Here is a 72,089-nt window from a genome sequence, read left to right on the forward strand (position 1 = left end):
ATGATAAAAATATTTGGAAAATTGTAGCACATCTTGTTATTCATGCCGACTGGATAGAGTTAAAGAAAAGAGTATATAACGAGATAGTTTTTCTATACAAAGTGATAGATGATTATGCTATAGTTTGATTATGTTATGCAACCTTTTTTATGATGGAATATGTGTTTTTTGATGGTTAGAGTAGAGAAAAGGTTATATGGGCATGATTAGCTATTAGGAACTCTAAAGGACTAATTAGATATAATTGAAGATACTAGTATAGTTAGTTTTGGTACAATATCTATATCACTTAACACTTTTAACAAAATCATCACTTTAGACCTGAACTATAAACATCCACAAACCACAATGCATAAAAGTAAAGCATAAATAAAAAGAACATGCATAACCTCATGACATTGTTCTTGAGGAAACCTTGGCCAAAGGAAAACCCTACTGAGTATTGAAATTACAAAATGATGCAATAATATAAAAGTATATCTAGTAGGAGATCTAAACCTTTTAGGATATGTTACATAGAATTTAGTACATTGGTCCTTGTTAGAGGTATTGAACCTCATTAGGAGTAGAGAACAAAAGAGAATACACCTTCTTGAGAGTGAAGGTTAAATCCACATGTTCTAGACTCACTTTATAATTACAAATAAATCATTACAATAATAGTGAACTATACATCACATTACAATGTCTGATTAGTCCTAATGTAGCTTGCATACATGGTCTAATCCACCATCAAGGCTCATAAATCATATATCATATGTTGTATCCTCACATACCAAATATGTCTTTCCTTTATACCATTGCAAATTATTTCTATTGTTGGCTTACATAGAACTTAACCAAATGTGTCTACACAAACACCAATATACAAATAGGACCATGATATCCAAGACTTATGTCTTCAGTTATTGTTCCTTCATTTCCAAGTCATTAATTTGTCAAAACAATTTGATTAACTAGGCCAATTTCTCGATCTCATAATTTTTTATGTAACTCTACTATAAATTCCTGGTTAACATTCCTAGTTACACTTCACATCACCAAAACACATGTTATCTTCCATATAAAGACTAAAGATCATACTATAATATCATATACATTGTATATATACTATTTCCAAAGTTATAACCATATCTAATAACTTAGTTGTTGTCAGTTGTCAAAACTATCTGGTTGTATATTGTATTCTTCCTTTGGACTTAGTCATTTTTCATATTCAATTCTTAACAAAATTCATTTCTAATCAAAGAGATCATGCAAATGAAATATGTTAATATCAATGAAAGCATCAAAACAAACATTGAACATTCACCCAAAAGGTTATCCTTGGCTCTTATGGTTGTTTGATCAACTCTTGTTATTTTAGGCTATGTCATTTGGTGGACTTGGTTAGATGATTCAATTTCTATTTTCACTTAATCCATATGCTTCTTCACTCATCCCAATGATGGATCATAGAGTGTGATCCAAAATGTTGATGCAAAAAAAAGAAACACAATCAAATCTAGAAAAGAATACAATGGATACTCTTTTCTGACCCATGCACCACAAGTGAATATTTTTTGTTGCATTTGCTCTTTGATCTCTTTGTTAAATTTTAGTCAACCCAACTTTCACACTTACTTGATTTGGATATTATAGGTTCTAATCTGGTTAACATAAATTCAAAAAGACTTAATATAATTTTAGCATAACATTTCATGCTTAAAATTGTAGTATATGCTTAGGAGAAGATTTGTGGGATAACTGGTAACAAGTTTTTTTACTCATGTTTACAAATTACTTTTGGGTCCAACCATGGAGGGAGTTGTAATGAAAATGGATAGAGCATATTAGTTGAAGACATGAAATTTTATGATGGGCTTGTTTCCCCTATACCTCCTAGGTTGGATGAAAATTAAGTGTTTCTCTATAATGTGGTCAATTTTGTATTAATAATGCTTATATTTTTATGGGCAATCTTGTTGATGTTTTTAATGGAAAAATATCTATATAGTTTAGTTGAAGAGGATGGGATAAGTATTAGTGAGAATTAGATAATATCAAAGGCATTGTGAATCAATTGTGAAGGTAAAATTGGGAGATCAAGGTTGGAATGACTTAAAAAGTGTTGAATTAGACAACTGGGTTGGTACAACAATTCAAGAGGTACCATTTTCATTCATTTATAATGTAGTGAGTTTCTTTGCAAGATCTATCTTTACTATTTCATTGGTGGTTAGTGAAATGCTTGATCTTGTGCTTGAATTCATGGGGACATTGAGTTCTGTGGCTTCTAGCGTAACACATTGTAATCAAATCTTTGCAAACCAATATTTTTCCCATATTGGATTTTTCATCGAAAACTAATATTAGTGTGAATTAGCTAGATATATTAAGATCAATGATTTATAGTTGTAAATTTTTTTAATTGTGTTGACTTGGTCCCTCTCCCCCACTTAACATATAACAATGTTCAATGTATACAAGACAATTATTGCATTTCTTAATTGTAAATCATATGTTTGTATCACAATCATAAATATGGTAGATGCTTATTTAACCAATCTCATATTGATTCATCACTATTAGTTTTGACAAGTTTAAAATATTAACAAAAAGAAGACAAATCTTTATCTAGTAGTTTTAAAACAAATTCTAAATTACTACATTCTAAATAAAAAAAAATTGAAATACAAATACAACCACCATCAACTTTTATAAGTTTATGTATCAAATTAATCTCATTACACATAAATTAATCCAATAACTATAAAAATAATCAAATATTAGCATACCAAGTAGGTGTGAACATTATGACTCATTACCTATCTATATAAATTTTAAACCTACACTTAATCTATTTAAATTCTTTAGTCTCCACTATAAATTCCAACTCTATTATTATGTCATTAGTGAGTCTCAAGATCTTTATGTAACAATGTAGATGCATTTCCCTTTACACCTTGAAAGACACCTTTCATTTGAGCACATTTGATACACCATTAGAGACACCTTACATTTGAGTAGGTTTTATGGAACACACTTGGAAACATGTGGTTGTCAATTGAAACTCAACAAAAAAATCTATGAGAGAATTCTCCATGGAAATAAACAACACTGAACATTCTTCAGACCAAGGGTTGTGCACAAAGCCTCAAAAGTAGTTCCAAAATCAAGATCTTCTCGTTCATTGGACAGATGTTGAATACACTTTCACGAATCAGAATGACAACTGATGAATAGATATCTAACGTTAATATAAACAGGCCCACTCTCTTCAATGGCCGAGCTCTGAAAATGCAGACAAATATAACCGTGATGACAAAATAGAAACAACATTCATGTCAGCAACAAAATAATATCTCCATGCAACTCAATTTTGTGTCCACAAATTGCTCAAGACTTGTGTACATTGAATTTGTATCACTTCACTTTTGTGTTTTATCAAATCCCAACAATATAATATAAGATTTGGCAGTGAAGTGCGTAGATATCAAAGAGCCTACGTGCCATTTCCATCTATTCCTTCTAAGTTTATTATTGAATGTGCATCGATTTGTGTCAACCATCTATTATTGTCAAGGAAAGCAATGGTTATAATAGATTTCTGATCTGCTGCACATGTTATTCACTAAGTTTTCAAGATGTGGAAGGGATTCATGTTACTTAAAGTACTAGATAGATTGCCCATATAAATTTTGACCTCATTGGAAAGCATTCTCGTCCACACAAATTGTACAATTCATGTGGGCGAGGATAAAATGAGTGGGGATCTTGTAGTAGACTATTCTACCTTTTTTGGAATTTTACATGAAAAATTCAAACCACTGTTTGGAAAGTCCTCTCTTATCACTGTTTCTATTATCAAATATGGTACTACTTTATCATGCTCTTTGTCAAAGTAGACAAAAAAGCCTCCAAAATGGAAACTGATACATGTGCACTTAATCATATTCTATTATTGTCTTAATGTGATATCACATGATTTGTTAAGTTTTATATGGATGAAGTACTTTTATTCTATTGTAATTTGTGACAATACTGAAAATTTAATCAACAGGTAATATCATAACTATTGAAACATGTTCAAGTACTGAGAGTCTCAGACCAATGTTTATTATATGAAATCAGTTCATGATAGTTTATATATGAATTCTATTTTTATTCTATTGTAAATTGTAGCAATAATGAAAATCTTATCAACAAGTAATATCATAACTATTGAAACAGGTTCAAGCACTGAGACCAATGTCAATTATAAGATATCAGTTCATGATAGTTTACATATGAGTTCTACTTTTATTCTATTGTAATTTGTAGCAATACTGAAGATTTTGTCAACAAGTAATATCATAACGGTTGAAACATGTTCAAACACTGAGACCATTGTTCATTATATGAAATCAGTTCATGATAGTTTATATATGAATCCTACTTTTATTCTATTGTAATTTGTGGAAATACTAAAAACTTATCAACAAATAATATCACAACTATTGAAACATGTTCAAATACTAAGACCAAAGTTCGTTACATGAAACTAGTTCATTATATTTTATATACAAATTCATATTATTATATGTTGTTCAATATTTTACTTTAAAAGTTTCCATTTAATCTTCTTGTGTTTGATCATATAGATTGATGTAAATATGATCCAAGTCACTTTTGAATTTACAAATCTAAATACTTTACATTAAAATTAAATTTTATATTCACTTTATTGACCACTTGAGTAATCTTTGGAAATTGAATTTACAAAAATATTTGATTAATTTGTGTACTTGGTTAACATTCATATAATCATTTTAAATAATTTTAAATAAAAATTGTTTGTAAAAATTTGGAAGGGTTTTTATCAAATGAACATTTATGAGATCTTTGTAATAGATTTCCAACAATTATGTTGCATATATTGCTATATCTTGAGCCACCTGATATGAGAGACTTTGGTTTGGATCTTAATCTTTCTTCCCTCTCTACAATACGATAGAAGTTAATATTTCCAAAAGAAGAATAATTGTTATTAGGTAATTTGGATTTTGAAACAAGTCTTTTTTGTTAAAATGACAACAAAAAACATAAATAAAGAATGTCTTACAATGGCCAAAGTATATATTTTGATTATAACATTTCATACTCTACTAATTTATCTAACTTGGGGGACATAAGTAGTATATTTCACTTTTGGGATTTTTATCCTTAATAGATGAGATTTATACTCATACTTTTATCTTGATTTCTTGAAGCTACTTTTTAATATTGTTTTGAATCTTTATAAAACTTCCTAGTGAATTTGGTCACTTTTATAATAAATAAATAAATAAAAATTATGAATATGATAATTTTTTAATATAAATTTATGAAGATTAATGAGCTTATGAAGAAATTTGAGAAACTATTTATAGAATACTAATGTATATTGAGTGAGAAAAGTGTAAATTAGTAGAGTGGAGCTATAGACAAACATAGTGCTATGTGCAAATTCAAAATGGTTATAAAAATTAGCTTTTGGTAATAGCCCTACATTACTCTAAAAAAATGTAAAATGTTTGTAATATATAATGATTAAGGATTTGTAAATATTACTAGTAATTAGAATAGAAATTTAAATTTGTCTTGAACTCCTTGTACAACTTTCTTTGTGTATTTTCCTAGTTGTTCTGAAAAAGGGTAGCAAGTGTATGTATGGTTAGTTTGCATTTTATTTTTGAGATTTTTCATTAGAGGAATATGTTCTAGAAAGCTATAGGTTTTTAAAATATCAGGATATAGTATTTTAGGTATTGAAAGTTTATCAAGTTACATCCATGGATAGAGAAGATATGAAGAACTAAAAACAACCATGCTCATATGGAGGAAACAATTGTGAAATTTGGTAAATGAAGATATTGGTTATCATTGTTGCAAATCATTTATGGGGTTGGATATAGGCAGACTTAGAGATTTGATTGAGTCAACAACCCATGTTAAAGGAGATAAGGATAAACAATCCAAAATAATTTCTTTGATAGAAGCTACCTTATTAGTGTCAATACTTTCTGGAATAATAGTTGAGAAATAAGGAAAGAAAATTAAATCTAAGTATTGTTAGAAATAGGGGATACTGAGTGGGGTGGGGGGTGTTTGAATTAGTATTCCACAATTTTTTTCCCAACTATGGATATTATTTACAATCTTAAAACCAACATATATGATTAAGCTGCAAAGTAAAAATAATAGTAACACAACACAACTCATAACCCCATTACTTTTTAACTATGGAAACCCTAGTAGGGATGGTATCCACAAATTAATCCACTAATCAAAAGTATCATTTGTAAGATATTGACCTTGTTAGGAGTCTATTACATCCATATAGTGTATCTATCCTTATTAGAGGACTACCTACCTTGTTTGAAGCCTCAACTATGTTAGGAGTTGGTATTACAATTACAAAAGTAGCAAGCTGATCCCACTATTCAAACATGCATATACAATAGGTATAATATTTACATAAAGGGTATAGGTACAATTTTTTTTTAACTCTACTAATATCTTAAATATTTGATTTGTCCTTTGCAGCCCTCTTCACAAAACTGATCATGCAACTGTAAAATGTCATACTATCATTAAGTTTGTGTCAATACTGATAATAAAAAGTTCACATTATAAAATTATAATATTACATTACAATACCACACCTTTTACAAACAAAAAGTGTCCTTTAAACCCAACTGCTTAACCATCTAACCTTCAATACTTTACATTTTTTCCAAAACATGAAATTTATTTTTGCTAAGTGAGGGTTAATATATAGGATGTCATCCCAACCTTGTTAAGTCATTTTTTTGGTAAACCAAAGCAATCTCTTAACCAAAATGCCTTTACTCTATTATCTTCTTTGTTCTTCTTGTACAATCTATACCTGTAAAACTTGCCATAACTCTCTTTGTACAACAAATATTCTTAATCTCTTTTAGACATGTGCTTATCATATCATATACTTGCTTCCCTCAACTGTGCATAAACTCATCTACTTCCAGTGAATGGTACTAAATAAAAATGTATGACTGCTCACTATTTTCATGAATATTACTTAGACAATTTTCTAAGTCCAAGTATCTAGAACTTAATATAATATTTTGCCTTCTTTATATAAGGTATATGTTTCCATAAATGACAACCCTATATCTATTATCATGAATGATGATCATATTACTTTGGGGAATATCTTAAGCAATACCAAAGCATATGGACATTGGTAGCATGATTGACATATTGCATTCATGACAGTGTTTGTCATTGTTGACAAAATAATATGGTTTCTATGAAGATTGGTAGAGTAGAAGATAGATAACAAGGTCATACAAACAATGTACAAATTGTTAAGTGAAGCGTAGTTAAGGATATATTCTACACTTTGTCTTGATGATGAGGTTAAGTGTGCATGAAGTAAGTCAAAGATATACATAATATATGCTTGATTTACAAAGAGTAATATATAGACAGAGTACTTTATAAGTAGTTTCTGATGAATGGATTGTATCTCCTAATAGAGATAGAATCATGATATGTAAAGTTATATAGTAATAGAGGATAGTCTACTGATGTCATTAGTGAGTGCGCAAGGTTTGTAGTTGCACATGTGAGAAGTTTTAAAGACTATGAGATGGCAATGTTGTGTATTTGTGAAATATTTAATTATCTTAATTGGTCCTTTTATAATTAATTAAGAAATCCTCAAGACCAACTCAAGGAATTGTTTTGAGGATAAGATATAAAGGAAGGATATCTTCCTTTTGGTAAAGTAAGTGTTGGATGAAAAATGTGATTAAGGAGTGTGAACAAGAGAAGAGTATTTGGGTATGTGTAGGATTATGGTCAACCAAACTATGCCCTTAAGTGACAATAAAAAATCAGTATATCATGGTTATATCAACTTGACCTAAAATTTTCTACTTGTTACAAGATTTATATCAAAAAGTTGAGAGAAAATAATCTCTAGGAAATTGAATTTAGTTTCTAAGCTACAAGGCCTTAGCTAAAAAAAATAAAAATTGATTGGTCAAATTTTTTAATTTTAATGCATTATTACAAAAATTTCAAGACAAAAATAAGAAGTAGACATATGTCTAACCACCTTAGTCAAAATCAAATGATAATATTTTTAAATAAGATTCTAGATATAGGAAGTAGACTCATGCATAGATATGATGCATATTTTTGAGTATTTTTATTCTAAATAAATAATTAATTATGAATTTTCTATTATAGTATTTTTGGAATAAAAAAACTCTTGTGTCTGAGCACCTTAACTAATTTAAAAAATTTGCATAATTTTTTTTTCTCTTATAATAGAGGAAGCACAGAATATGATGCATCTTTTGGATTTCAAAAATATTGTACTGTTTGAAAGTTATAGTTATTTTTTAATTAGTGTGTCAATCAATACTCTATACATAACTCCATTAGAAAATAAGCAATAATTACTTATAGAAATCATAAGTTGACATACATTACTTTTATGGAAAGATAAGTACATTCTTACAAAACTCATTTTGTTTCATTAGATTTAGGTAAAAAAAGTCATTAGATACATGTTGGAAGTAAAAAGTACACAAGAATAGGCAAAAACCATGTTTCTAGGATATTTTTAAAGTTGACCGTGTAGGTTGGTATCCAAAGATATATTAGGCCTTGTAAAGGTATTAATTTTTTGGTTTGGTATTAGGGTGGGTGGGAAAAAAGTTGGAATAGATTTTGAAATGCTTTGAGGAATTTCAGAACTACATATTTTTTGGATCACCACTTTTTGGCACACCATGATCCTACACATACCCATTTGGTAAATGTGAGTAAGTGATCCAAGGGATTATTCAATGTGAAGTTGGTCATTTGGTATCAAGATCAAAAGAAGAAGACCAATTTGGTTGACATGATAGAGGAAGAGAAAGAAAAAGTACAATTCATTTCTATTATTCTGCAAGGAATAATATTGAGATCATCTGGACAATGGGTTCTTTAGTCTTTCCCATGAAGCTGTTTGGACAGTGAATCCATCTATTTTCTACAACTCCTAGTAGGGTTGGAACAACTCCTAAAAGGGATTAAAAGTCCACAAAAAGGGAATGATATGTACTAAATGTCTTTATTGAATCCTAACAAGGTCCATCCTCTAATAAGGAATATTTATATTGGCACATCATTTTGTGGGTACCATCCCCACTGGGGTTTTTCCTCTGATTAAAGATTTTCCTAGTTAACATATCTAGTGTTATTGTGTATGAGTATCTTGTTATGGTTGTTGATTATATTGTTCATATGGTTAAGGATTAATATGGTTGATAATTGTAATAATAATTGGATAACTGATTCACCCCCCATTCTTAGTTTATTATTGGTCTTTACATTCTAACAATTGGTATCAAAGCCTCAGGTCCTTGAAGAGAAATCTTATTAGCTTTGGGGGATCAATGAACAGTCACTTTAGAAAAGAAAGTCCCAAATCAAATGGAGGAAATTTTGACACTTAGAAGATGGAGCATCTTGGTGAGATATCTAAATTGTGTATATAATAAAGTATTGAGTTTCCTGTTCCAAAAAACTTTTGTTGCATATAAATGAATAGAAGCACAAGTAAAGACAAATCCATATATGAAGAGGACAAGAAGATCAAAGAAGGAAATGATTTTCTTATGAAAAGGAAACTAGAAGGTATGCAATTTTTTGTTTGTTGGACATGTAAAGAAATTGGTCATCTTTTGTCTTAGATGTCCTAAGAGATTAAGAAAAACTATAAAGAATTCACTTTATGATGATGATGAATAATTTAAAGCAAGTATGGAAATATTATTGAATGATAATGATGATAATGATAATGAGCTTCAATTGGTCAAGAAAGAGCAAGTAATGGAAGAGATAACTTTGGTGACTATTGATCCAAAGGCTAACCATGAGAATGCATAAGTTTTCTTTGAGAATAATAATGACTTTCATAATGATGTACAAATTATTAAGAAAAGAGGAGAAAAAAGAGCCAAAAAAAGATAAGAGATAAGAATTGAGATAGTAACTCCTACACCTAACAAGAACTTGGAAAAGAATCACCCTGTAGAGAAAATAATTGGAAGCAAAGACAAAAGACTAATGACAAGAAATAGAGTAAATGAGGAATTATGTTTGATTTTTCAAGTTGAACCTAAGAGCATAGATGAGGCATGGAAAGATGATCATTGGATTCAAGAAATGAAAGAAGAACAAGATCAAATTGTGAAGAATGAGACATGGGAATTGGTTCCTAGATCTAAAGACAAAAATGTTGTAGAAACCAAATGGGTATTCACAAACAAGATAAATGAACAAGGAGTAGTTGTAAGAAACATAGATAGACTAGTATTAAAAGGTTATTCATATAAAGAAGGAATAGATTATGAGGAAACATATGTTCATATAGCCAGAATGGAAGTAGTGAGAATGTTTTTGGATTATGCAAAAAGTAATAAGTTCAAAGTGTATCATATGGATGTTAAGTCAGCCTTTTCAAATGGAGAACATGAAGAATATATTTAGTTGAGAAACCTAAAGGATTTCCCTTAATAGAAGACAAGGATATGGTATGCAAATTGAAGAAAGCTCTATATGGCCTAAAGGAAGCACCTAGAATCTAGTATGCAAGATTGGATAAGTATTTAATGAAACTTGGATTTGGGAAAGGTACAAAAGATTCTAACTTATATTTGAAAGAGATTGAGAATGGTTTGTTGATTATTGTGATATTTGTTGCTGACATAATTTTTGGAGATAATGATTCAAAGCAAGTGACAAATTTTTTGAAGAGATGAAGAATGAGTTTGAGATGATTATGTTTGGTGAGATGAAGTTTTTCCTAGGTTTACAGCTCGTGTAAAATAATGATGGTATTTTCATTTCACAAGATAAGTATTTGAAAGACTTATTGAAAAGATTTGGCTTGGAAAATTGTAAGCCTATTGGTACGCCAATGATAACTGGTCATAACTTATCTAGAAAAGTCGAGACACCTATAGTTGAGAAGAAGTATAGAACAATGATTGGAAGTTTGCAATATCTGACTCACACTAGACTAGATATAGAAAATGCAGTTGGAATTGTAGCTAGATTTCAAGATGATCCTAAAGAGTATCATTATGCAACAGGAAAGAGGATATTCAAATATTTGAAGGGAACATCTAGTTATGATTTATGGTATGATAGATCAATTGATTTCACCTTATGTGCTTATATTGATGCGGATTGGGAAAGAAGCATGGATGATAGAAAAAGCACTAGTGGTGGAGCATAATTCCTTAGAGGAAGACTGGTTTCTTGGCTAAGAAAGAAATATGATTGTATTTCTTAGAGTACATCTGAAGAAGAGTACATAATAGAAGAAAATAATTGTAATAAGATCATGTGGATGAAGAAGATGCTGAAGGATACTAGGATGGATTTTTTAGAGCCTGTTATCATACATTATGATAACATAAGTATAGTGAGTATGTCAAAGAATCCTATATTGCATTCTAAAAAAAAACATATATCTATCAAGTATCATGTTTTGAGAGAGAAGGTTGTAGAAAATAAATCACATTAGAGTATGTATGTACAAAAGACCAAATTGTAGATATTTTTACAAATCCTTTACCTAATGATCTATTTGAGTACTTGAGAGGTATGCTTGGGGTTATGCCCTTGCCCACTTTTGAGTAGATGATGTAGAGATTGCATCAATCTAGTGTTATAGAGCAGTATTTTTTGATTGGACTAAATGTTGATACTTCCTGTATGGGAGAGTATCTATGATGAGAAGAGTCATCAAGGACTCTCAGTATTTGGTCTTGAATAGTGTCTTTAGACACTTGACCTAATTAAATACTTGGAGTAGATGATTGACATAATGAAGCCTTTGTCATTGATGTCAATGGGGGAGAAGTGTGCATGAAAAAATTTCCTATGTATGTATGTGTTGGAAATGTAAGAGGAGTAACTGAGAGGGGAGGGGTGAATCAGTTACCACAAAAACAAATCCCAGTCCCTTAAGATGTCAGTATAAAATAAAACCAAACTCTGTTGAAACTAAAATTTTGTTGTAACTCGATTAGCATTAAAACACTTGGTTAACACAGTAACTCAGTTTACACTATGAATGACTATCACTAGGTAAACAATTAGTTAATACTAAATATATGCACAATTAATTTGTTAACACTAAACATGTAGATCTTATGATATTAAGTGTGATTAACCTTAATCAACTTAGTTGTAGAATCATAAAGAAAATAACATGAACACAAGAGACACCAAGATTCACTAGTACAAAAACAACAATATATTACTAAATAAACTACTAAAACTTGTAGATACATGACTAATATTGATCACGTGACCAATGGTAGTTTATTTCTAGTCATTAACCTGACAACCAAATTTATGACTAAACTATTTTAATGATTGATTTGTTCATTTGTTGATGTGTCCTAGTAGTTTATTTGGTAGTTTATTTGGTAGTGTTGTTAGTATATTTGGTAGTTGATCTAGTAGTTGATTTGGTAATATATTTAGTAATTTATTTGATGGTATATTTGATAATATATTTGGTAATTTATTTGGTAGTACATTTGGTAGTTTATTTGGTATTGTTAGTAATATATTTGGTAGTTCATTTGGTAGTTGATTTTGTAATATATTTAGTAGTCTATTTAGTATTTGATTTGGTAGTTTATTTGGTAATTTATTTGATAGTATATTTAGTAGTATATTTGGTATTAATTTAATAATTAATATAATCATATTAGGGCATGATGGAATCAAACCACCATCCTCCTACTTGTAAAGTAGGTGCTCTTCCATTGAGCTAGTGCCCTTTAACTAATAAACATATCATGTATCATATGTCACCCCTCCAATTTTCCAATGGCGACAAATAATATGCAAGTGAGAAACATAAGAGACATTGTAGCTAAAAAGATAGAGTACAAACATAATTTATTTGAGAGAAAACTACTAACCTAAAAAAACCAAAGTAGTTTTGTTCAAAGAATACTATCTCAACAAGAGAAGCAATGTACCAAAGTTCAAGTCACTAGTGCAAGGCTTTTAGAGTTGAAGTAAAAGATTGAAGAACATGGAAGAATAACATAGAGGTAAGAACACATTCTTAATGTAATTAAAAACTAAAATTTAATAATTATGAAACACATAAGAGATGATTAGAAAAGGACGAATAAATGTTGCTATTACAATCAACATGTACATGCATGAGAAGTAATAACAATAATTAAGCAACAATAATGTGTGATTTTTATTCAGCTCCTCAAATGAATATCTCCCTCCATAAGGTCACTATTTTCCAAATATAATGAGGCATAAGAAGATATTAAGAGGGGTGTGTGAAGGGAATTGGATCATACATGAAGATATTGCAAACTTCAAATTGTAAACACTACTAGTTTTCTTTAAGATTTAAAGCTTGGGTGAGGTTGCTACTTTGGATCAGTTTACATTAATTTTTTTCTATTTTATCATTCCCTATGACTATCATATCAATGTAATTTTATTTGTGAAGTATGCAAGCTTATAATTGTAGGCACTTCTAGTTCAATTTCAAATTTAAAGCTTATGTGGGTTACAATTATGGATCATTTCACATCATTTTTTTGTGATTTTATCAACCACCATGATTGTCATATGAGTGTAAATATATTTATGCACTATTTCAATGTGATTTCTAGAGGTTATCAGTGAAAAATAAGAAGTCTTTCCTATATATTTTAGAATTATTTTAGATCATTTTCAAAATTAGTTTATACCTTGTTGTGTGTTTGAGATTATGTATTTGAAATTGAAGGTATGCTATGCATCAATTTTTCCTCTCCCCAAGATCAATATTTAAAAAAAAATTGAATTTAATTCCAAAATCTCCCATATTTATTGTTTTGCTACTTGAAACACTACAACCTTGGGCTTAACACCACACCAAAGCTTTTCTTTACTAAAGAATAACTAGGGCCTTATACTAAGATATATCACTTCATTAAATGTATACCAAAATAGGGAAATGGAGGTGTGCCAAAAGAATCAGTAACTTAATTTTTTTTATCTCAGATGAATAAATTGGGTTTCAATTCAGTTATGAATCTACTCGTGCAAGAGAATCTTGTTGGCCCATTCCATATAGGATTCTCTTTCATCCCTTAATGTTGGTAACTATGTAAGAAGTTAACTTTTATTAAGATATATGGAGCAATTCTCATGGTTGTTGCATACATACCTACAATTCAAAGAAGTGAGATATGCACTTATTACAAGTTGTGGACTTCTACTCTTTACATTTTTTATGGGTATAAAAAAAACTTGTGTATTACAGCCCTCTCTCTTATAATATCAAAAAATCAATAGAAGGATTCAAGGTTATCAACATGCAACTTCTGCTTCTTCAATAGGTGGTACATGGGATATTATAAAATTCCTAATGGCCTCACATCTAGAACGTGGTTTCTGTGCATCATCAACAAACTACTTGTACCAAGAGCTTGGTTAATGTCCAACTCAACAATGAAGCATATTTGTGAAGTGATCGTCTCCCATGGTTCACAAGAGGATACCTTAGCCAATTTTTTGGTTTTTTTTGTAGGTTTGACACTTTATATCATTTTATTTTCCCCTAGAATGGGAAAAATACCATTGGTCAAAAACTCATATATATCTCCTTTGTTTTATAGAGGAACATGTGGAGACATTACTACTATAGTGAACTAGATCTCTAATTTAGTTATTTCAAAAAAATTTCTCACCATGATAGAAAACATTGGCACTTCCTTATCATTACTGGTGGGTGGAATTATCACCAAAATTGACATTTTATTAAAATTATGAAAAATTCAAAAATCTATTGAACAATTGCATTATTAGTTCACCTTTTACAATAAAGAAATAATAAAAAAGATAAAAAATGATAATTCCTTCTAGTTCCTTATAAGAATATAGAATTTAAAATTCTAAAATTAGAAACACATAAATGATGATGTATTGGCATAATTACTTTTACAATTAGCTAGAAAAATATAAAGACTTGAGAAAATATTTTAAAACCACTTTTATTATTTTAAATAGCTAATTATAACTTAATTGGCTACCAAATCATGCGTTTTGTAGCTGCCTTTACATGTAATTAGTAATTACCTTTCTACAACTTCCAACTGTTAGAAACAACCTTTTGTAGATGAATTATTTGAGCTTCCATTTTGCAAATCTATGGAATAAAACTAAGTGCATGATTAGTATACTTAATCCTAAATAATTTGGAAAAGAAAAATACAATTAAACATCAACATTATCATAAAATTGAGTTCTAGGTAACATAGTTGATGGATAAATAAACAAGTTGGATCAATTGTTAATAATAACATGTAAACAATGTATTTTATGAATCACAAAATTACATCAAATTATTTACTTTTCTCTCCTAGTTGTAGCAGAGATTATGAAAATCTCCTAATTGAAAAGAGAAGAGGAAAGAGAATAAATAAAATTCATATAGGATTTGAAAGAGATGCAAATTTTCTTGAAGCTCTTTTTAAAGTTTATTAAGTTCCTCTCCTATACTATCATCATCTTCATAGTCTAGATCAGGTTGCAATGAACAAAAAAAAAAACAATGAACAAGTTCAATTATGATAATATTTGTATTTTGAAAGATAAATTAAAAAGATTGTATCTTATCACATTTCCAAACATGAAGATTTGGACCTCTTAATAGTATGCTTGAGTTGTACACAGGAAGATCTAGACAACTTTTTTAAGGTTCTAGTCCATTGATAAATATGTCAAGTCCATTAATGGGAATGAGGATCTCCACACATAGCCTCAAAAGCTGACACATGTCAAGAAACAATGGTTACTATTATGTTGACACTGCATATTCACTGGAGGAAATCAAATCTAGTACACTTTCTATAAATGTAGGTGAATTATAGTTTACATTACAAGGCTACCATCCTTGGCTGTCCCATGATGATATAGCATTAATTCTTTTAGCAAAAATAGCATATGAAAATGATGAATATTTTTGAGGTCATCTTCCTTTTCTATTTCATGTGAAGTTTGTCTCTATGGATAGCTTAGAGGATATTGCACTTGATCATTTCCAACATTTTCTTGTCAACCTATTTACTCCCTTGCAAGGTGACACCTTGAGTTTTATGATGTTGTGGTTTATGGTGAAAGTGAGTACAAGAAAAAAGTAGTGAGATTAATTAAATATGTCCAGTCCAAAAATGCTAGTATGAGGTGGGAGAATGAGGACATGACTTGAACAAAACTTCTAAGTGTTGTATTATTGTCTACACTTGTACTTAGTGTTGTTGATGTAATTTTTTTTCAAGGTGATTTTTCGGAGCATTGGGGTACAGAGGCATTGAAGTGGACTATGGAATGTACCTCTCAGAATTTAATGTGTCACTCTCATCAAATATATCATGATTTACACTTAAGTGTTACAAGTGATACTTGTATGTCATTATTGCAGTGCTTACATTGAAGTTTTAGCAACCCCACACCACAAGTCCTTAGTTTCATTATTGAAATATTACATAAGTGATGATTGAGAATATGAAACCTGAGAAGGTCATTCTACACCCACACTCATTCTGGGGTTGTGTGGCAATGATGCATACTGATTTTGTCCATGATTATACAAAAGTCCTTGAGCTTTTTTCTCATGTGGTTGATAGATTATCATTTCAGGACCAAACTGCTGAAAATGTATTATTATCCAACATGCTTAGAAATGAAGTTGAAATCAACTAGCAAGATAAATATTTAGGTAGATTGGATTCTAAAGGATTTGAAAGCCAAGGAAATGCTGAGAATGGAATGGAATTAGTGAAGGCTCCAAATTTTGAAGGAGTTCAACCTCTAGTACAGAAAGGTCTTATGTCTACTGTCAGCCATGCATCAACTATTGAAGTTATATTGTGCATAAAACTTCAATCATGTGATTATGTATTTGGTCATTAAGAGACCAAATTACTCATGCATATTGTCAGTTTACTTCTCTAGAATGAGACAAAGGTTTTTTCTTCCCAAAAATTTGACAGAATCTGATATTTTCTCTAATATTTTCTCACCATTTGTAGGAAATAATGATTTAGAAAGAATCTTAGATCATTTGAGACTTTCCCATGAGAATAGGGAGCATAAAATCTAGTGATTTAAATTAAATTATTAGAAATGCCATGTTTATCAAGTTTTAGTTTGGTTAGTTTTCTCCAAAAACCCTCCTCCACTATGCTCTACCATGGTGCAAAATCTGTAACCAATCCAAGACTCGAAACATTCTATTTTAGCAAAATGATATTATCACTTAAGCAAAAATACCCAAATGTATTACTTGCCCAGGCAATATGATTAAGGGCGATGATTGGAGAGATCAAGTGTTTTCTCTAGCAAAGCATGGGGAGGAATAGATAACATTTTGGAATGACCAAGGTACTTAACAGTATAAATTTAGCTTTCTCAATCCATCAAGAAAGACTTGTTCTCTTTGCCTGTAGTTGTTGAGTCTTAAACTTCAAGCCACCAATCCATTTACCTTGCTCAAGAATGTGGTATTTCATAGTTTCCCATTCCCTACTAGCTCTGAATCAAATGTAAAGATCAAATGAGGCTGGAAGAAATTACTATTCTAGAGATCATTACTATCTTATTGACTAATTTATTACTCTAGTAGCAATCCAAAGCCAAAAATAGTGAAGTTGATGATGGTGATTACTAGTGATGGTGACAACAACCATAGTCTAGTTATACACATAATGGTGAGAGGTTAGATTTGACTTAGAAAATATATTAAAAACTAAGTCCCATTATTGTTTCTTTTTAACTTTTTGGTGAGGCCCAATCCAAGTAGAAGAGTAGTTGAGGTGAGAAATAGTCATGCCTACAAATAATCTTTGTTGGGCCCAATCCCATTGCTAATATGTTTGCCAAGTTACTAGTTTGGATTTGGCTCCATCAGTCTGCCAAGATATTTTGGGGTGGGGTATGTTTTGGGTGAGTCCATACAAGAGGTATATAAAACTCACAAATATATACATTAATTAACCTAAAAATGGGAATTTTAATTTTGTTCATACATTATAATTTTTAGCCTATATACTTCAGCCTACAAAAATCTTGCTTGCAAAACCTAATCTGAACTATCAATGAATCAATCATAATCTTGAATCCCAAATGACTTGTATTTGAATCTAGGGCTACAAGGGATTGAGCAAGTAATAAAATATATTTGTGATGAATAGTTGGGTTGAGGTATGTCCCTATTCATGTAAAGTTGTTTCTATTGTGAACAATTAATCCTACATCTTCAGAAATGTAGTTAGACCTCAATGTCATCATTGCCTCATCATGCTCCTCCTTCCTCCTCTTAATCCTACATATTGTACACTCTAGAAAATTATTTCCTCAATACATATGGCTAAATAATGCCAATTGTTCTTTAATTTTGATACACAAATAGGATGAAGATGATTGAAACATATTTCCCTCAACAAGATTATGGTTATTACCATTGATAGAAATACAATTTTACCATTTGAATAGAAAATATATTTGGGAATCATCTATATTTTTTACTCCATTCAAAAAAAATTACTATTTAAAAAATAAATGGTGAGATAGATAGAAAATCACCTATTGCAGTTCAAAAACTTTGTTGAGATGAGATTAAAGCTACTATTCTAGTTTAGAAAGGGAATTGTATGTCATCTAGAGATGATCAGTGATGAAATGCATGATATTTGAAAAAAGCTTGCACATTATCCATGCTCCCCACAAAAAAATCAAGAAGCACCTCCACTAGAATTGCGTATTCTATTGTGGATCGAGCACTCTCAAATTCCACTATGAAATTTGATGTAGGAGCATCCAGAGGTATAAGGGCAATCCTGTGTCACCCAAAAAAATGTACTTAGACTTAGTTTTTGTTTCATGTCTTTACATTTTTGGATACCCATTTGGGTCAAATAAAGGTTCCAACTCTCACAGTTCCACTATCAGTGTGTTTGAAAATCCTGAAAAAATAGGAGCATGCAATTTGGCCATCATTTTGGTGACCTAGAAGGTGTGAATTGGCCAGATGAATATAATTGTGATTTAGAGCATTCCAGAAAAAGAATCAGGTCAAAAGGCCCCACGGTTTGAAAGTTAATGTAGTTTTTCGAGTTTTGGAGACCCCCTAAGAATGCTTTGAAGTCAGGTTAGGGGCATTAAATGACCTCAAAAAGGGTCAAAAAATGGGGGACGAGAAAAGATTGTCCATAGGGTTATAGAGCGCTTCAAGATCTTTCTAAAAATGTAAACGGTTCATCAATTGGAGCTACGGTTCAAAAGTTATGCCTCCCGGAAGTTCGGTTACCATTTTTGGATTCTTCTAGATTTGCACTGACTTTGAACGCAGTTTTTGGAACCTTCTATTTGGTCGGTGGATGCCTACTAGCACTTTCTAGAATGTACTCCTAGTCCTTAACCCTTCGGGGTCTATTTAAGGAGATTTTTGGCATTGTAAAAGGCAGTTCGGAGTGCAGTTTGAGAGGAGGTACTAAAAGGAGAAATCATCTCCAGATTTATGCTATTGTAAGCCCTTAGGGCATGTTTTGAAGTTTATTTTCTCTGCACTATTTGTACTAGCTTATTCTCTCAGTTAATATAATTTTCCTTTTTCTGTTGGTTCCATTCTGTTCTTGGGTTGTGTCCCCATCAAGTGGTATCAGAGCGGGTTTTCCTGAGTGTGTAGACAGAGCGCCGATTGTGAGGCAGTTTGCACCAGGACTGTATGGTCGTGGGTTTGAGTTAGAAGATGCCTCCACGAAGAGAGCATGGCAGAAGGGATAGATATATTAATCCTGAGGAGGTTAGAGCCCTCCAAAGGTAGGTACAAGCATTGCAAGAGGAGCTTCGTAGAGGAGCAAATGTTGCTGTAGGTGACAACAGTGAGGATGACAATGAAGAAGAAGTAATGGGACCAAAAGAGGAAGTTAACGGGGAAGTTCTGAATCCTGTAGAGGAAAGTCTTTTTAGGGACATTACCAAGTTTGGGAAAAGACCTACAATTGAAGTGGGTGTATTTTCAGGAAATCTGAAACCAGATGAGTTGATCGATTGGATCAATGAACTGGAAGAATACTTTGAGTATGAGGATATCAAGGACCTAGATAGGGTTAAGTTTGCAAAGGCCAAACTGAAAGGCCATGCCAAAATCTAGTGGCAAGAGGTTCAATTGGAAAGAAATAGAAGAGGAAAGGAGAAGATCACAAGATGGGATCGCATGGTGGACAAATTGAAGAAGCAATTCATTCTTGTAGACTATGAGCTGGATCTATTTAAGAAGATGCATGCATTAAAGCAAGCAAGAAGATCAGTCCAAGAATATACAGAGGAGTTTTACCAACTCTTGATTAGAGCGGGACATGCAGAAGCAAATAAGGAGAAGGTTGCTTGTTATATCAGTGGGTTGCGATCAAGCATCTAGGAGGAATTAAGTCTGGTAAGAATGACTAGCATTGAAGAGGCATACCAGTTTGCCCTACAAGTTGAAGAGAAGCTGAATAAAAGGTTTGAAGGAAGAAAAAGAGGGCACAATCAAGGAGGAAGGGGAAGCGGTAGATCATCTAGAGGCCACAATGAAACCCAAAAGAAAAATGAAGATGTGGGTACTAGCAGAAACCAGAGGAATGAGGGTTTCAACTGCTCCCATGATCAAGATTTTGGAAATCAAAGAGGAAGAGGTAGAGGATGTGGACAAGGAAGAGGAGGCTTTTGTGGTATCTGTTTCCATTGCAATGAAGAAGGTCATCATGCCTTTGAATGCCCTTAACAACAAGGAAGGACAGATAGGAGAGCTAAGGGCCAAGCTAGGGTTGCTCATGTGGATGAGGATGCACAATCATCACATTCAGAGGATGTAGAAAGAGGAGAGACCTTGGTAAATGAAAGAGTCCTACTAAGTGGTGAGATTGAACAAGGACAATAGAGGAGTTTGTTCCGTACTAGATGTAAGTGTGAGGATAAATGTTGTGACGTGATCATTGATGGTGGTAGCACTGATAACCTGGTATCAGAAGAGATGGTCTCTAAGCTGAAGCTCAAGAGGGAGAAACATCCCCAGCCCTATCGGATTTCTTGGGTAAAAGATGATCATAAGGTCCTGGTAAGTGAACAATGTTTAGTAAAATTCAAAATTGGGAGTTACCATGATGAAGTTCTCTGTGAAGTTATTTCGATGGATGTTTGCCATCTATTTTTGGGCAGACCATGGCAGTTTGATAGACATGCAGTGCATGATGGACATGCAAACACATACTCTCTAACAAAGGATGGAGTCCACCACAAATTGAAGCCCATGAAAAAGGAAGGTGAAAAGGTATGTAGCAGTGCTAGGATTTGTCTTGTTGATGGAAGGAAGTTTTTAGATGGCATGAAACATCAGCATATGTGCTATGCTTTGATTCCTAGGAAAGATAAAGAAGGTAGTAGTGAAATACCACTTGGAGTTTTAGATTTACTAGAGGAGTTTGGAGATATTATCTCTGATAATGTTCCAGATGGATTGCCACCAGTAAGGCAAATCAGTCATCAGATAGATCTGATTCCAAGAGCTAGTTTGCCTAACAAGGCTGCTCACAGGATGACTCCTACTGAAACAGAGGAGCTAAATAAATAGGTTCAGGAGCTGTTGAGGAAGGGCTTGATTTGAGAGAGCCTGAGTCCATGTGCAGTACTTGCATTACTTACACCAAAGAAGGATGGAGAGTGGAGGATGTGTACAGATTCTTGAGCTATAAATAGGATAACCATCAAGTACCAGTTTCCTTTACCAAGGATGGATGATCTTATGGACTACTTGAGTGGAGCTCAGTGCTTCACAAAGATAGATCTGAAGAGTGGCTATCATCAGATACAGATTTGAGAAGGAGATGAGTGGAAAATAGCCTTCAAGACCAAGGAGGGTCTTTATGAGTGGTTAGTCATGCCCTTTGGATTGACGAATGCCCCAAGCACCTTCATGCGGCTCATGAATGAGGTACTTAAGAAGTTCTTGGGAAAATTTGTTATTGTCTATTTGGATGATATTTTAATTTTCAGCAAGACTTTGGAAGAACATTTACTACATATTCGTAGTGTCCTTGAAAGGCTAAGGGAAGAGAAACTGTTAATTAATCTAAAGAAGTGTGTCTTTGCAAAAAGGGAGTTAGTCTATTTGGGATTTGTTATATCACCTAAAGGTCTCAAAATGGATCCAGAGAAGGTAAAAGCCATCTTGGAATGGCCTACTCCAAGGACTGCTACTGAGGTAAGATCATTTCATGGTCTGGTTAGTTTTTATAGGAAGTTTATTAAGAATTTCAGTGGCATATGTGCACCCCTAACTGATACAATAAGAGGGGATAGAAAAGAGTTCAAATGGACTGCAACAACTGCGAGAAGTTTTGAATTGCTGAAGAAGAAGGTAATAGAACAGCCTGTGTTGGCACTTCCAAATTTTAGAAAGGTTTTCCAGGCAGATTGTGATGCTAGTGGTAGCACTATCGGGGCTGTATTAAGCCAAGAAGGTAAGCCTATTGCATATTTTAGTGAAAAATTGAATGATGCAAAGAAGAAGTATTCTGTTTATGATCAAGAATTCTATGCAATAGTTCAGGCCTTAAAGAAATGGGGGCATTATTTATTTCCAAAGGAATTTGTTTTGTATACTGATCATCAGGCATTACAGTAGCTAAATAGCCAAGGTAAATTGAATCAGAGGCATATTAAGTGGGTAGAATTCTTGCAGAGTTATACATTTGTGTTAAAGCATAGAAGTGGAAAATCTAATAGGGTTGCAGATGCACTAAGTAGGAGATAGTCACTGCTTACAGTAATGTAGGTTGAAGTAGTTGGGTTTGATGAACTCAAGAATTTGTACCCCAAGGATCCTGATTTTGTTGAAGCATGGAAAGCTTGTAAAGAGCTTGTTGTTGTAGATAGAACAAAGTGGTTAGATTATTTGATTCATGATGGCATGTTGTTCAAAGGTAGTCAATTGTGCATTCCAAGGAGTTCCATGAGGGAAAATTTGATTAAGGAGAAACACAGTGGAGGAATGGCAGGACATTTTGGTTGAGATAAGACCATTTCCATTCTTAGAGAACATTATTTTTGGCCTCAAATTTCACAGGATGTGAAGAAGTTCGTACAAAGTTGCTAGGTTTGTCAAGTTGCCAAGGTGTTTAGTCACAATATTGGTCTATATTAGCCATTGCCTGTTCCATCAAGGCCATGGGAGGACATAAGTATGGATTTCCAAGGACACAAAGGGGTAATGACTCAGTATTTGTGGTGGTTGATAGGTTCTCCAAAATGGCACATTTCATTCCATGCCACAAAACTCATGATGCTGTCCATATTGCAGACTTATTTTTCAAAGAGGTCGTAAGACTACATGGTCTTCCAAGGAGTATAGTTTCTGACAGAGATACTAAATTTGTGGGGTATTTCTAGAGGACATTGTGGAAGAAGTTGAGGACAGACCTAAAATTTAGTTCCACGCATCACCCGCAGACTGATGGTCAAACAGAAGTGGTAAATAGAAGTTTGGGAAACTTGCTAAGATGTTTAGTTGGGGATAAGCCCAAGGGATGGGATTTGATTCTACCACAAGCAGAGTTTGCTTACAATAACTCTATAAACAGGAGTACTGGAAAATCACCATTCCAAATTGTATATGAGAATAGCCCAAGGATTGCCCCAGAATTGAGGAAGATAGAGCAAGGGGAGAGGACAAGTGCTGAAGCGAAAGAATTTGTTGAACATATCAAGCATCTACATGAGGAGGTTCAAGCACACATACCTAAGATGAATCAAGAGTATAAAGCTAGGGCTAATCAAAGGAGAAGACATAAGGAATACCAAGTAGGGGATCTAGTCATGGTGCACTTATGAAAAGAAATATTTCCAGCTGGTACTTACAACAAGCTGAAAATGAAGAAATTTGGCCCCTGCAAAATTTTGAAGAAACATGACTCAGGAAATGCATATGAAGTGGAGCTTCCAGATGGTATTCACATTTCTCCCATTTTCAACATTGTAGATTTAACAGAGTATCATGATGGTGCAGATGATGAGCTGGTGTTAGAGCCATGTCCAATTCCTACTTCTAAGAAGGAGGAGATAGAAGACATTCTAGATCATCGTATGGGTAGGAGTACCAAAAACAGGCAATATGAAGAGTATTTGGTCAAATGGAAAGGAGGGCTGATCAAGGACTCAACTTGGATTTCAGCAGCTGAGGTTTCCCATTTGGGATTTCCTCTACCATTCATCAAGTGACAGGGTCACTTTTCAATCTACCCTAGGTGTCTGATGCAGGAGCATCTAGAGGTATAAGGGCAATCCTGTGTCACCCAAAAAAATGTACTTAGACTTAGTTTCTGTTTCATGTCTTTACATTTTTGGATACCCATTTGGGTCAAATAAAGGTTCCAACTCTCACAGTTCCACTATCAGTGTGTTTGAAAATCTCAAAAAAATAGGAGCATGCAATTTGGCCATGATTTTGGTGACCTAGAAGATGTGAATTGGCCAGATGAATATAATTATGATTTAGAGCATTCCAAAAAAAGAATTAGGTCAAAAGGCCCCTACGGTTTGAAAGTTATTGTAGTTTTTCGAGTTTTGGAGACCCCCTAAGAATGCTTTGAAGTCAGGTTAGGGGCATTAAATGACCTTGAAAAGGGTCAAAAAATGGGGGATGAGCAAAGCTTGTCCATAGGGCTATAGAACACTTTGAGATCTTTCTGAAAATGTAAATGGTTCGTCAATCGGAGCTACGGTTCAAAAGTTATGCCTCTCGAAAGTTCGGTTACCATTTTGGATTCTTCTAGATTTGCACCGACTTCTAACGCAGCTTCCGAAACCTTCTATTTGGTCGGTGGATGCCTACTAGCACTTTCTAGAATGTACTCCTAGTCCTTAACCCTCCAGGGTCTATTTAAGGAGATTTTTGGCATTGTAAAAGGCAGTTCAGAGTGGAGTTTGAGAGGAGGTACTAAAAGGAGAAATCATCTCCAGATTTATGCTATTGTAAGCCCTTAGGGCATGTTTTGAAGTTTATTTTCTCTGCACTATTTGTACTAGCTTATTCTCTCAGTTAATATAATTTTCCTTTTTCTGTTGGTTCCATTCTGTTCTTGGGTTGTGTCCCCATCAAAATCAATATTGACAAAAAACCAATCAATGTTATTTACCCCAACATTATCCAAGTCAATGAATTTGTAATCACCTATAGAGATGAAACACTCATTAAGTAAATCACAAACTTGATAGAAAATTGAGACTTCAAAACCTGCAAACTATGCTAATCTAACTCGTCAACTATCCATTCGCTCTCATTGTGAATTATTGATAGTGACATTATACCTTGCACAACATAGATTCTTCAATACAAATCATCTTTGATTTCTATTGTTTATGTGGTGGGCAAAAGGTCTTATAATCCATAGGTCTTCTCCTATGTCTCTTAGCAACATCACCTCCATTTTTATTTTGTAGGAGCACATGTCCTACACTTTCATAGTTTACTTATTAGGGAAAATACAGAATAATAGATTAGGGTTTCTATAAAATTGGATTCTATATAGTTAGATAGTTACCTTTAGAATGCAATGCAGTTGATCTTCTACAAATAGAAGTGGGTTTTGGTTAGGAGTGGAGGTGACAAGTGTCCACTATCTCCGTTCCCCTCCTAAAGTCTTCTCATCTATGTGCTCTACATCTTCCTTAGAAGCATTAACTTGCTTAAAATTTAGGTTCCCTTCTTCAATGACTCTTTCATCATTTGCACAACTAGAACCCTAGGCCTCTCATTTGAAGCGAAATTGTAGAGGTTTCATTCCATAAGATGAATGACTTTTGGTCTTGTCCTTGAAACCCTAGGTTCATTCTCTTGGATTAATCTCCCTTAGTGACATCTGCCCTAGCATCTAAAAGTACACGTTCATAAAAATTCATTCCACATTCTAGTTAGGATGCTTGTTGTCACCATATATCATTTGATATCATACTAATAATGTTTTTTAAAATATATTTGATAATATTCTATATTTATTTCCAATATATATATATATACATGTATATATATATATATATATATGAGCCACTTCATTTTTTTTTTGTGATGGTATAATTACTCTTATGCCTTTCAAACATTGATTTTCAATTTGTTTTTAATTTATGAATCATTTCATAAATAATTTAGATTTAAATATTTTATCAATATAATTATAATACACATTTAAAAAAATATAAAATTAAAACATAATTATAAATTAGTAATGTATTATTAATTTCATGTTAAGACATTTATAATTTCACATACTTGTTCTAAAAGAGTTCTAAAATAATATAAATACATGAGAATAAATAATACAAAACACATTAATTTATACTAATATTGAAAATTAATAAAAAAAACTCTCTAAAATTCATATAATCTTAAAAAAAAAAAATCTAAATCAATATAAATATATAATAATGAGAATGAGAATATATATTTTATCAAATAACATATTTATATTATTAAATAAAATAGCATATTGCCTATAACAAATTTTGATGTTTATTAATAAATTTAAGTGTCATATTTATGGTTTTATAAAAGTTTAAGTTGTCAATCCACAGGTTTCAATAATTATGGACCATATCATTTACAAACTCAAAACTAAAAAAATAGTCAACACTTTCAGACCTAACTAGGTATTGTATATATTATATTCTTATAGTATTAATTATATAGTATGATCACATTATTGATATATTAATTATTTTTTTGAATTATTATTTATTATTATTATAATATTATAATAATAATATTATAATAATATTATTATAATATTAATGATTAATTTTAATATTTTTATTTTTGTAATCATTATTTCTTTAGTATTATTTTCTTATTTAATAATTATTAGAATTCTATTTGTAATAAGAATACCATAAAATTTGACTACTAGTATCTAAGAGACATTTTTCCCCAATATCATTAAATTTGTCTTTTCTTCTATCTTAATTGAAAGAGGAGGAAAGCCAAGAAGTCCCCAACCTCAAGATCCTTTTGAAGGGGTTTTGTGGAAGAAAATAAATTGCTCCCAAGATGTTAAAAGTTTGTCTCACCTTGAATAAAATTCCCTTCACACTCTATTTATTTAAAAAATGTGCTAAAGAATGAAAATATAAATAAAAAATAAAAAGCTAGAATTTCAATGATAAAAAAAAATTAAAAAAAGAGAAAATGTGAGTGATTGATAATGATGTATTGATAGGAAAAAAAAATTCCATCTTAATAAAAGTCATAAAAATTTAAAGAATGTATTAATATGATAAAAAAATACATTGATTATTCATTTAATCATTTTTTTGGTGATCAATTATTAGTGACCAATTATTTGATCATTTATTTAGTTGCATATCTTTCTCTAACATTGTGGTTTTACTCGATGGCCAAATTAGTCATTTATTTAGTCACTTATAAATTACATAATATTACTAGAATTTGATCACTTTTAGTCATGTGACTAAAATTTTTAGTCTCGTGACTAAAAATTTTAGTCACATAGTCATTTGTTTGCCAAATTTCTACTAGTGATTTAATGTGGAAACCTAATTTCAAAAAAACCACCAACTGCAACTAGTTACTATTTTTCACTCTTCTATAGTGATCCCTGTTAGGAGCTAACCTTGTTAAAGATTGTGAAACATATTGTTAGGTGCGACCCTATTATAGGATTTAGTTCACCTTGTTAGGAGTGACCTTGTTAGAGGTCTTTAGACACTTTAATCTAGAAATGCCACCTTGTTAGAGGATTTGGAAAATCCCTATTAAGCTAACTCTATTAAGATATTTGATCCACTACTACAATTATTAGAGGGTAAAAGCACAAACCTATGTCACCTTTCGTGATATCTTTTGCCATTTCGACCAGAAGACTTTCAACCAGAATCGTTTTGGCCAGAATGGGTACGGTCGAACATACGTGGCATTTGCACGCACCTACGTGGCTCGTACCATTCCGGCCGAAACCTATTAGGCCGAAATAGTTACGACCAAAACCCCAACCCAAAATAAAACCATCGTAAACCTCTAACGGCTATGATTGTCACTGTTGCAGTTTCTGGAGAGCAGGTCAAGTGTTTTGGCCGTAACTGGTTAGTGGTTTTTTCCTCCCCATTTTTTAATAGTTTTTAAACATATTTTTTGATTAATAGATGTTAATTGTACATAAAGTAGTTGTTTTAGACCTATTTTGTGAGTGAAATACTTAAAATTGTTTATTTTTTAATATGTTTAAATTATTTAAATTCTTTTAGATTGTTTTAGAATGGTATTTAAATTAATTTGTTAGCAAAAATGTAGTTAAACATGAGATAAAAATATAGAAAAACATTAGTTAAAAGTGTAGAAAAACATTAAGTTAAAATATAGAAAAATATTAGGAAAAACATTAGGATAAAATATAGAAAAACATCAGTAAAAAGTGTAGAAAAATAGTCTAGGTTAAAATATAGAAAAACATTAGGAAAAACATTAGGTTAAAATATAGAAAAACATTAGGTTAAAATGTCAAAAAAATTAGTTTAAAAATATAGAAAAACATTAGTAAAAAAATGTAGCAAACCTTTAGGGGACATTATTCAGTTTCTAACATAACCTGATGGATCTAGAGGTGAAATTAATTTTGACATTAAATACACCTTCTAACATAACCCTATATTAACTACAATCATAACCCGTACCACATTCTAACCATAACATAGGCCCTCTACTAACTGAATGAACCACACTTAGATATTGATGATGATCATTTTAACAACTAGTTATTGTTAGGTAATAATGAGTCTTACATTACCAAACAACACATTAAGATCAGTTAAATGATATGTTTTTAGGTACATTATCCATGCATCTATGCCTTAAGGGGATAGAGGTGTCGTAAGAGGTCATACTATTTTTTATAGGTTCTAATAAGTCTTAATATGTATTATTAGGATATAATAGGTCTTATTAGGTAATGATGATTCTTACATTACCAAATGACACATAATGACCTCATGATACATTTCTAGGTATTTTTATCCATATATATGTTAAGGGGACCTAGGGACTCCTACTAGGTCATTACGTCTGTTATAGGTTGTAATAGGTATTCATATGTTTACTAGCACATAATAGGTATTGTCAGGTAATAATGAGTCTTACATTGCCAAACAACACATTAAGATCACTTATGTCAACTGCATTTTTCAGTACGTTATCCATACATGTGTGTCTTAAGGGGACATAGGAAATGTAATAGGTCATACTATTTTTTATAGGTTCTAATAAGTCTTACTATGTATTATTAGGATATAATAGGTCTTACTAGGTAATGATGATTCTTACATTACCAAATGACACATAACGACCTCTTATGATACATTTCTAGGTATTTTTATCCATATATATGTTAAAGGGACCTAAGGACTCCTACTAGGTCATTACGTTTGTTATAGGTTGTAATAGGTATTCATATGTTTACTAGCACATAATAGACCGACCTTACTATCAACCTTAATAAAACTATATCCCATTTACTTTATTAACATTCTTAACTCTAATTCAAACTACTAAATTAAGTCATGAGTTCTAAATTGTAAACTAACATTTGCTAACTAAACTCATTTACTTATCTAGTAACAATTTTTTCTATCCCTATGTCCTAACTCTCATCTACACTCCCCATAATCATCAAAGAATTTACATCAAAATCTAGATTTTAGTCAAGAATTATATTTTTTTATTGCATGTATACATGTGTACACTTAGTTATCATTTAATCAAGAAATTTTATTTTATTTTTATTGCATATACATGTACATGTATGAATATTTATTTTTCACATTTGCATGAGCACGTTACAATGTACATTAGATATGGTCTCTAAGATAATTTGTTTTAAAATACATATATATGTTACATGATTGAATTTAGCACCATACATTTAATGTTGTGTATTTATATGTACATGTATTTCAAATTAAATTTAACTTTTAATTATTTTAATTTAAATACACTTGCATGTTTATATTTGTATATATATGCATGTGCAGATCTCTATATATTTATCACTCTTGTAGGTTCACATTCATATCATCATATTTATTTTCATATATACATTATGGCATCCAGTTCTGGGGATTGTGCTCCTGCATCCTCAGGGGATGCCAGTGTTCGTGGTGGGGGTTAGAGTGCTGAGTCTGGTACAACATGTAGATCAACCCCCCCCACTCATGATAGACAATAGTTATTTAGAGATACAGTTGCAAGATTATCTCATGCTATGCAGGTTTTGGATACCTCACTTTCCTCTTCTACCACCCTCCCTAATAGGGAGAAGGTCACAACGATGCGAGAGGAGTTATTTTGTATGATTCAGACAGTTGAATCATACAATCCTTTTGATGATATGAGCATTGAGACATTTTATTCTTCTTTATCTCACAATGTCACTGGCACGGTGAAGTACACACAGATTGACACTAAGGTTTCTACTAGCATGGTGAAATCCATGTTTCCATCTTATGCAGATTGTCGCAGAGTTAGAGGCTACTCTGCAATGAAGTGTACTGATCCACTCGTCGCACCATTGATGTATCCTCGTTGGTTAGCTACCTATCATAGATGGCCACAAAAGGATGAGTTCCCCCTATATTTTTGCAAACAATTGTTTGCAGAATTTCATGTACACTATGATGTTGACTATACAGATTATCTAGGGCATGTTGGGCAGGGTCAGGGAAGACTTTTTGATAGATTTAGACCTGTGGACACTCCTGTGCCCATTAAAAATTGGGCAATGGTGGGTCCAAACCTTTTGGTTATGCCAAGAGGTCCACAGATGGCTACTGCAGGTGAGAGTGTTCCTGATGAGACAATTAGGACATAGATTTTTTTGAGCATCACCACCATCACCACATAGTGACACAAGATTTCTTCTGATCAATGTGGTAGATATATGCTACGATCTTGAGGTACCGCTCCCACACCTGCATCATCTAACACACTTGTTGATGATGATTATGGAGTTGCAGACATACCTTCTCCTATAGACATTTCTACAGTCTTAGAGGTGGATGCATTGAATCATTTGGCATCATATTTAGCATCTGATCTTTTAGATGCATATCGAGCATTATGTACACTCTTAGGCATTCCACTTTGTGACATGAGCTCTCAGATTATACATATTTTGTCACGTACAATAGTCCCAGAGGATTCACAGAGGCAGGAGGACATTCCTGCACCTTCTACTACTCCTACTGCTACACAGGCCCAGGCTACAGCACCAGCCCCAGCTACTCAAGACCCTACAGCACCCCCCTACTCAGGATCTCAGTGCCATACAACCTGGTCTATTTACTTCCATGCTTTCAGATCAAGGCCACACTATTGACTTGGATGCTGATAGTATTTTTTCATTACATGATTCAGATATCAGTAAGATCGACAGAGCATTACATAATGCTACGGTAAATATCTCTATATGTTTAGATTTATTTTTATTATAGTAAATAATATGTCTATATGTTTAAATTAATGTATATGTGTGTGTTTGTGTATGTGTTATAGGGTTTGAGTGATAGTATGTTATGTTTTGTTGATCTGCAGACACGAACAGATCCTACACATCGTGAGTCCTAGGTATGTTACAATTTATATATATATATATATATATATTTGATTTATATACATGTAGATCTTGATATAATTTGTCTGTACACATAATTAAATGGTTCAAGTTATCATTTGACACAGGGTTCAGATGCAGCTGATAGACCCTTTTGGGGACAAGGCCCAGGATTAGGAGGGGGTATGTAGCTGATTAGATCATATGTGGCCTTTTATTTTATTACACACATGTTATGTCTAGATACATATTTATATGGACAGTTTGATGTTTTATATGTTATTTCCATATGCATACATTTTATATCCAAACACTTTGATGTCTTAAATGTTATTTTCAGATACATGGTTTATATGGACACTTTGATGTTTTATATGTTATTTTTAGATACATGTTTATATCATGGATGTACTAAATGATGTTTTATATGTTATTTCCAAATACATGTTTATATGGAGATTTTGATGTTTTATATATGTTATTTCCAGACATTTGATACATGATCTATTTTATACATTTGATATGGGTACATTATATTCTCTAGATATATGCACATGTATGTTATTGATCTTTTAATGTACACGTCTATTTTATTGATCTTTTGATTTCTTCATCTTTTATGTAACTTATGTATGTGTTATGCACATGTTTTCTATATGTTATTCATGTTTTCAATATTCAAGTTTACATGTATATGTATAGCTATTCATCTTCATGCCTTAATCTAAGTGTAATTAACTATATAATTTTAATGGTCGATGTACATAAGAATATAAAATATATTTAATGACATGTCTTAATTAACTGTATAATTAACTATATTTATTCTAATTATATTTAATGTAGATCATGTATTAACTATATTTAATGACACATGCCTTAATTAACTATAATTAACTATATTTAATCTAATTATATTTAATGTCTTAATAATTAACTCTATTTAATGACATACATTCTTAATTAACTATAATTAACAACATTTAATTAATAAAATATAATATATGTAATATGTAACATAGTTCATATAACATATACATGTAAGAACATATAAAGAGTATGACCTAAAGAATGCATGTTACAACATTTAATTACTAAAATTCAATACACACAAGAACATAATGATTATATACAAACATAAAGAATGTATCATATAAGAAAATTTAAAAGATTATATGTACATAAATACATAACAACATTAACAATCATATGTAAGAAAACATAAACAATGTACATATAAATACATACAAATACTAAAGGGGTTGTCTTAAGGGGAGGTCCTAAGAGACTTGGTCTTAAATGAGATATCCATGTCGAATTTAAATAAAAATAACAATACATGTCTAATTTTTCATATCCGAGATAAATGATCCAATGTACAAAAATTTATAAAACAAATATCCTGTCAATATTAAATATGAAAGTATAAGAGCTATACAAGCATAACTCAATTAGAGCTCCACAATAAGTACATAGGTAAACTAGAGCTCCACAAACAATGTATTGTTAGGATCCTCTCTACTTTTTATTATCTGTAGAAGTTTTTCATGTTCTTCAATAGGAAATTTCCACTTTTGATTTCCACGATGTCCTTTTCTTTGTACTATTTCAAATTGTAATTTGGTTGTTATAACATGGTTACTGTAGTGTAAAACCTTTTCTCCATGCTTGTATTCAATAAATTCAATACCACTATCAATTACCCTTGTTTGTTGATAATATGTTCCTTCAATAACAATTGATCCAATTGGATATGATTGTTCATCAGCTTCTATAGTTCCTTCTAGCAACTTGTGTTTTGTTTTTGTGCATCTTAAAAGATAATAGTCCACATTTTCCACATTATCTGGTAAGGCTTGAACTGCAAAAATATCTCCTGCATGTATATAAAAAGATAAATATAAATTAATTTTAAAACAAATATACATGTATATTAATTTATATATATGTATATATGCACACAAACCTACCATAACTAAATCAGAAATGCACTCATAATCAACTGAATATATAGGATCATGAATGTCAATGTCAATGTCAACATCTTCAAAAGGAGGCTTTCTAACTATCTCCTTCAAATCCCAATTTGAAACATATCCATTCCCAATATTTTCACATACACTCACTAGATTGTCCTTAATGTAGTCATCACAAAAACATGTTTTCTCTCTTTAATTACTGGAGGTTTATGGTTTCCTGTAGTCATCACTTGATGTAAACTTCTAATTCTAGGAATCGTTTGACAATTGTAAGGATTATATCGATCTATATCTGTTACAAATACAAAAAATAATTTTCATATTTCAAAATAAATATTTAATTAAAAACTCAACTTGATTTGAAAAATACATTAAAAATAAATATAACCTAGTTCACCTTTCACCTCCCAAAAGTAATGCTTATTGTATTCAGTATCTCGAGTAGCAAAATGAACTTTGCACCATTCAACAATTTGATTTGCACTCTCTATCCTATTCCTTGTATGTACATACAATATGCATGTATATATAAAATTTAAAATATATGCTACTAGAGTATTAAACATGCACATTTTAAAAATGCATTTATTTACCTGCAAGTTCATGTTGTTGAAGCACACATTTTATACATGCTCCTGCTCCATCATGCTCCCCTTTTCCATGTCCACTTTCAAAGAAATTCCATAAAAACCTAACATTGGTTCTAGCATGTTGCATTGCTAACCAATTAAATGCTTTTGCAGATTTGAATTGTCTTGTGAACATGAAACATGATAAGTATGTACAATTATCCATGTACATATATCAAATAGAAATAGACATGTCCAAATAAATATAAGTTAAAATAAAGTTAAATAAATGTGTAACTATTTCGTGTATACTAACCTACACATCCATCAGACCAAATCCAATGCTCTGAAATATTTATTCCATGATTTCTGAGATCTTCAAAGAACATTGCAAAATAATGAGCCACATAACTCCTATCATGAACTCTATCATCACTAATATAGAAATGAACCTCTTTGATGATGATGCATTCATTTTCATCCAATCTTTCTATCTGATCCACCTCAAATTGTGCATGTCTATGGGTCACTTGCACAAATATTGCAACTTGTTCAGAATGATAATATTGGCTTTGGAGCTCTGTATGAGGTGCAAATGTATAATTCTCAAAAAAATCTACAACTAAAAGTATACAACTAGGTGGAAAATAATTTTTGGCATCACGAAACTGTTTAGCTTTCCATCGTGCACCATGACAATGTTGGATATGTGGATATATCAATGGACGAAACTTGGCCATGAACTCATCATAATGCAATTCACTCTCCTTCAATACAATTTTTCTAGATTCATCTCCTCTATTATTTTGGTATCTCTCATATTCATATCTCATCCATGAAACTAGTGTGGATTCATTAATATTCTCAACTTGCATAATTTCAAAAAATTTGTGTAAATTTGCACAATCTTCACACTGATTTTTGATGCATTGCATTTTGAATTCATCTGAATCTTCTAATTTATCACATAATATGGACCTCACAAATTGTGTTGTATTGCTAGGGATGACCAAATTAGGATCAAGTATTGCCATAACTTTTTTAAATGATTGCAAGTGTAGACCAAATTCAACATGATTTCTACAACAACAAGTTTCACGCATCTTATTTATGCATACAAAGGAAGGACATAAACTCTCAAACATTCTTTGACATATTTTGACATTTGAAAATTATTGTTTGAATGCTTCAAAAAGTTCACTTTGAGTTTTATCTATGAAATGTTTCGGATGTTCAATTTTGGCCCCTATTTCTTGATCTTTAATTTGTATAGTATCACGCCTGTTGGAAGAAACACGAGAATGTGTGGTCCAAAATTCAATAACTTGTCTTTTTACTTCTTTAGAAATCCTGTCTTTTCGAGGAACTCTACAAATATTCACCCAGTTATTCTCAATGTTATCATCTAGCATATTTCTGCTCTTGATGTATCTCTGGATAGTTCTTCTAGATATATGCATTACATCAGAAATTGCACGTACCTATTTTCTATGTGTCAATTTTCTACTAGATATAGTAGTCATCAATGCTCTACATGCATTACTCAAATCACCTCCTCGAGTTGTGTTGTCAATTTTTTTATAAGCATTTTGCAAGTTTTCAACTATTGTTTTATTAATATTATGGGCATGGCTTTTCCTATTATCAACACCCAACAACTCTAAAACAGGTCTCATATCTTTTCTCCTAAATAACTTGACAAATAATTCTATCTGTCCAAATATACTTTTATCCTTGAAATATTCATCCCACATGTTCTGACAATGCTTTCTGATAGTGTTATCATTTATCATATCTTTAGATGGAATTTGGTTAAAAAGTAGTTCTTCATCCAAATCCATCAATTTTTTTATGCTTTCTAATTTGTCTCTATCAATAGAACTGCCAGTTTATTCCTCTTCATTACTTTCATTTTCTTCATGAATCTCATCATGTTCAGGAATTTCAGTAGGTTGGTTTTGATCATGTTTTGTGTGGCCTTTCATTTTGTCATCTCTTTTTCTATCATATTTCCTTGATCTTTTCCTTTTACTACCCATTGAATATTTCAATCTATAGAAAGAAAAATAAATAAATTTAGATTTCACTAAATATTAGCTAATGGTTCAATATATAATACATAAAAATAAAAATAATTAGAGGAGAAAAAAAGCACCTTCAAAATATTTGATCCTTTGCAATATTGATTAAATCTGCAGAATAGTTGTTGAAAATTGCTTCAAAATTAATTGTCTTTTGAAAACCCTCTTCCAATTTTTGCTGCCCTATATATTTAATTTTTTAAAAAAGAAAAAACAATTTTTTTAAATATCAAATAGTTACATTAACCGCTGGTGGTTTACTCTACTGATAGGTGTTTCGACCGGAACCGTTTCGGCCGAAACTATTCCGGCCGAAACTATTCCGACCGAAACTGTTCCGGCCGAAACTGTCTATGTGGTAGCCTACGTGGTAGCCAAACAAGAAAAAATTAGAACTTCTGTAAACCTCTCAATTTGAAGGCCAATTTGACCTACTAAGTTGACATTTTTAAAAAAACTAAAAATATACTTTTGTAGTTCTCAGAGTCACGATTATGATCATATAATTTTTTAAAATTTTGATTATGAATAATATGTTATAATTTGAAAATATTACATGTAGGTATCTTAAGATTCAGGAAGATGTCTATTCAAAAATATGAAAAAAATAGTAAATCATGTTAAAAAACTAAATTTTTTTTATGCTGCACTAGAGGAGAGAGTCTTCTTCAAGAATATGTAATTTGTTTTAAAAAATATGTAGATTTGATGGAAAAAGTTTTACGGGAGGAAAAAAACTCTCTATTTCTGATAACTTTGACTTTGACTAGTTATAACTTCAAAAATATTAGCCAAATTTCAATTTTTCTTTTTCGGTGCACTAGGTATACATGTTAACTCTAACATATTCCAAAATCAAACCAAAATATGAATATTTGCATATATTTGTTTCACGGGAAAAAATCTCTATATTTTTAGTATTTTAAAAAAATTAAAAAATACACTTCATCCAATTTTACACATTTCATTAGTTTACATCATCTTCAAATTCGAAGCACAAATGCCACTTTTATTTCATTAAAGTTGAAGACTTTAAATTCTGATATCACTTCTCCTTTATAAAAGGTGACACAGGTTTGTGCTTTTACCCTAGAGAGTAACAATGATATTGTTAGAAACAATAGTCCACCAAGATAACTAAGAGAAGGAGGGTGGGGGGGGCGGGGGGGGGGGGGGGGGGGGGGCAGTAAATCAGTTATCCAATATTTAAAACATTTATCTTCTTTAACCAAAATTAACCATACAACCAAAGTAAACAACAACCATAATAAAATGCACATAGACAATTACACTAGATATGTTGACTAGGGAAACCATTGATCAGAAGGAAAACCCTGGTCAAAATGATGCCCACAAGATGATGTACTAATATAAATATTCCTTGTAGAGGATGGACCTTGTTAGGAGTCTATTACAACATTTAGTACAATGAGTCCTTGTTAGGAGACTTTGAATCCCTGTTAGGAGATTCCAACCCTATTAGGATTTGTGCCAAACTTGTTAGGAGTTGTAGTACAATTTATGGAAGAAGATCCCACTACCCAAAGATGCAATTTCAACTACAAGAAGATCTCATTGCTCAAACAAGTAATTTACTATTATTTTCTCCTTTCCTCTATCATGTTAATTGGACCAATCACTGTTAGACCTTATAGACCAGGTCACAAACCTCAAATCCAAATATCAAAGCTCAGATCACTCAACAAAATCTTGATAATAAAGTTTCCTTACTTTTGCACTACTCTGCTCAACTTCGCATTCCACTCTCTCTACTGCTTACAAATATCATTTGCATCTATATACATTTATCTCATGATAAATGAAAATGTGCTTCCTTTATACCAAGTCCATAAAACAATTCCCTGAGTTAGCTATTAGTCCTGCTCAATTAATTATTATAAGACCTCATTAAGAACACATTACACATAGTGATAACATAAATCTTCCTCCTTGCAAATTGAATAAATTTATGTACACACAATATTATGAAGAGCGAGCTTAGCCACATCATCACCAACATGTCTTCTTCATGTCCTCAACCTTGAACCCCAAGATATCAAATCTACTAAGAGATATAAAAAGTTTACCCGAATATGCCTTTGTAAACTCTAAGAGATATACAAAGTTTACCCGAATATGCCTTTGTAAACTCTATCTTAGAACAAACATCACGAAAACTCACATAACTTCTTCTAGACTTATCCTTTCTTCTTCTAATTTTACTTTCATATACTCGATACTTAGAAGTATCTCCCATAACCTCAAATAGTAATAATACTCAAATTGCCATCCATACCAACTTGATCTTTCTGTTTCTATTCTATCAGATACCACAGAAAACTACTATGTTGACATCAATGACAAACTCAGTCATGAATGTAGCATATCATTATAGTAACATATCTACAATACTCCCCCATAGGAATATCATTATAATTTATGATTGAAAATAATCTTCTAATAATCTCCCTTCTAAAAAATCCCCCTTTGGCATTGATGGAAACATAGATGAAAAAACATCTAGTTCCAAGAATACCAACAAAAGACTATTAAACATCTTTTCAAATCCTCATCATCAATCATTCTCCCCATTGATATACCTTAATATCCTCTATACCAAAATACTATACTCATGCCAAACATCTTCCTCAACATAATGTTTTTCATGAAATACTCTCCCCCATTGACATCAATGTCAAAGGTTCCATCAACTAACATCTCTGCATCAAACTTTGCAACAATTGATACTTACTAGCTCAAGTGTCAAAAGACACTATTGAAAACAACAACCAACAAGAGTCCTAGATGACTCTGTCCATCACAGATACTCCCTCATACAGGAAGCATCCGTATTTAGTCTAGATAGCAATGGTGCTCTATTACCTTGGACCAATGCACTCTTATGTCTTCTACTCTAATGTAGGAAGGGGCATTACCCCAAGCATACCTCAAAAATATTCAAAAGTCTCTTTGGGAAGAGGCTTAGTGAATATATCTACAATTTTCTCTTTAGTGTTTACATACTCCAATCTAATTTCCTTATCTACAACTTTCTCTCTCAGCATGTGATACTTAATAGAAATGTGCTTAGTCTTTGAACACAACACTGGATTCTTAGACATGTTTACCATGCTTGTGTTGTCACAATGTATGACAACAGGTTCACTGATTTCTATCCTTATATCCTTCAATATTTGCTTCATCCAAATGACTTGATTGAAATTATTTTCTACTGCAACATACTTTTCTTTTTTTATACTCTAAGATGTACAATCCTACTTTTTGCTTAACCAAGAAACCAATCTTCCTCCAAGAAAGAAGGCTCCACCACTAGTGCTCTTTCTATCATCCATAATGCCTGCCTAATCTGCATTAGTATAAGCACTTAGATTGAAATCATTAAATTTTTCATACCAAAATCTATACTCTAATGTTCCCTTTAGATATCTAAATATCCTTTTCACCACTACATAATGTGCTTCTCTAGGATCAGCCTAAAATCTTGCAAAAATTCCAATTGCATTTTCTATATCTAGCCTTGTGTGAGTCAAATATTGCAAACCTTTGATCATAGATCTATACTTTTTTTCCTCAATAGTAGGTGTCTCATCCTTTGTAGATAACTTGTGTCTTGTTATGATAGGCATTCCAATGGGTTTAAATGCTTCCAAATGAAACCTTTTCAGTAAATCCTTCAAGTACTTAGTCTCAAAAATAAAGATTCCTTCTTTATTTTGTACAATCTGCAATCCTAGGAAATATTTTATCTCTCGTATCATACTCATCTTGAATTCTTTCTTCATCTCTTTAGAAAACTTTTCACTTTACTCATCATTTCCTTCAAATATGATATCATCAAAAAATATTACCAAAATCATTAAACCATCATCAATTTCTTTCCAATATAGATTACTATCTATCATACCTTTGTTATATCCATATTTTGTCAAATGTTTATCTAACCTTACATACCAGGTTCTGGGTGCTTGCTTCAATCCATACAATGCTTTTCTTAGTCTGTATACTATGTCCTTGTCATTTGTCAAAGGACATCCTTCAAGATGTTCAATGTATACCTCTTCTTCAAGTTCTCCATTTAGAAATGCTGACTTGACATCCATTTGATGTACTTTTAATTTCTTCTATGTTGCATATGCTAAGAATAATCTTACTACTTCTATTCTAGCCGCTAGAGCATAAGTCTCCTCATAATCTATTCCTTCTTGCTATGAGTAACCTTTACATACGAATTTTTCTTTGTTCCTTACAACTTCTCCTTGCCCATTCATCTTGTTCTTTAATACCCATTTGGTTCCTATCACATTCTTATTTATTGGTCTAGGGACCAATTCCCATGTTTCATTCTTTACTATCTAATCCAATTCCTCTTTCATAGCTTGTTTCTAATAATCATCTTTGCATGCTTCATTTGCATTCTTAGGCTCAACTTGAGATATCAAGCATAGTTCTTCATTGACACTACTTCTTGTCATCACTCCTTTGTCTTTTCTTTTGATGATCTATTTAGATGGGTGATTCTTTATCATATACATTTTTGAAGTAGGAATTGCTATCTCAACTCTTGGAACTACTGAAAGTTTTGAGCATTTTTCCTACCTTAGCTCTCCTTCATTCTGCAAATCATTGTTAGTCTCAAGAAACACCTCATCATTCCTTGGCTTAGTAACAACATCATCATCTAAATTGTAATAAACTATTCTCTCTTATATCCTAAATTTCTCATCAATTCTCACATTTTCACTTTCCATAATAGTCTTAGTTCTATGATTATAACATCTATAAGCCTTTCTTTTCAATGAATAACCAAGAAACATACCTTCATCACTTCTAGCATCAAACTTACCAATATCATCATCTCTTTTGATATAACACTTACTCTAATTTTTTTTGAAATACTTAACTATAGGTGAGTGGCCAAAGCATAGTTCATAAGGGGTCTTGTTTGCATCTTTCCTGACTTGCACTCTCTTCATAGTGTAGACTTTTATATTCACAACTTCTCTCCAAAATGTCCTGGATATATCATTCTCTGCTATCATAGCTCTTGCAACTTCTGTAACTGATTTATTCCTTCTCTTTGCAATGCCATTTTGTTCTGAGGTTCTCAGAGCTGATAGCTATCTTTTAATTCCATTTATCTGGGTGGACTATTATTTCTAACAATTGGTATCAGAGCCTTAGGTCCTTGAAGATAAATTTTAACAAATTTTGGAGATTCATGGAAAATATGTTCAAGAAAGATACTTTGAATTTTGATGGAACAAATTATGATAGCTAGAAGGAAAAGATGAAGATTCATCTTTTGTGTGTGTCTGAGATATTGGATCTTGACAAAATCAGCAAAGACAATCATTGTTGAAAAGGATTTGGAAACTTTTACCAAGGCTGAAAGAGATCTTTTCACATATGACATGAGAGCTAGAGAAGCATTATTGAATGCACTTCATGAAATTGAGTACAATAAGGTAAAATAACTTGCTACTTTAGATTTGATTTGGAAAGCTTTGGAATATAGTTTTGAAGGTGATGCACATTATAAGAAGTTGATACTAAAAGGTTGGATTTGTGCATTTCAAGATGCTAAAATAATGGAAGATGAACTTGTAAGATCATATATAGGTAGGATATCAGAATTACTACAGGCTTTAAAGGTCAAGGAGGAACCAAAGAAGATGGTAAGGTTATATGGAAGATATTGAAAACTCTAACACCACCATTTAAGTCAGTAGTTTAGATGATACAATTTTTAATATCTTGTACCAAATATTTCACAAAGGAGACATTGCTTGGAAGACTTGAAGTGTTTGAGAATGAACTCAAACAATCTAGAGAATTGACCAGACCAAAGATACCTTTCAATGCCTTGAATATTCATCCTAACTTATCAATGAACACAAGTGCTAGAGGAGATTTTTCTAGTAGTAGTAGTAGATTTGAAGAAGATAGAAAGATTGGAGAAGGAGTAGCCTTGCTGGTAAGAAGAGAAAAAGGAGGTAAGCAAATTTTTAAATGTTGGACTTGAGATGAATATGGTCACTATGCATCCAAGTGTCCTAAAAGAGAGAAAAAGCATAAGAGAAATCTTAGGCATTTGATAAGTTTACGATATTCAAGAATAGAGTTGAGAATGAATCTAGTATGAAGATCAAATGTTTAAGATTAGATAAAGGAAATGAGAAGATAACAATAAATTACGTGTTTGAGTAGTGAGCTCTTCTTGTGGCTGAAATTTCATGTTTGGGTAGTGGGCTCTTCTTACCTAGAATTTTATGGGCTAAAATTCTATAGGGAAGGTAATGAATGCCCATGAGAATTGTAGGGACCCACCTAAAAAATGATGGGATGGGCCCAGGCCTGATTTGGCTACCCATTGTTTCTATGGGCTATAACAAGCCCATTGTTTCTATACTACAACTCCTAATAGGGTTGGAATCTCCTAATAGGGATTCAAAGTCTCTTAAAAGGTAATCATTGTACTAAATGTTGTAATAGACTCCGAACAGGGTCCTTCCTCTAACAAGGAATACTAATATTAGTACATCATCTTGTGGGCATCATTCTCACTAGGGTTTTCCCTTTGATCAAGGATTTCCCTAGTCGACATATCTAGTCTAATTTTCTATGTACATTTTATTATGGTTGTTGTTGACTTTGGTTGAATGGTTAAGTTTGGTTAAAGAAGACAAATGTTTTAATTTTTGGATAACTAATTCACCTCTCCCCTCTTAGCTATCTTGGTTGACTATTATTTCTAACATATATGACCTGATTGCTAATGCAATTGTATTTGCTAATTTCAAAATCTCTATTCTAGCTTGAATACTTGATCCTTCTTGATCAGAATGTTTTTTGCATCTTGATCAACTTAGATATGCTGATATCCTTCCAATTCACTTCATTGATTTATCTTTTCAATCTCACGCTTCTTCTTCTTCTACTTCTTTCAATCCTCAACTTGATCTTATACTTATATGTTTTACCTTATCAAGTCAACTTGAATACAATTTCAAGAAAATTAAATTCATCCCATGAGTTGGCTAGAACTAATCAACAAAATTGATAAAGGAAAATCCTTTGTTAGCCAACCCAACTTGGTCATCATTAACTTGAAATGAATTTCCTTTAGACTTCCTTTGGTAATGGAGTGAGCTCTATTGTCACTCGTTGCATGCCAAATTTTCTTTGGTAACTGAGTGAGCCCGGTAGACACTATCTTCCTACAAACTCCCTTTGGTAACCGAGTAACAATGGCTCTGAACTTGGTTAACACTAAAATGCTCATCATACACCACAACTTCCTTTGACTCCCGAGTGAGCTTGTCATACATTGATTTTTGGGTTTATACTTGGCATTTATGTAACATCAAAGGAAACATACAGTTAAATGATTGTATCCAACAATATCCCTCTTTGGTATTGATGACAACACAACATGACATGATACATAGAAATTTTAGAGAAAAATAAAAGTAAGGATAATATCTTTAGTTTCATTCTAATTCTCATCCATGAGAACTCCCTCTATTAGTGTGAACTCTCTCTATCATCAATATCTAATTCCAATGACTATAATAGCAAACTCTCCCTCTTTGATGTCAACATATGATAAATTCTTCTTCTTTGACATCTCAAATGTTCACAAAAATTTCTCTAATATATGACAAAAAAATCTCTCTCTTTTAAATCTTATACCAAAGACAACAATCAACTTGTTTGATCTTCAACATGCTAGGTTGATGCATCACTAAATCTAATTAGTGAGCTTTACATAGGGGAATGGCCCCTAGCTCACCTCTTAGATACAAAAATTCATCCTTAGGGAATGGCTTTGTGAATATGTCTACAATATATTCTTTTATATTCACATATCTCAATCTCACCTCTTTATCTTGCACCAATTCTCTCAAGAAATGATTTTTTATTGTAATGTGCTCAGTCTTGGTATGCATCACTAGATTCTTGGATATATTGATTACACTGGTGTAATCTTACAAGATAACAACTAGGTCATTGATCTCCACCTTCATACCTGACAACAATTTCTTGAACCACACAATGTTGGAACAGTTGATTTCTACATCAACATATTTTGTTGCTGTAGACTAAAAGATATAGTTATGCTTCTTGCTTGTCCAAGATACAAGTCTATTTCAAAGAAAAAGTGCTTCACAACTAGTGCTTTTTCTATCGTCAACACTTCCTGCCCAATCTGCATCAGTGAATGCCTTCAATTCAAAGTTTCCTAATTTATTATACCACAAACCATAATATTTAGTACCTTTTAGATACCTCATGATTCTTTTGATTTCTATCATATGATTTTCTTTGTGATTGGTAGAGAATCTAGCCACCATATCAACTACTAATTCTATATTAGGTCTTGTGTGCACTACATACTAAAGTTTTTCAATTATTGATCTATATGTAGTTTGATCTACCTCCCTGGAATCATCATTTTTGGAAAGCTTATGTCTAGTAGACATGGGTGTTCCAATTGGTCTAGAATCCTCCATTCCAAATTTCTTTAGTATCTCCTTGATGTATTTTGATTGATTAATATAGATACCATCCTTCATCTATTGAATTTGTAACCCAACAAAGAATTTGATTTCTTCAAACATTGACATTTCAAATTCCTTACTCATTTTCATAGAAAAACATTTGCACAAATCATCATTTCTAGAGAATAATGTATCATCCACAAAGCTTTCTACCAACACAATCTTCTTATCTAGTCCTTCTTTGATGTATAGGTTGTTGTTATCATTAGTTCTTTGAGAACCAATCTTTATGAGATAATTATGCAACCTTTCATACTAGGCTTTGGGGGCTTGTTTGAGACCATACAAAGCTCCATGTAGTCTACAAACCATGTGCCTTTTTCTAGGATCTTCTAGTTTCTCAATGTAGACTTCCTCTTCTAAGATTCCATTCAAGAATATTGATTTCACATCCATCTGATATACTTTGAATCTTTTGTGTGTTGCATATGAAAGGAGTGTTCTAACATCTTCTAGTCTAGCAATAGGAGCAAATGTTTCTCCATATTCAATGCCTTCTTCTTGACCATAACCCTTCTTGAAAATTCTCCATTCTCATTTAGCGTATTTTCAAATACCCATTTTGTGCCAATTACATTTTTGTCCTTGGGTCTAGGAACAAGAGTCTAAGTTTTTTTTCCCTTTCAATATGATCAATGTCTTTATTCATTTTCTCAATCCACATTTAATTTACTAATGCATATTTGATACTTCTAGGTTCAAAATTAGTAAAAAAAATCCACCTTTTAATTTGTTCCTTGTCATTGTACCATTTGAATGATCTTCAGTGATTTTCTCAAGTGCATGATGCATTCTAACATATCCAACAAGTTTGGGCTTCTTCTTTTTAAATTCACTAGGTTCACCATGATCTTCTCAATCATGCTTAGGTCCTACTATCTATGACTTGAGTCCATCAAATGACTTAGTTTACACTTTCTAAAACTTGGGTCCTTCTGACTATGACTTGGTTCCTTTTGGCTTTGACTCGAGTTGCACTAGATGCAACTTGGGTTGAAATAAGGATTTTAGGGACTTAGGTGCTAAATTTTTTTGACTACCATTTTCTTGAATTTCAGGTAAAATATCAAGCTCATACTAAACAATGTTTCTATAGTCTTTAGGTTCTTTTTTTTCTTTTTTTCTTCAAACTCTTTTGCAAACTCATCAATCTTTACATGTGCACTTTCTATAACTTTATGAGTGGATATATTCAAACATTTGTATGCTTTTCTCTTATTGGAGTATCCAAAGAATATGCATTCATCACTATTGACATAAAATTTTCCTTTTCTTGATTCCTTTAGAATATATAATTTTCTTCCAAATACTTTGAAATAACACACATTAGGTTTATAGCCATACCATAATTCAAAAGGTGTTTGATTTGAGTCCTTATTAAACTAAACTTAGTTCAAGGTATGAACTATAGTTTTGATTGCTTCCTTGCAGTATTTGATAGCAACACTCTTCTCTATAATCAATGTCCTTTCACAATCCATGATTGATCTATTCCTTCTCTTAGCAATGTCATTCTATTGAGGTGTACTAGGTGTAGATACCTATCTTTTGATTCCTCTTCCATTAAAAAATTCATTGAATTCATTTGAGATGAATTCTCCTCCTCCATTTGATCTTAAAAAATTTAGTTTCTTTCATGCTTCTTTCTCAACTCTAGTCAAATACCATTTCAACTTTTGAAAAGATTCTGATTTATCCTTTAAATACATAACTGTCATCATCCTAAAATAATCATCAACAAAAAAAATAAAGTAGTAATCTCTAGTGTATCTTTGTATTCCAAGAGGTCTACAAACTTCTATATGAACCAACTCCGAGACTTCTTCAAAATGATAGGTATTTCTTTTAAAACTTGTCTTTCCCATCTTTCCAATTGGACAATTCTTGCACACGCCAATATCAAGTTTCTTTGGACTTGGAATACCTCTAACCCTTTTGTTCTTTCTTATTTTGACCATGTTATCAAAATTCACATGACACAACCTTTTATGCCATAACCAACTTTCTTCTAATTGAGCTATGAAATATGAATTTATAGTTAGATTTAGGTAGAATAGATTACCTCTTGTTTGATTACCAGACACAACTAGATTTCCATTTCCATTTAGTAGCTTGGCTTTCCTATTCATGAATTCTACCTTGAATCCAATGTTGTTAAATTGTGCCACACTAAGCATATTATGCTTCAATCCTTCAAACCAACAAGCATTATCACATCTGAGATCATTGGTTAGTGCAATATAATCTTTTCCCTTCAGATATCAAGCTTCATCATTTTCAAATTTGACACCCCCACCATTATAGTGTTCCAAGTGCTCAAATTTAGATTTATCACCAATCATGTGGTGAGAACAACCACTACCAATAATCCATGTATTTAATAACATGAGAAATGAAGGCCATCATCTCATTCTCATCATCTAATTCATCCTTAACAATAGAACCATTTCATCTTCATCACTACTATCAAAATCTTTAGCCATGTAATAAGATTTCTTAATTTTGTCCTTGTAGCTTTTGAAATCCTTCTTGTCTTTGTACTTGTCATTCTTATTTTCTTCTTTTCCTTCTCTCTTTGGACACCTTGCAACATTGTGACCAACTTCTTCACAAGAAAAGTAGATCAAAGGAGTTTTGCCTTTGTACTTTCCTTTGCTTTTGGTAAATCTTCTTGCAAGAAATTCTCCAATGAATTCAAGATCATCATCAAAACCATCTTCATCTTGACTATCAGACCTCTTTCTTTGAGGCTTTGCATGTTTCTTTTTTAGTGATAGCTTGGCATGGAATGCAGGCTCAAGGTTACTAGAGTTAGGAACATAATTATCAAACTAACTCAAATGTTGTCAACCTTTCCACTAGTGTATCCAAGGTTATATCATTCTTAGGATCACATATCATTTCTTGAATAGCTGACACTCTAATTGCATAAATAGGAAGAAGGGTTCTGAGTACCTTCCTTGGCATTGTTACATCATCAATTTTCCCACTTGAGGGTCTAATTGGAGACACACTAGCTTTGACTCTTTCATTGTACTATGCAATGTTCTCATCTTCTTTCATCTTCATCTAATCAAACTGACCTTTGAGACTTTTTGTCTTAGCTCTCCTTACATTATCATCACCTATAAAGATAGCTTTCATCTTGATCCACATATCATAATAAATAGCACCATCTTTTACTTCATCAAATTCCACATAATTGAGAGTGGAAGAAATGTCAATCATCACAATGTTATGATTTTTCTTTTATATAATTTCTTCCACAGTCATAGTTCTATTAGGTGCCACATACTTGGTGTTCAAATATTTAAGGCTTGAGTCTCCAATTGTTAGAAAATGTAGCTTCATGAGTTCTTGCCATGCTTGGAAGTTATCTTTGTTCAGCTTAGGAATCTCCCTTCTACAAGACAGTTTGATCTTTAGCTTAAGTCCTTGAAACCTTCTCTCCAAGCACCAAAAGCTCTAATACCAATTGTTGGAAATGTAAGAGGAATAATTGAGAGGGGAGGGGTGAATTTGTTACCAAAAAAAAAAAATCCCAATCCCTTAAGATGTCAATACAATACAAATCCAAACTCTGTTGAAACTGAAATACTATTATAACTTGGTTAATACTGAAACACTTGGTTAACACAGTAACTTAGTTTACACTAAGAATGATTGTCACTTAGTAAACACTTGGTTGATAATGAATACATGCATTGTTACTTTGTTAGCACTAAACACACAAATCTAATGATATTAAGTGTGATTAACCTTAAATAACTTAGTTGCAGAATCGTAAAGCAAATAACATGAACACAAGAGACAACATGATTTAACGTGGAAACCCAATTTGGGAAAAACCACCAATTGCAACTAGTTATTTTTTTTCACTCTTTTGAAGTGAGCCCTATTAGGAGCCAACCCTATTAAAGGTTACAAAACACACTGTTAGGTGCGACCTTATTAAAGGATTTAGTTCACCCAATTAGGAGTGGCCTTGTTAGAGATCTTTAGACACTTCAATCTAGAAATGCCACCTTGTTAGAGGATTTGGAAAATAGATGTTAAGCTAACTTTGTTAAGATATTTGATTCATTGCTACAATTATTAGAGAGTAACAATGATATGACTTGATTTCTGATGATGCAACTATATTTTTTGATTTCAAAGCTCTATTGTGGCTTGAATACTTGATCCTTCTTGATTAGAATGTTCTTTGCAGCTCAATCAACTTAGATACTCTGATATCCTTACAATTCGCTTCCTTGATGTATCTTTTCTATCTCATGCTTCTTCTTCAACTTCTACTTCTACTTCTTTTAATCCTTAACTTGACCTTATATGTTTTACCTTGTCAAGTCAGCTTGAATACAATTTCAAACAAATTAAATTCATCCCATTAGTGGGCTAGAAATAATCAACAAAATTGATATAGGAAAATCCTTTGTTAGCTGACCCAACTTGGCCATCACTAACTCATAAATGACTTTCCTTTAGACTTCCTTTGGTAATCGAGTGAGCTTGGTTAACACTCATTGCATGCCAACATTTTTTTGGTAACCGAGTGAGCTTGATAGATATTGTCTTCCTGTAAACTCCCTTTGGTAATTGAGTGAGCTCAATTAACATTGGCTCTCAAGTTTCTTAATACAGAAACACTTGTCATACACTGCAACTTCCTTTGACTCCTGAGTGAGCTCATCATGTACTGATTTCTTGGTATATACATGAAATTTGTGTAACATCGAAGACAAAATAGAATTAAATGATTGTATCCAATAGTATGGGGGAGTATATGAAGAAGAAGTATGATGAATGGGGGAGAAGATCCTTTAATGGAAAGTTTATTTATGGGGGAGAAATTGAGATCTCCTATGTGTAAGAGAAAGTAATATTGATGTAAATGGGGAGTAACATTGAATGGGGGAGAAGTTGAGAATTGTTTAGTGTGTGAAGAACTACTATTGATCCTAAAGAAAGAGATTTAGAATAGAAAAATTTTCTAGAGGATTTTAAATTTGATTGATGAAGAGGATTTGAAAAGATGAGAAAAACAACAATAGTAGGTGCAACAGAGTATCATTTTTAGTATTTGTGGAACTTAGATATTTTTAATCTATGTTGAAATCAATTCCAAATGGGGAGATTGTTAGCATAAGTGTTGATGGTATTTCTTTCGGGGAGTATCCTAAGTAGTGCCAAGGCCTTATATGGAGATTGGTAGCATGATATACATATTGTATTCATGACTATGTTTGTCATTGATGACAACATGGTATGGTTTCTGTGAAGATTAGTAGAGTAGTAGACAAAGAATGGGATTGTACAAACAATGTACAAATGGTTAAATGAAGTGTGGTTAAGAATGTATTCTACATTATGTATTGATGACAAGGCTAAGTGCACATGAAGTAAGTCAAAGATGTACAAAATCTATGCTTGATTTATAGAGAGTAGTATATGACTAGAGTACTTGATAACAAGTTTATGATAAATAGATTGTATCTCCAAATAGAGATACAATCATGATATGCAAATTATAAAGTGATAGAGGATAGTTTGATTATGACATCAATGAGTGTACAAGGTTCATAGTTGCATGTGTGAGACGTTATAAAGACTACGAGCCAACAACATAGTTGTATTGAAAAATAATTAGTTATCTTAATGTGGTCCTATTATAATTATTTGGGAAAGTCTCAAGGCCAACTCAAGGAATTTTTTTGAGAACAAGGTATAAAGGAAGAATAATTTCCTTTTGGTAAAGTACATGTTGGATGCAAAATGTAATTTATGAGTGCAAAAAAGACCAAAATATTTGGTAAATATGAGTAAATAATCCAAGGGATTATTGGATGTGAAGTTGGTGACCTGGTATCAAGATCATAAAAAGAAGAGTAGTTTTGTTGACAAAGCAGATGAAGAGGAAGATTTTTTTATATTTTCATTTATTCTGCAAGGAATAAGATAAAGATTATTTGGATAGTGGGTTCATTTGTCTTGCCCTTGAAGTTGTTTGGATAGTGGATCCATTTTACTTATACAACTCCTAACAAGGTTAGAAACTCCTAAAAGAGATTCAAAGTCTTCTAATAGGGATTGATATGTAATTATTATTTTTATTGACCCTTAACAGGGTCCTATTGGAAATACAATGGGAAAAGTAAACTCTAAGAGGGGGGGGGGGGGGTGTGAATCAACACTTAAAACTTCAACCTTAAAATAATTCACCACACATCCATCTCACAATCTATGCATCCAAATTGAAATACCAAATTAAGCATATACATCCATAACTTGAAAGTAAATAAACATTCAACACATGTATGAAACCTGATGTTTGGTTACCCAGAAACCCTCCAAGCAAAAGGTAAAATAGGGGTAGGGATAACACCCAAAAATCTCCACTACTGTAGTAATAAAGTGTATCCAATGAAGGTTACAATGTTTGATCATGAAATATGATCTACCCTATGAAAGTTCTACCCTATTAAAGGCTTACAATATTGTTAGATCTTACCCTATTAAAGGATTTCAACACCCTATTAGAAGTGTGTGGTAAAAGGACTTTAACTTACAATGAAGTAAGAACCCTGTTAAAGGATTTACAATAGCCTATTAAGACTACTCTATTAAGAGATTTAACTAATTCACCTTTTAGAATGTCTCAGAAATGATCCTAGAGTTAGCACTCTACTACTAAATAACATATAACCTCTTTCTTGATGTGTACTTTGTCCTCACTTGATTAGATGTATCTCTATTGTCTTCTAATTCCTTTCCTCTCTTCTCCTCTAATTGATTTTGTAATGTATCTCAATTCATAACTCCTTAGTCACCATGAATTATTTGTTTGCACACACAAACTTCTCTCTTTTTGTCTCCTTCTAAATTCATAAATTTTTTAGGTTTTGTCATCCTTAAGAATACTTAGGTGACTTAGGGTTAGGTATGAATTAACGATTGTGATTCACCAATATTGCCATTTAATCCTTCTCTTTTTCTGATTGGTTGCATGTACTACATAGGGATTCTCAATAAAGATTCATCCTTATTGTCTAAGATTGCAAAAAAATCCTTAAGTTGGCTCCAAAATGATTTAGATAGTGGTTTGTTCCATTACAAACAACTATGTCAAAACTGTATTACTCAACACTTGAAGTCCCTGATACTCGACATCAACTACAACTTCAATGTTGTAGCTCGACCTCTGAATGACTCAACATCCATTGATCATTCGACATCTAAATGACTTAGAACTTACTATCTATTTGACATTTGAGTGACTCAAAACTTACTAGTTACTTGGCACATACTATATATCTCTTTCTTAGCATATACTATCTGACAAATTATGCTCGGCATGTATTACTTGTTCGACATGAACTAAGTAAATGAATTACACATATTATCACTCATATGTCAAAGTAATATGAGATTAACAATCTCCCCCTTTGACATGAGTGGAAAAATACTTGGTCATGCATGAATAATCTTAGCCTTTCAAGCATAACTCAAATAATATCCATTTACATGCAAAATTTCAAAAGTTCAAAATTTTGTAAAACTTATGTCTATCAGTCATACCTCAAATTTTAATAACTCCCCCTGAGTTGATTATTCTATTCTAATTTTGAAATTGAATATTCCTTCTAAGTAGATTCTACATGTGCTGACTCCATCTATATTTGATCTTTACTTATCATGCATTCTCCCTTCATTTGTTTTTCCCCTCTTTGACAGTTATGTCATAGGTTGTACATGGCTAGTTTGTTTGTCCAAAAAAGTTTGATGGACCTTACGTATTATCTTTAGAGATGCATCCTAGTTATCAAAACCTACCTCCAATGATTTGATTTGGATGGCTAACTTAGTAGCAAGATGAACTAAGCCTTCAAGTGTAGAAAGATGGGGATCTTTCTATATCAATGTCTCTAAAATAGCTAGCTCCTTGTGAAGTATATCCGTGTGAGGAATTAGCATGGATTGGATGTTGATCAATGTAGCTCAAATATTTACATCTTTAGCATGCAGAGCTGCTAATTGACCTTGGGAATTCATCAAATTCTTGAAGTGCTTCTAACTCTGAGCTGGAGAATTTGGTAGAGTAGTACATGTTAGCTTCATATCTCCCTCTAGATTTTCAATATGGTGCTACACTTCTTGTGTGAATAGAGTTTTATCACACAACTTGTTGTAGAGTAAGAAAATATTCTCTAAGACTTTCTTTACACTATTAATCTTGGTTGCTAACTCAACCCGACTAAGTTCAATAGCCCTTGATATCTTTTCATTGACCTTTCCTTGAAATTTTCTCTCAAACCATTCTAGTAATTTTACATTAGAATCCTAGTCTGCATCACTGATCTATTCTATAATGTTTACCAACTATTCCATGATAGGCTTGTCTTCTTCAGGTGCTAGCAGGCTAAATACATCAAGAAATGTATCCTTGATGTCTTGCAATGCTTGCTTCTTCCTATGCTCCCTTCTGAGTAGTTCTTGATGCTTTTTCTTTGCAAGTGAATACTTTAGTATGCTCATTTGTTCAATAGTGATTTTTGCAAGGTCAAACTTTGGTCAAACAATCACTTCATCCAAGTTTACATCACCAAATGATGTAACCTCATCTACCTTGGATGTACTAGGACTAGGCCATGATGACTATAGTGGTGTAGCTTCTACACTTGGCTTGTGAAGTGCTTGACTTGAAAGAGTAGCAATTGGGGGCAAAGTAACTAGTATTTGTATTTCTAATTTCTCCTAACACTTTGTGGTCAAATCTGACTCTTCAATCCTCTCCTCTTCTTGCCTTTTGATTTCAATTTTACCTTGAACTTGTGTTTCAATCTGTTCATCTATAGAAACTTCTAATACTGACATAGTGTGCACCAATTTTTTGATGTTGGTCATGGATATCTCTTTTATTTGATACACTATATACAATGGGTAATATAGGTTGTATCATAGTAAATTGAGGGGTTTTTGATATGTCTTGTGTGTCCACCTCTACAGATGTCTTCTCTGCCTTCTTAAGTTCATCCACACTCACCAATATAGGATGAGTACATAGTTGTGCCTTGGTGGTGGTGTCTAGCAATATCTTCTTCATGTCCTCCTCTATTAGGGGAATAATGTTCTAAGATACCTTGTCAGAAACATCCTTGATCTATATAATTTTAGTGTCTACTTGTGTTACATGTTGTGGACTGGCAGTCAAAATCTATATATCTATTATACTCTATTCTTTTTGCTTCTCATCTTTAGTTGTTTCCTGTGTATTTGCATTTGTCTTAGTGCCTTCCACACATTCATCTTTCTCAGTATCAACTATAGTAACCTTAGTTACTTCTTGTTCACCTTAGTAACTAGTCATAATAGACTCAAAATTATCTCCCATTTTCTCAATGAATTCACCTATTTGTATTGCAATGAATATGTTTGTCTTCCATCCAGCTTTACCAAAGGAAGGAAATGCGTTCTACACATAGAAAAATATACATACAAGTATTGATCCAAACTTGCATTATGCACTCTTGGTTTTCCATATGGCTCCCAAGTTTTCTAATAATTGTTGCAACTGTAGCTTGACAAGGTCATATGAATAATTCGTATTCACTATCTTGTATCCTATGTCAACAACTATACAAGGTACACTATTAAACCTACTTGATTGAAAGAATTTTTGTGAGATAATCCTTACTAAAAAAGTAATTAGGGGGCTTGTGATGGTGTCAATTGTCATTCCTCTCTTGTTCCACATTGCTCTTGTGTTTTTCTCAATGACATCTTTTGCTTCACTTCTCATGGTTTTGGGTCTATCTAGGGTTGGATAACCTATTACCCTCTACACAATCTTCTTAGTAATCTTGATCGGTCCATTTTCTAACCATACAAAATTGTCAGGAATTTTGCTCAAAACAATCTCTATCTACTCTGTCTTAAAAATGTTTGGAAAATCTAGGGCATGAGTTAACCCTTCTCTCTCTAAAATCTTATATTCCTCATTTAATATACCATTCTCACATAGTTTTCCATATAGGTCTTTGATTTCCATGTCTCCTATACAACCCACCTTTCATGTGTAACAACATCTCACATCTTGAATCATTAAGACTTGTGGTGATATCATGGATAACACACCAGATGGGTCTTGTTTGTAAGAAATGTTAGGAATTTCCTTGAAATTTAGTTGTCTAATCTCATTTCTAATTAATTAAACATTTAAAACTTCCTTTCCCTTTTGACCTTAGTAGAAGAAGAAACTAGATGCCATATTTAATACCTAAGGTTTGCACAAATTCAAACAACGTACCTCATCACACAAGAAATATCTTCACAAATTTGATGAATGGTGTCAAATAGTGGTTGAATTCACTCTAAAAATTCTTTGAATGAACTCTTCAATTCACCTTTAGCTCTTTCTTCTCTCTCCAATTTTGAATGATGTCAAATGAGTCAAAAATTGATGATATAGACCTTAAAACTTCACAATAAATGCTCAGTGCTTACAGAGCTATAAGTTTGGCTCTTATAGAAATTTTGACTCACTTAGCTTCCTTGTAGTTTACCTTAAGCTTAGAAACCACTATGAGATTGGTCAATACTATCACATTCAATAGCTCAACATTAACTAGATTTCACTCAATAGCTTACGTGAAACTTTGCATGTTCGATATTACCATGAAAACTGACAAAAATTGAAGATTTCTTCCAGATTATAAACAACACTTTGCATCTTTCTTTATGCAAATATAATCTTTTTAGAACTAAATCCTTGGAACTGATGTATAATTGAACTTTGAAATATCAATCCCACTCATACCTCTTGATTTCTTTATTGGAGGTGGTGTAATCACCCGACCCATTGGGTTACATTATCCCATATGAACTTGATGTGCTAAAATATTCCTTTCTCTTCCATATCTTGTTCATCTCATCTCTAACATTATCAATATATGCCTTTCCTTTTCCTTTGTTAAATTCACTACTAGGCACCTTTGACCTTGTTGGACAATTCCTACTTATGTGACTAGTCTTCAAACAAATAAAACATGTAGTTTGACTCAACCATATTTTGTAGTGACTTATAAAATGTGTTGTTATGAAATTTTCAAAACTATGTCCATACTCTTGACAATAGTGATAGCTATACCTAGAACTATAATCCCAATTATAAGAGTTTCCATTGTGCTTTACCTTTTTTTGCTTATTTTATGACCATTTGGGCTTGGATCTGCATTCATATGCTCTATGTCCATACTTCTAAAAGTTATAGTAGCATCCTTCAAATCTTTGTGTGCTTATGGTCTTAGTTCTACATTCATGTGCCTGATGTCCTTCTTTGTTGCAATTATGGCACTGACCCATGAACTTCTACTTAGGATTCTAATTTGTAGTCTTGGACCTGCAAACATTGGCACTATGACCATTGACATTCCTTTGTTCACCACTTTTAGACAATTCTTCTTCTTTAGTATTAGTATAATCTAGTCCAGAAGTATCACTATTAGATCTAGGAGATCTCTTCAATTTATCAAAATACTTGATGGCTTCACTAAGTTTCTTAAAACTTTCAGTAAATTATTTTTCTCTTTTTAGATCATTTCTCAATTTTTCATTCTACAACTTCAGTGTTGTGATCTCAATATCTTTTCCATTCAATTCATGATTTGTAATCATCATTTGATCCAATGTTTCTGATTGTATGTGAGTAGTCCTATTCACCTATGATGTCTTTTCTTCAAGTTTGTTGGTCAATATCCTTTTGTCATCTTCAATCATGACTTTGTCTTCTTTAGCCTTCTTATTTTTCTCAGTCACCTCACATAGAAATACTAAATGGACTTCTATTTTATCTTGAGATTTTTGACCTCTTTAGTTAGGGCTCCATTCTTTTCCATCATATCTACAATTACTGCATCAAATTCACTTGTGTTTCCATCTGCAAATAATTCAATAGCGTCATTCTCCTGAAAAGATATCTCTTTCCTTGTCTTCAATGATTTCTTTAACTCATCTCTTTCTTCATCCAACCAATGTAGGAAAAGCTATATTTCAATCTTCTAGTTCTCAATAGTCTTTCCCAACTTGTAGACTTCCATCTTCAAGATCTTTCCTCAAAGCTATAGAGCTTTCCTTTTCCAGAGAACTAAGCTTTGATACCAATTGTTGGAAATACAATGGGAAAAGTAAACTCTAGAGTGGGGGGGGAAGGTGAATCAATGCTTAAAACTTCAACCTTAAAATCATTCACCACACATCCAACTCACAATCTATGCATGTAAATTAAAATACGAAATTAAAAATATAAATTCATAGATTGAAAGTAAATAAATATTCAACACATGTATGACATAAGATATTTGGTTACCCATGAAACCCTCCAAGGAGAAGGTAAAACTAGGGTATGGATGACAACAACAAATCTCCACTACTATAGTAATAAAGTATATCCAATGAAGGTTACAATGTTTGATCATGAAATATGATCTACCCTGTGAAATGTCTACCCTATTAAATGCTTACAAGATTGTTAGATCTTACCCTTAAAGGATTTCAAAGCCCTTTTAGAAGTGTTCTTAGTAAAAGGACTTTAACTTAAAATGAAGTAAGAATGTTGTTAAAGGATTTACAACAACATTTTAAGGTTACTCTGTTAAGATAATTAATTGGTTCACCAGTTAGATTGTCTTAACAACAATCTTGTAGTTAGCACTCTGCTACTAGATAACAAATCACCTCTTTTTTTGATGTGTACTTGATCCTTATTTGATCATATGTATCTTTGTTGTCTTCTAATTCCTTTTCTCTATTCTCCTCTAACTAATTTTGCAATGTATCTCAACTCACAACTCATTAGTCACCATGAATGCTCTATTTGTACATACAAACTTCTCTCTTTTTTTCTCCTTCTACTTTCATAAATTTTTTAGGGTTTTTCCTCCTTAAGAAGACCTAGGTGACTAGATACTTTTCATACTACCTATTTCTAGTACTCCTACCCACACGACTATCTAGAATCTCCTCTATCTCCTCCTTCTTAGAAGTAGGAATTGGACATGGCTCTAACATCAGCTCCTCATCTGCATCATCATCATGATACTCTATTAAGTCTGTAATGTTGAAAATAGGAGAAATGTGAATTCCATCTAGCAACTCTACTTCATATGCATTTCCTGAGTCATGTTTCTTCAAAATTTTGCAGGGACCAAATTTCTTCATCTTCAGCTTGTTGTAAGTACTAGCTAGAAATTTTTCTTTTGTTAAGTGTACAATGACTAGATCCCCTACTTGGAACTCCTTATGTCATCTTCTTTGATCAACCCTAGCTTTATACTGTTGGTTCATCTTGGTAATGTGTGCCTGGACCTCCTCATGTAGATGCTTGATATGATCAGCAAATTCTTCAGCTTCAACACTTGTCCTCTCCCCTTGCTCTATCTTCCTCAATTATGGTGCAACCCTTGAGCTACTTCCATATACAATTTGGAATGGTGATCTACCAGTACTCCTATTTATAGAGTTATTGTAAGAAAACTTTTCTTGTGGTAGAATCAAATCCCAACCCTTGGGTTTATCCCCAACTAAACATCTCAGCAAATTGCCCAAACTTTTGTTTACCACTTCTGTTTGGCCGTTAGTCTGCAGGTGATGTGTGGAACTGAATTTCAAGTCTATTCTCAACTTTTTCCACAATGTTCTCTAGAAATACCCAACAAATTTAGTATCTCTGTCAGAAATTATACTCCTTGGGAGACAATGTAGTCTTACCACCTCTTTGAAAAACAAGTTTTCAATATGGATAGCATCATGAGTTTTGTGGCATGGAATGAAATGTGCCATTTTGGAGAACCTATCAACCACCACAAATACTGAGTCATTAGCCCTTTGTGTCCTTGGCAATCCAAGAAAAAAATCCATACTTATGTCCTTCCATGGCCTTGATGGAACATGCAATGGCTGATAAAGTCTAATATTGTGACTAAATCCCTTGGCCACTTGACAAACCTAGAAATTTTGTACAAACTTCTTCACATCCTATGACATTTGAGGCCAAAAATAATGTTCTTTGAGAATGGTAATGGTCTTATCTCGACCAAAATATCCTACCATCCCTCCACTGTGTTTCTCCTTAATTAGATTTTCCCTCATGGAACTCCTTGGAATGCACAATTGACTACCCTTGAACAACATACCATCCTGAATCAGATAGTCTAGCCACTTAGTTCTATCTACAGCAACAGGCTCTTTACAAGACTTCCATGCTTCAACAAAATCAGGATCCTCAGGGTACAGATTCTTGAGTTTATAAAACCCAACTACTTCAACCTACATTACTATAAGCAACAACCGTCTCCTACTTAGTGCATCTACAACCCTATTAGATTTTCAACTTCTATGCTTGAAAAAAAATGTATAGCTCTGCAAGAACTCTACCCACTTTATATGCCTTTGATCCAATTTACCTTGGCTATTTAGGTACTGTAATGCCTGATGATTAGTATACAAAAAAAATTCCTTTGGAAATAAATAATGCCTCCATTTCTTTAAGGTCTCAACTATTGCATAGAACTCTTGATCATAAACATAATACTTCTTTTTTGGATCATTCAATTTTTCACTAAAATATTCAATAGGCTTACCTTCCCGGCTTAATACAACCCTAATAGCATTGACACTAGCATCACAATCCACCTGGAACACCTTTCTAAAATTTGGAAGTGCCAACACAGGTTGTTCTGTCACCTTCTTCTTCAGCAATTCAAAAATTCTCGTAGCTGTTGTAGTCCATTTGAACTCTTTTCTATCCCCTCTTATTATGTCAGTCAGGGGTGCACATATGCCACTGAAATTCTTAATGAACTTCTTGTAAAAACTAACCAGACCATAAAATGATCTCACCTCAGTAGCAAACCTTGGAGTAGGCCATTCCAAGATGGCTTTTACCTTCTCTAGATCCATTTTGAGACCTTCAGGTGATATAACAAACCCCAAGTAGACTAACTCCCTCTTTGCAAAGATACACTTCTTCAAATTGATTAACAGTTTCTCTTCCCTCAATCTCTCAAGAACACTACGAATATGCAATAAATGTTCTTCCAAAGTCTTGTTGAAAATTAAAATATCATCCAAATAGATAATAACAAATTTTCCCAAGAACTTCTTGAGTACCTCATTCATAAGCCGCATGAAGGTGCTTGGGGCATTCGTCAATCCAAAGGGCATGACTAACCACTCATAAAGACCCTCCTTGGTCTTAAAGCCAGTTTTCCACTCATCTCTTTCTTGTATCCATATTTGATGATAGCCACTCTTGAGATCTATCTTTGTGAAGTACTGAGCTCCACTTAAGCAGTCCATAAGATCATCCATTCTTGGCAAAGGAAGTCGATACTTGATGGTTATCCTATTTATAGCTCAAGAGTCTGTACACATCCTCCACTCTCCATCCTTCTTTGGTGCCAGTACTATAGGTACTGCACATGGACTTAGGCTCTCCCAAATAAAGCCCTTCCTCAATAGCTCCTAAACCTGTCTATTTAGCTCCTCAGTTTCAGTAGGAGTCATTCTATGAGCAGCCTTGTTAGGAAAACTAGCTCCTAGGATTAAATTTATGAGATGACTAATTTGCCTTACTGGTGGCAATCCTTCTAGAACATTATCAGAGATGATATCTCAAAATTCACCTAGTAAATTTGAAACTTTGAGTGGTATTTAACTACTAGCTTCCTTATCTTTCCTAGGAATCAAAGCATAGCACATATACTGATGTTTCATGCCATCTAAAACTTCCTTCCATCAACAGGACAAACCCTAGCACTGCTACATACCTTTTCACCTTCCTTTTTCATGGTCTCTAGTTTGTGGTGAACTCCATCCTTTGTTTGAGAGTATGTGTTTGTATGACCATCATGTACTGCATGCTTATCAAATAGCCATGGTCTACCCAAAAATAGATAGAAAACATTCATTGAAATAACATCACAAAGAACTTCATCATGGTAACTCCCAATTTTGAACTTCACTAAAAATTGTTCACTTACCAGGACCTTATGATCATCTTTCACCCAAGAAATTTGATAGGGCTGGGGGTGTTTCTCCCTTTTGAGCTTCAGCTTAGAGACCATCTCCTTTGATACCAAGTTATCAGTGCTACCACCATCAATGATTACATCACAACATTTATCTTCACAGTTGCACCTAGTATAAAATAAACTCCTCCTTTTTCCTGGTTCAATCTCACCACTTAGTAGGACCCTTTCATTGACTAAAGTCTCTCCTCTTTTTGCATCCTCTGAATGTGATGATTGTGCATCCTCATCCACATGAGCAACCCTAGCTTGACTCTCAGCTCTCCTATGTATCCCTCCTTTTCATTGAGGGCATTCAAAGGCCCAATGACCTTCTTCATTGTAATAGAAACATGTACCATAGAAGCCTCCTATTCCTTGTACATGTCCTCTACCTCTTCCTCTCTAATTTCCAAAATCTTGATCATGGGAGCAATTAAAACCCTCATTCCTCTGGTTCCTGCTAGTACCCACATCTTAATTTTTCTTTTGGGCTTCATTTCAGCCTCTAGATGACCTACCACTGCCCCTTCCTCCTTGACTGTGCCCTCTTTGTCTCCCTTCAAACTTTTTATTTAGCTTCTCTTCAACTCGTAGGGAAAACTGGTATGCCTCTTCAACATTGGTCATTCTTACTAGACTTAATTCCTCCTGGATGCTAGGTCGCAACCCACTAATATAATAAGAAAACTTCTCCTTATTTGCTTCTACATGCCCCACTCTAATCAAAAGTCGATAAAAATGCTCTTTATATTCCTAGACTGATTTTCCTGCTTGCTTTAACCCATCCATCTTAAAAAAATCAAGCTCATAGTCAACAGGAGTAAATTGCTTTTTTAGTTTGTCCACCATGCGATCCCACCTTGTGATCTTCTCCTTTCCTCTTCTATTTCTTTCCAATTGATCCTCTTGCCACAAGATTTTGGCATGTCCTTTTAGTTTGGCCTTTGCAAAATTAACCCTATCTAGATCCCCAGTATCCTCATACTCAAAGTACTCTTCTAGTTCATTGATCTAGTTGATCAAATCATCTGGTTTCAGATTTCCTAAAAATACACCCACATCAATTGTAGGTCTTTTCCCAAACTTAGTAATTGCCCTAAAAAGCCTCTCCTCTACCTGATTCATAACTTCCCCATCAACTTCCCCTTCCAATCCAATTTCTTCTTCTTTATTGTCATCCTCACTTTTATCACCTGTAGTAACATTTGTTCCTTTATGGAGCTCCTCCTACAACACTTGAACCTACCTTTGGAGGGCTCTAACCTCCTCAAGATTAATAGCTCTGGCCCTTCCACCATGCTCTCTTCATGGAGGAATCTTCTTAACTCAAATCCACAACCACACAGTCCTAGTGCAAACTGCCTCACAGTCGGCTCTCTATCTACACACTCAGGAAAATCAGCTCTGATACCACTTGATGGGGACACAACCCAAGCACAGAATGGTCACAACAGTAAAGAGAAAATTTTATTATCTATGTAAATATGCTAATACATTTAGTATAGAGAAAATGGACTTAAAAACATGCCCTAAGGGCTTACAATAGCATAAATTTGGGGATAAATTCTTCTCTTAGTACCTTCTCTCAAACTCCACTCCGAACATCCTTTTACAATGCCAAAAATGTTCTTAAATAGATCTCGAAGGGTTAAGGATTAGGAATACATTCTAGAAAGTGCTAGTTGGCATCCATTAACCAAATAGAAGGCTCCAAAAGTCACATTAGAAGTCGGCACAAAATTAGAAGAATCCAGAAACGGTAATCTAACTTCTGGGAGGCATAACTTTTTAACCATAGTTCTGATTGATGAACCGTTTACATTTTTGGAAAGCTCTTGAAGTGCTCTATAACCCTATGGACCAGCTTCATGCATCCCCCATTTTTGGCCCTAATTGAGGTCATTTAATGCCCCTAAACTGACTTTGAAGCATTCTTAGGAGGTCTCCAAAAACTGAAAAAATGCAATAACTTTCAAATCGTGGGGCCTTTTGACTTGGTTCTTTTTTTGGAATGCTCTAAATTACAATTACATTCATTTGACCAATTTACACCCTCAAATTCACCAAAATTATGGCTCAATTACATACTCCTATTTTTTTGGAATTTACATGTATCCCAAGGTGCTCAAATACTCTATCCTAGAACACTGATAGTGGAACTGTGAGAGTTGGAACTTTTATTTGACCCAAATGGGCATCTAGAAATGAAAACACATGAAATAGAAACTAAGTCTAAGTACATTTTTTTGGGTGACATAGGATTTCCCTTATACCTCTAGATGCTCTTGCATCAGACACCTAGGGTAGATTGAAAAGTGACCCTATCACTTTATGAATGGTATGGGAAATCCCAAATGGGAAACCTTAGCTGCTGATATCCAAGTTGAGTCCTCTATCAGCTGTCCTTTCCACTTGAGTAGATACTCTTCATACTGCCTATTTCTAGTACTCCTACCCACACGACTATCTAGAATCTCCTCTATTTCCTCCTTCTTAGAAGTAGAAATTAGACATGGCTCTAACATCAACTCCTCATCTGCACTATCATCATGATACTCTGTTAAGTCTGCAATGTTGAAAATAGGAGAAATGTGAATTCCATTTGGAAAATCTACTTCATATGCATTTCTTGAGTCATGTTTCTTCAAAATTTTGTAGGGGCCAAATTTCTTCATCTTTAGCTTGTTGTAAGTACTGGCTAGAAATCTTTCTTTTGTTAAGTGTACCATGACTAGATCCCCTACTTGAAACTCCTTATGTCTTCTCCTTTTATCAGCCCTAGCTTTATACTGTTGTTCATCTTGGTAATGTGTGCCTGGACCTCCTCATGTAGATGCTTGATACGTTCAACAAATTCTTCAACTTCAGTGCTTGTCCTCTCCCCTTTCTCTATCTTCCTCAATTATGGTGTAGTCCTTGGGCTACTTCTATATACAATTTGGAATGGTGATCTATGAGTACGCCTATTTATAGAGTTATTGTAAGCAAATTGTGCTTGTGGTAGAATCAAATCCCACCCCTTGGGCTTATCGCTAACTAAACATCTTAGCAAATTGCCCAAACTTCTATTTACCACTTCTATTTGGCCGTCAGTCTACGGGTGATGTGTGGAATTGAATTTCAAGTCTATTCTCAACTTTTTCCTCAATGTTCTCCAAAAATACCCCACAAATTTAGTATCTTTGTCAGAAACTATACTCCTTGGGAGACCATGTAGTCTTACCACCTCTCTGAAAAACAAGTCTGAAATATGGATAGCATCATGAGTTTTGTGGCATGGAATGAAATGTGCCATTTTGGAGAACCTATCAACCACCACAAATAATGAGTCATTAGCCCTTTGTGTCCTCAGCAATCTAAGAACAAAATTCATACTTATGTCCTCCCATGGCCTTGATGGAACAGGCAATGGCTGATAAAGTCTAGTATTGTAACTAAATCCCTTGGCCACTTGACAAACCTGACAATTCTGTACAAACTTCTTCACATCCTATGACATTTGAGGCCAAAAATAATGTTCTTTGAGAATGGCAATGGTCTTATCTCGACCAAAATGTCTTGCCATCCCTCCACTGTGTTTCTCCTTAATTAGATTTTCTCTCATGGAACTCCTTGGAATGCACAATTGACTTCCCTTGAACAAGATACCATCCTAAATCAGATAGTCTAGCCACTTAGTTCTATCTAAAACAACAAGCTCTTTACAAGATTCCCATGCTTCAGCAAAATCAGGATCCTCAGGGTACAGATTCTTGAGTTCATCAAACCCAGTTACTTCAACCTGCGTTACTATAAGCTACAACTGTCTCCTACTTAGTGCATCTACAACCCTATTAGATTTTTCACTTCTATGCTTCAACACAAATGTATAGCTCTGCAAGAACTCTACCCACTTCATATGCCTCTAATTCAATTTAGCTTGGCTATTTCGGTATTGTAATGCCTGATGATCAGTATACAAAAAAAATTCCTTTGGCAATAAACAATGCCTCCATTTCTTTAAGGCCTAACCTATTGCATAGAATTCTTGATCATAAATAGAATACTTCTTTTTCACATCATTCAATTTTTCACTAAAATATGCAATAGGCTTACCTTCTTGGCATAATACAGCCCCAATAGCACTAACACTAGCATCACAATCCACCTAGAACACCTTTCTAAAATTTGGAAGGGCCAACACAGGTTGTTCTGTCACCTTCTTCTTCAGCAATTCAAAACTTCTCATAGCTGCTCCAGTCCATTTGAACTCTTTTCTATCCCCTCTTATTGTGTCAGTCAAGGGTGCACATATGCGACTAAAATTCTTAATGAACTTCCTATAAAAACTAACCAGACCATGAAATGATCTCACCTAAATAGTAGACATTGGATTAGGCCATTCCAAGATTTCTTTTACCTTATTTCAATCCATTTTGAGACCTTTAGGTGATATAACAAACCCCAAGTAGACTAACTCCCTTTTTGCAAAGATACACTTCTTCAAATTGATTAACAGTTTCTCTTCCCTCAACCTCTCAAGAACACTACAAATATGCAATAAATGTTCTTCCAAAGTCTTGTTGAAAATTAAAATATCATCCAAATAGACAATAACAAATTTTCCCAAGAACTTCTTAACTACCTGATTCATAAGCCACATGAAGGTGCTTGGGGCATTCATCAATCCAAAGGGCATGACTAACCACTCATAAAGAACCTCTTTGGTCTTAAATGAAGTTTTCCACTCATCTCCTTCTCATATCCATATTTGATGATAGCCACTCTTGAGATCTATCTTTGTGAAGTATTGAGCTCTACTTAAGTAGTCCATAAGATCATCCATTCTTGGAAAAGGAAACCAATACTTGATGGTTATCCTATTTATAGCTCGAGAGTCTATAAACATCCTCCACTCTCCATCCTTCTTTGGTGCCAGTACTTTGGGTACTACACATGGACTCAGGCTCTCCCAAATCAAGCCCTTCCTCAATAGCTCATGAACCTGTCTATTTAGCTCCTCAGTTTTAGTAGGAGTCATCCTGTGAGCAGCCTTGTTAGGAAAACTAGCTCCTGGGATTAATTCTACCTTTTTGCCTTCCTTTTTTATTGGCTTTAGTTTGTGATGAACTCCATCCTTTGTTAGGGAGTATGTGTTTCCATGGCCATCATGTATTGTATGCCTATCAAACTACCATGGTCTACCCAACAATAGATTTAAAACATCCATTAAAATAACATCACAGAGAACTTCATCATGGTAACTCTGAATTTTGAACTTCACTAATTATTGTTCACTTACTAGGACCTTATGATCATCTTTCACCCAAGCAATTCGATAGGACTGGGGGTGTTTCTCCCTCTTGAGCTTTAGCTTAGAGACCATCTCCTCTGATACCATGCTATTAGTGCTACCACCATCAATGATTACATCACAAAATTTAACCTCACACTTGAACCTGGTATAGAATAAACTCCTCCTTTGTCTTGGTTCAATCTCACCACTTAGTAGGACCCTTTCATTTACTAAAGTCTCTCCTCTTTCTGCATCCTTTGAATGTGATGATTGTGCATCCTCATCCACATGAGCAACCCTAGCTTGACCCTCAGCTCTCCTATCTATCCTTCCTTGTCATTGAGGGCATTCAAAGGCATGATGACCTTCTTCATTGCAATGGAAATAGGTACCATGGAAGCCTTCTCTTCCTTGTCCATGTCCTCTACCTCTTCCTCTCTAATTTCCAAATTCTTGATCATGGGAGTGATTGAAACCATTCCTCTGGTTCCTGCTAGTATCCACATCTTTATTTTTCATTTGGGTTTCATTTTGGCCTCTAGATGACCTACCATTGCCCCTTCTTCCTTGACTATGCCATCTTTGTCTCCCTTCAAACTTTTTATTTAGCTTCTCTTCAACTTGTAGGGAAAACTAGTATGCCTCTTCAATGCTGGTCATTCTTACCAGACTTAATTCCTCCTGGATGCTAGGTTGCAACCCACTGATATAATGGGAAACCTTCTTATTTTCTTCTACATGCCCTGCTCTTATCAAAAGTTGGTAAAAATCCTCTTTATATTCCTAGAATAATTTTTTTTCTTGCTTTAACCCATGCATCTTCTTAAATAAATCAAGCTCATAGTCAACAGGAATGAACTACTTCTTTGGTTTGCCCACCATGTGATCCCACCTTGTGATCTTCTCCTTTCCTCTTCTATTTCTTTCCAATTGAACCTCTTGCCACTAGATTTTGGCATGTCCTTTCAGTTTTTCCTCTTCAAACTTAACCCTATCTAGATCCTCGATATCCTCATACTCAAAGTACTCTTCTATATCATTGATCTAGTCGATCAACTCATCTGGTTTCAGATTTTTTAATTATACACCCACATCAATTGTAGGTCTTTTCCCAAACTTAGTAATGGCCCTAAAAAGCCTCTCCTCTACCTAATTTAGAACTTCCTTGTCAACTTCCCCTTCTGGTCCAATTTCTTCTTCTTCATTGTCGTCCTCACTTTCGTCACCTACAGTAACATTTGTTCTGCTATAGAGCTGCTCCTGCAATGCTTGAACCTACCTTTGGAGGGCTCTAACCTCCTTAGGATTAATAGCTCTAGCCCTTCCACCATGCTCTCTTCATGGAGGCATCTTCTTAACTCAAACCCACAACCACATAGTCTTGGTGCAAACTACCTCACAGTCAGTGCTCTATCTACACACTTAGGAAAATTGGCTCTAATACCACTTGATGAGGACACAACCCAACCACAGAATGGTCAGAATAGGAAAGGGAAAATTTTATTAACTATATAAGTATGCTAATACATTCAGTATAGAGAAAATAGACTTCAAAATATGCCCTAAGGGCTTATAATAGCATAAATCTAGAGATAAATTCTTCTCCCAGTACCTTCTCTCAAACTCCACTCCAAACTGCCTTTTACAATGCCATAAATGTTCTTAAATAGACCTCGAAGGGTTAAGGATTAGGAATACATTCTAGAAAGTGCTAGTTGGCATCCATCGACCAAATAGAAGGCTCCAAAAGTTGCATTAGAAGTCGGCACAAAATTAGAAGAATTTAGAAACGGTAACCAAACTTTTGAGAGGCATAACTTTTGAACTGTAGCTTCGATTGACGAACCGTTTACATTTCTAAAAAGATCTCAAAGCGCTCTATAGCCCTGTGGACTAGCTTTACTCATACCCCATTTTTTGGCACTATTTGAGGTTATTTAATGCCCCTAACTTGACTTTGAAGCATTCTTAGGAGGTCTCCAGAAATTGAAAAACTACAATAACTTTCAAACCGTGGGGCCTTTTGACCTGGTTCTTTTTTTGGAATGCTCTAAATTACAATTACATTCATCTGACCAATTTACACCCTCTAATTCACCAAAATTATGACTCAGTTACATACTCTTATTTTTTTGGCAGTTACACATATCCTAAGGTGCTCAAATACTCTATCCTAGAACACTGATAGTTTAACTGTGAGAGTTGGAACCTTTATTTGACCCAAATGGGTATCTAGAAATGAAAACACATGAGATAGAAACTAAGTCTACATAGATTTTTTTGGGTGACATAGGATTTCCCTTATACCTCTAGATGCTCCTGCATCAGCATTGATGGCAACATATGAAAAATTGGCCCTCCAAAGTTCATCTTGAAACTGGAAGATTCTTTGTCCTATTTATCCTTGTCTAATTCTAATATATTGATTAGTGCACATAATCCATAGGATACCAATTCCACACATTCTGATTAGATTGAATGAATCTAATGAATGAATCCTTTGTATTTATACACTCCTTGAGTCGTCTCTGGATATGGTCAATTTCCAAGGTAAGATGTTCCTTGAATAATGAGATTTTTTATGGTTCTTTCCTTCCTCAACTCAAGTAATCTCAACCTATCATGAATATTGCTAATTCTTGCTTCTAGATCTTTTATTTTTCATTCGGAATTAATAATTTATCTACAATTCTCTTCAATTCAACTTCCTTTTGTTTGATCTCTTTTTCAATATCTTTTATGTACTCAAATTATAAAGTACATTCTCCATACAAATCTTTACCTTCTTGTAGAGATTTTCTCAATACCTTGATACAAGTATCAAGAAGCAATAAGTCACTAGTAATATTGTTGCAAACAATGCTAGATAAATTAGCATCATGTGTTGCCTAAGCTTTTGTTGCTGCAACTTCCACCAATGTTGAGAATTTCTTATCAAATTCCTCTATGGTATTTTATGATTTCTTCTCTATATCCATCTCATCCACTTGTATTTGAGTAATGTCTTACATCTTCTTTGTCATCTTATCTAGTGTGCCCAAGACACTCTTTCTCATCTTTCCTTATTGTTCTACTATCATTCCAAGTGAAAATTTTGTTACTTATAGATACATATGTATGTCCATGTTACCCTCAAAATTTTTGGTAACATCCTATTGAAATATTTTGATTAATACTTCAAGAGGGGATCTTGAAGTACTAGTTTGTGTAGACTCAAATTCCTTAATAGGTTCTTGTACTAATTCTATTTACCTTTCAACTGTAGGTCCTTATTGTCCTCATGGCTAGGATGGTTGAATCTTAATTTGATTTTTCTATTCTTGTACTTTTTATACCTTTTCCTCCTCTTTCTTTTCCTCTTTTGACTCTTTCTTCTTCAAAAGGATAGCACTGGATGTGACTTTATCTACTGTGTTTGACTAGTTAGCAATATAGTAGGTACCAAAGATATTTCTATAGTTATTACCTAACCACACACAACATCAAAATCCAATTTTCTCTTATTTTCCTCTTCATCCTCTAAATTGGTGTAATCCTCAATATGAACTATCTCCAAATTGCCAAATTCTTGCTCTTTTTGTTCTGCAGAGGGTTCAATTTTGGTAGTAGCAAAGGGATCCTTACTAGTATCAATAGTGATAGTATCTCCCCCTATGATCATGGTGTCATCTTCCACCTCTGGTGCATCACTTATTTCTATTGTAGTGTCATTGTGTGGTTCATCTTCTACTACTAATGTTGTTGGAATAAACTTTATCATAACCTTTATTAATGCCACCTCTATCTCTTTAATCACTTCATCATATACACCTCCCATTGAGAATATCGATCTTCTTTTGTTTCTTAGGAATGGTGCAATTTTATTTAAGATTTCTTCTCTTTCTTCATCATTCCTAATATCATAGAGCTTTTTGATTTCCCATTGTCTTATTTTCTTGTCCTCTTCCTTAGTTCTATGCTTTGTCTCAATTAATGTAGTGTACAAGTCCTTTGGAATTTTTCCATGTATATGTATAGATAATCACTTAAAGTCTATCATATATCTGATGAATGCATTTTCTAATTTCCTTTTCTAAAAAGAATCATATAATTCATAATATTTATTCAACTAAGTTATATGTCCATCTTTGATTATCATCTTGATCCTACCAATTTTAGGTTTCCAACTCTTTCTCTTCTTCTCACTATTCTCTCCCTCTTGTGACTATGGCTATGGTGTAGTGGGGTAATCTTCCATCTCATCTTTTTTTGTGTCCTTGATTTTATTTTGTAGTCTTCTTTCCCTAATAAGTCATTAAAACCTTTGGTTCCTTATTCAACCCTAGACTAGTGGCCATTTCCTTAATCCTTTTTTATCTTTTGGGAGAAATTTCCTCCTTTTTTCTCTTGTTCCTTTTCTTTCTAAATAGGTGTAAATATTAGTAATGGTGTGGCTCTTGTAGATCTCCTTGACATTGTGGGTTAACTCATAACTTTCACATTATCCTCTTTTTATGATAGTACTTTTTCTTTTGTAGAAATAGCACTAATAGTTTCTACTAGAGTGGGTTTTGTTGGTGGTGGACTACTTGGTGCAACAGATTGAGGTTGTACTAGAAAACTATTGTTTTGGCTTACCACCTTCATCTCTATTGATGTTTTTTCTCCCTCCACATATTCATTTGTCATCTTGCTATCCTTGAGCATTTTCCTCACAACTCTTTCAACTAATTTCTTGGCTGCCCTAGATGTCTATAATTATAGTGTTTTATGAATCTGTCTTTAGTGCTCCATTTCTCACACTCATCATCTACATCTTATTTTAATAATTGTATTGCATACTCAATTATCTTTCTCTTAGTAACTTCATATCCTAAAGGTTCAACAAACATTACTCTAGGTACACCTACCTCCATACATGTTCAATAATTTTAAATTATAAAACAAATTTGTTTCATATACCTTTCAACAATAGACTTTGGTATTCTCATTGTTTTCCTCATTTATGATAGGAATGCTCCCATAAAGTTATTAATAGTCATAACCATATAGTCTTTAGGTGTTTTTCTATAGAAAAAATATTACTAGCTCCATTGTACACTTATTTGAACTCCACTCTAATTCTAGCATACTTGGGATTATTTTCATAACATGAAAGAAATGGTATGTGATTAGAGATCCAAATATGAAAGTTGCATATTTGTTCTTCTTAATCCTCTCTAGGTTGTCAAATAATTGTTGGTTCAAAATCTTGTAAGGAAACATGCAATACAGAATATAACCAATTCCACATAACCCATAATATATTTGAAATAAACATGCAATTGAAATCCACATAAATCCACATGGAAGAGAACAGACAACATAGCCACAAAAATGTGACACAAGATATATCTTGAGAAACCCTCATTGAGGGAAAAACCTAGCCTCCAAAAGCATCCATCACCATGTATTATTCAGCAATGACACCATTGTAATACAACCATGGAAGCCTTCAAATCCATAACCACTACCAAGAAATCCATTTGAACAAGCATGAATCCACACATCCCATGCCATGCTTTAAACCTTCACAAATGCTCCTTTGGCTAATCTGTAAAGTCTTTTCTCACTCGACTCTTGTCTTTTTGCCTTCTATCTTGTCCTACAAAAACTACCCTCATGGCTTCTTATATAGTAGCAAGTCCCACAAAATAACCAAGTGGTATTACACAAACCATGTGCTACCTAACCCACTAACCCCAAATTTAATATTGGATATTTAATTCTTTTCCCCAATATTAAATAATTACATCAAATATTATCACAATGTTATAGTACAACTTAT

The sequence above is a fragment of the Cupressus sempervirens genome, chromosome 8 (genome assembly GCF_028749045.1).
Source record: "Cupressus sempervirens isolate cs-2001-9-10 chromosome 8, ASM2874904v1, whole genome shotgun sequence".
Lineage (NCBI taxonomy): Eukaryota > Viridiplantae > Streptophyta > Pinopsida > Cupressales > Cupressaceae > Cupressus > Cupressus sempervirens.